General features: G+C 36.5%; 1 protein-coding gene and 3 long non-coding RNA genes across 20 annotated transcripts; 2 read left to right on the forward strand and 2 right to left on the reverse strand.

Annotated features, from left to right (window-relative positions):
• On the forward strand, positions 15,437-19,678 carry LOC107613859. 16 transcript variants are annotated; one of them, XR_002352231.1, is made up of 10 exons: positions 15,443-16,118; positions 16,392-16,510; positions 16,631-16,705; positions 16,793-16,889; positions 17,246-17,354; positions 17,594-17,677; positions 17,766-18,137; positions 18,927-19,078; positions 19,248-19,349; positions 19,449-19,676. It is a non-coding gene; the product is annotated as an uncharacterized LOC107613859 (long non-coding RNA). The 16 variants fall into 16 exon arrangements; XR_002352229.1 differs by having other exon boundaries at positions 16,798-16,889; XR_002352230.1 differs by having other exon boundaries at positions 15,444-16,118; positions 16,641-16,705.
• On the forward strand, positions 19,809-21,408 carry LOC110265832. 2 transcript variants are annotated; one of them, XR_002352236.1, is made up of 3 exons: positions 19,809-19,847; positions 19,947-20,066; positions 20,971-21,408. It is a non-coding gene; the product is annotated as an uncharacterized LOC110265832 (long non-coding RNA). The 2 variants fall into 2 exon arrangements; XR_002352235.1 differs by lacking the exon at positions 20,971-21,408 and having other exon boundaries at positions 19,947-20,180.
• On the reverse strand, positions 36,858-38,552 carry LOC110265438. Its single transcript, XR_002351585.1, has 3 exons — positions 38,445-38,552; positions 38,274-38,347; positions 36,858-37,043 (listed from the first exon to the last, which is right to left on the reverse strand). It is a non-coding gene; the product is annotated as an uncharacterized LOC110265438 (long non-coding RNA).
• Positions 45,787-46,419, reverse strand: LOC107610810 (protein FAR1-RELATED SEQUENCE 5-like). The gene has a single exon (XM_016312811.1). The coding sequence runs from the start codon at positions 46,417-46,419 to the stop codon at positions 45,787-45,789; it is 633 nt and encodes a 210-aa protein (XP_016168297.1).

Below are 72,089 nucleotides of genomic sequence, written 5' to 3' on the forward strand. Positions count from 1 at the left end.
GAAATCCCAGGATGTCTACTTTCCAACGCAATTGAGAGCGTGCCAATTGGGCTTCTTTAGCTCCAGAAAATCCACTTTGAGTGCAGGGAGGTCAGAATCCAACAGCATCTGCAGTCCTTTTTCAGCCTCTGAATCAGATTTTTGCTCAGGTCCCTCAATTTCAGCCAGAAAATACCTGAAATCATAGAAAAACACACAAACTCATAGTAAAGTCCAGAAGAGTGATTTTTAAATAAAAACTAATAAAAACATAATAAAAACTAACTAAAATATACAAAAAAATATACTAAAAACAATGCCAAAAAGCGTATAAATTATCCGCTCATCACAACACCAAACTTAAATTGTTGCTTGTCCCCAAGGAACTGAAAATCAAATAGGATAAAAAGAAGAGAATATACAATAAATTCCAAAAACATCTATGAAGATCAGTATTAATTAGATGAGCGGGGCTTTTAGCTTTTTGCTTCTGAACAGTTTTGGCATCTCACTTTATTCCTTGAAGTTCAGAATGATTGGCATCTATAGGAACTCAGAATCCGGATAGTGTTTTTGATTCTCCTAGTTAAGTATGTTGATTCTTGAACACAGCTACTTTATGAGTCTTGGCCGTGGCCCTAAGCACGTTGTTTTCCAGTATTACCACCGGATACATAAATGCCACAGACACATAACTGGGTGAACCTTTTCAGATTGTTACTCAGCTTTGCTAGAGTCCCCAATTAGAGGTGTCCAGGGTTCTTAAGCACACTCTTCTTTTTGCTTTGGACCTCGACTTTAACCGCTCAGTCTCAAGTTTTCACTTGACACCTTCACGCCACAAGCACATGGTTAGGGACAGCTTGGTTTAGCCGCTTAGGCCAGGATTTTATTCCTGTGGGCCCTCCTATCCACTGATGCTCAAAGCCTTAGATCCTTTTTTATCACCCTTGCCTTTTGGTTTAAAGGGGTATTGGCTTTTTCTGCTTGCTTTTCTTTTTCTTTCTTTTTTTTTTCGCCTCTTTTTTTTTCCTGTAAGCTTTTCACTGCTTTTTCTTGCTTCAAGAATCAATTTTATTATTTTTCAGATCATCAGATAATATTTCTCCTTTTCCTTTCATTCTTTCAAGAGCTAACAATTTTAACATTCATAAACAATCAAATTCAAAAATATGCACTGTTCAAGTATTCATTCAGAAAGACAATAGTATTGCCACCACATCAACATAATTAAACTGTTTTAAAATTTGAAATTCATGCACTTCTTTTTCTTTTTCAATTAAAAATATTTTTCATTTAAGAAAGGTGATGGATTCATTTTCATAGCTTTAAGGCATAGACACTTAGACACTAGTAATCATGTAATAAAGACACAAACATAAATACACATAAACATAAAAATTCAAAAAACAGGAAAATAAAGAACAAGGAAATTAAAGAACGGATCCACCTTAGTGATGGCGGCTTGTTCTTCCTCTTGAAGATCTTATGGAGTGCTTGAGCTCCTCAATGTCTCTTCCTTGCCTTTGTTGCTCCTCTCTCATGATTCTTTGATCTTCTCTAATTTCATGAAGGAGGATGGAATGCTCTTGGTGCTCCACCCTTAGTTGTCCATGTTGGAACTTAATTCTCCTAGGGAGGTGTTGATTTGCTCCCAATAGTTTTGTGGAGGAAGATGCATCCCTTGAGGCATCTCAGGGATTTCATGATGAGGAATTTCCTCATGCTCTTGATGAGGTTCTCTTGTTTTCTCCATTCTTTTCTTAGTGATGGGTTTGTCCTCATCAATGAGAATGTCTCCCTCTATGTCAATTCTAACCGAATTGCAAAGGTGACAAATAAGATGAGGGAAGGCTAACCTTGCCAAAGGAGAGGACTTGTCCGCCACCTTGTAGAGTTCTTGGGATATAACCTCATGAACTTCCACTTCCTCTCCAATCATGATGCTATATATCATGATAGCCCGGTCTATAGTAGCTTCGGACCGGTTGCTAGTGGGAATGATTGAGCGTTGGATGAACTCCAACCATCCCCTAGCCACGGGCTTGAGGTCATGCCTTCTAATCTCCGGATACTCATTCTTTTTGAGTTTGAAAGGGACCTCGGGGATCACTTTCTTCTTGGCCACAACTTCATAGAAGTGGTCTTGATGCACCCTTGAGAGGAATCTCTCCATCTCCCATGACTCAGAGGTGGAAGCTTTTGCCTTTCCTTTCCTCTTTCTAGAGGTTTCTCCGGCCTTTGGTGCCATAAATGGATATGGAAAAACAAAAAGCTTTAGCTTTTACCACACCAAACTTAGAAGGTTGCTCGTCCTCGAGCAAAAGAAGAAAGAAGAGAGTAGAAGAAGAAGAAATAGAGGGGATGGAGTGGGCTTTGTGTTTCGGCCAAGGGGGAGAAGTGGTGTTTAGGTTGTGTGAAAATGAAGGAGTGAAGATGGGTTTATATAGGGGTGAGAGGGGTGTGTATGGTTCGGCTATAGAGGGTGGGTTTGGGAGGAAAAGTGGTTTGAATTTGAATGGTGAGGTAGGTGGGGTTTTATGAAGGATGGATGTGAGTGGTGAAGAGAATGGTAGGATTTGATAGGTGAGGGGTTTTTGGGGAAGAGGTATGGAGGTGATTGGTGAATGGGTGAAGAAGAGAGAGAGTGGTGGGGTAGGTGGGGATCCTGTGGGGTCCACAGATCCTGAGGTGTCAAGGATATCTCATCCCTGCACCAAGTGGCGCGCAAAACACTCCTTTCTGCCAATCCTAGCGTTAAACGCCAGGCTGCTGCCCATTTCTGGCGTTTAACGCCAGCTTCTTACCCATTCCTGGTGTTAAACGCCAGTCTGGTGCCCTTTTCTGGCGTTAAACGCCCAGAATGGTGCCAGACTGGGCGTTTAATGCCCATTCTGCTACCTTTACTGGCGTTTAAACGCCAGTAACTGTCTCCTCCAGGGTGTTCTATTTTTCATTCTATTTTTCACTTTGTTTTTGCTTTTTCAATTATTTTTGTGACTTCACATGATCATCAACCTACAGAAAACATAAAATAACAATAGAAATTTAAAGTAAAAATTGGGTTGCCTCCCAACAAGCGCTTCTTTAATGTCAATAGCTTGACAGTGGCTCTCATGGAGCCTCACAGATGTTCAGAGCAATGTTGGAACCTCCCAACACCAAACTTTGAGTTTGAATGTGGGGGTTCAACACCAAACTTAGAGTTTGGTTGTGGCCTCCCAACACCAAACTTAGAGTTTGACTGTGGGGGCTCTGTTTGGCTCTGTATTGAGAGAAGCTCTTCGTGCTTCCTCTCCATGGTGACAGAGGGATATCCTTGAGTTTTAAACACAATGGAGTCTCCATTCACTTGAATGATCAATTCTCCTATGTCAACATCAATCACAGCTTTTGCTGTGGCTAGGAAGGGTCTGCCAAGGATGATGGATTCATCCATACACTTCCCAGTCTCTAGGACTATGAAATTAGCAAGGATGTAATGGTTTTCAACCTTTACCAAGACATCCTCTACAAGTCCATAAGCTTGTTTCTTTGAATTGTCTGCCATCTCTAGTGAGATTCTTGCAGTTTGTACCTCAATGATCCCTAGCTTCTCCATTACAGAGAGAGGCATGAGGTTTATGCTTGACCCTAGGTCACACAAAGCCTTCTCAAAGGTCATGGTGCCTATGGTACAAGGGATTGAGAACTTTCCAGGGTCCTATCTCTTTTGAGGTAATCTCTGCCTAGTCAAGTCATCCAGTTCTTTGATGAGCAATGGAGGTTCATCCTCCCAAGTCTCATTACCAAACAACCTGAGGTTCATTCTCATTACCACATAACTTGGCATTTAGCTTCATGATTACTCCAAGGTACTTAGCAACTTGCTCTTCAGTGACATCTTCATCCTCTTCAGAGGAAGAATACTCATCAGAGCTCATGAATGGCAGAAGTAGATTTAATGGAATCTCTATGGTCTCAGTGTGAGCCTCAGATTCCCATGGTTCCTCATCAGGGAACTCCATGGAGGTCAGTGGGCGTCCATTGAGGTCTTCCTCAGTGGGAATCACTGCCTCTTCCTCCTCTTCATGTTCGGCCATGTGAGATGTGGTTATGGCCTTGCACTCTCTTTTTGGATTCTCTTCTGTATTGCTTGGGAGAGTGCTAGGAGGGAGTTCAGTAATTTTCTTACTCAGCTGACCCAATTGTGCCTCCAAATTTCTAATCGAGGACCTTATTTCAGTCATGAAACTTTGAGTGGTTTTGATTAGATCAGAGACAATGGTTGTTAAGTCAGAGGGGTTCTGCTTAGAATTCTCTGTCTGCTGCTGAGAAGATGACGGAAAAGGCTTACTATTGCTAAACCTGTTTCTTCCACCATTGTTGTTGTTGAAACCTTGTTGAGGTCTCTGTTGATCCTTCCATGAGAAATTAGGGTGATTTCTCCATGAAGGATTATAGGTGTTTCCATAGGGTTCTCCCATGTAATTCACCTCTTCCATTGCTAGGTTCTTAGGATCATAAGCTTCTTCTTTAGAGGAAGCTTCCTTAGTACTGCCTGTTGCTGCTTGCATTTCAGACAGACTCTGAGAAATCATATTGACTTGTTGGGTCAATATTTTATTCTGAGCCAATATGGCATTCAGAGTATCAATCTCAAGAACTCTTTTCTTCTGATTTGTCCCATTATTCACAGGATTCCTTTCAGAAGTGTACATGAATGGGTTATTTGCAACTATTTCAATGAGTTCTTGAGCTTCTGCAGGCGTCTTCTTCAGATGAAGAGATCCTCCAGCAGAGTTATCCAATGACATCTTGGATAGTTCAGACAGACCATCATAGAAAATACCTATGATGCTCCATTCTGAAAGCATGTCAGAAGGGCACCTTTTGATCAATTGCTTGTATCTTTCCCAAGCTTCATAGAGGGACTCTCCATCCTTCTGTCTAAAGGTTTGGACTTCCACTCTGAGCTTACTCAATTTTTGAGGTGGAAAAAACTTTGCCAAGAAGGCATTGACTAGCTTTTCCCAAGAGTTCAGGCTTTCCTTAGGTTGTGAATCCAACCATGTCCTAGCTCTGTCTCTTACAGCAAAAGGAAAAAGCATGAGTCTGTAGACTTCAGGGTCAACCCCATTGGTCTTGACAGTGTCACAGATTTGTAAGAACTCAGCTAAGAACTGATGAGGATCTTCCAATGGAAGTCCATGAAACTTGCAATTTTGTTGCATTAGAGAAACTAATTGAGGCTTAAGCTCAAAGTTGTTTGCTCCAATGGCAGGGATAGAGATGCTTCTCCCATAGAAATCAGGAGTAGGTGCAGTAAAGTCACCAAGCACCTTCCTTGCATTGTTGGCATTGTTGTTTTCGGCTGCCATGGTTTCTTCTTCTTTAAAGAGCTCTGTTAGGCCCTCTAAAGAGAATTGTTCTTTAGCTTCTCTTAGCTTTCTCTTCAAGGTCCTTTCAGGTTCAGGATCAGCTTGAACAAGTAAGCCTTTATCTTTGTTCCTACTCATATGAAAGAGAAGAGAACAAGAAAGTATAGAATCTTCTATGTCACAGTATAGAGATTCCTTAAAGTGTCAGAGGAAAAGAAGAATAGAAGGAGGAGGTGGAGAAGAGAGAATTCGAACTTATCAAGAGGGATAGAGTTCGAATTGCACCTTGATGAGGAGTCTTAGTCCTTTAAATAGAAGGATGTGAAAAGAGGGGAAGAATTTTCGAAAATAAATTAAAAAGATTTTGAAATAAAAAAAAGAAATTTGAAAATTTGATTGAGATTTTCGAAAACTAAGATTGGGAAAGAAATAAAGTGGTTTTTGAAAAAGATTTTGAAATTAGAAAAAGATATGATTGAAAAAAATTAATTTTGAAAAAGATGTAATTGAAAAGATATGTTTGAAAAGATATGATTTAAAATCAATTTAGAAAAAGAAAGTTTTAAAACTAAAGTTGATTACTTGACTAACAAGAAATTAAAAGATATGATTCTAAGATTTAAAATTTTGATCTTTTCTTAATAGGCAAGTAATAACTTGAAAATTTTTGAAGTAAATCTTTAATTGAAGCAAGGATTTTTGAAAATAGTGAAAATAAATATAAAATGGAAAGAAATTGATTTTGAAAGAGATATGATTGAAAATATATTATTTGAAAAAGATTTTATTTTGAAAAATTTTGAAAACTTGAAAAAAATGTGAATTAAAAACAAAATCTTCCCTCTAGTGTCATCCTGGCGTTAAACGCCCAGAATGGTGCCCATTCTGGCGTTTAACACCCAAATCTCTACCTTTTTGGGCGTTAAACGCCCAGCCAGGTGCCCTGGCTGGCGTTTAAACGCCAGTTTTCCTTCTTCACTGGGCGTTTTGAACGCCCAGCTTTTTCTGTTTGATTCCTCTGCTAAATGTTCTGAATCTTCAATTCTCTGTATTATTGACTTGAAAAGACACAATTTTTGAAAATATTTTTGAATTTTTGATGATGAGAAATAACAAAAAATGCAACTAATGATCAAATAAACAATGCATGCAAGACACCAAACTTAGAAATTTTCATATAGGAGACACTAATTTGAGAATGCATATGAGAAACAATAAAACACACAAAACAGGAGAATTTAAAGATCAGAGCAATGAAATCATCAAGAACAACTTGAAGATCAATGAAGAACATGCATGAATTCGAAAAATGCAAGAAGAACAGAAACATGCAATTGACACCAAACTTAAAAATTAATACTAGACTCAAACAAGAAACATAAAATATTTTTTATTTTTATAGTTTTATAAATTTTTTTTATTTTCGAAACTTGAGTGGAAAAGAAAACAGAAGGGATTCAAAATTTTTAATAAGAATTCCAGGAATCATTGCAATGCTAGTCTAAGACTCCGGTCCAGGAACTAGACATGGCTTACTAGCCAGCCAAGCTTTCAATGAAAGCTCCGGTCCAAAACACTAGACATGGCCAATGGCCAGCCAAGCTTTAGCAGATCATTGCTAACAACAGCAAAATTGATAGAAATCAACAAGCTCTTGTGATGATAAGTTGAAACCTCGGTCCAAAAGATTAGACATGGCTTCTCAGCCAGCCAGGCTTCAACAGATCATCATGAAACTCCAGAATTCATTCTTAAAAACTCTGAAGAACAAAATAGAAAATCTTTTTGTATTTTTGAAAATTTTTTCGAAAAATAAAAAAGGAAGAGTACCTAATCTAAGCAACAAGATGAACCGTCAGTTGTCAAAACTCGAACAATCCCCGGCAACGGCGCCAAAAACTTGGTGTTGTTGCCGGACCAAACTTGGCACTGTTGTTGCCGGAAACAAATGCAAAATTATTGTTCGTTCATTCGTTCCTTCCCCGGCAACGGCGCCAAAAACTTGGTGCACGAAATTGTGATCATCAACAATGGCGCCAAAGACTTGGAGCTCTCAAACGTGAATCATACTTTGTCACAATTCCGCACAACTAACCAGCAAGTGCACTGGGTCGTCCAAGTAATAAACCTTACGTGAGTAAGGGTCGATCCCACGGAGATTGTCGGCTTGAAGCAAGCTATGGTCATCTTGTAAATCTCAGTCAGGCGGATTCAGATGGTGATGAAGAATTGATAATTAAAAGATAAATAAAACATAAAATAAAGATAGAGATACTTATGTAATTCATTGGTGGATTTCAGATAAGCGTATGAAGATGCTTTGTTCCCCTTGAACCTCTGCTTTCCTATTGCCTTCTTCCAATCATTCATACTCTTTTCCATGGCAAGCTGTATGTTGGGCATCACCGTTGTCAATGGCTACAATCCTGTCCTCTCAGTGAAAATGTTCAACGCACTCTGTCACAGCACGGCTAATCATTTGTCGATTCTCGATCATGTCGGAATAGAATCCAGTGATTCTTTTGCGTCTGTCACTAACGCCCAACACTCGCGAGTTTGAAGCTTGTCACAGTCATTCAATCCTTGAATCCTACTCGGAATACCACAGACAAGGTTTAGACTTTTCGGATTCTCAAGAATGGCCGCTAATGGATTCTAGCTTATACCACGAAGATTCTGATTAAGGAATCCAAGAGATACACACTCAATCGAAGGTAGAACGGAGGTGGTTGTCAGGCACACGTTCATAGGTGAGAATGATGATGAGTGTCACGGATCATCACATTCATCAAGTTGAAGAACAAGTGATATCTTAGAGAAGAAGTAGGCGTGAATTGAATAGAAAAATAGTAGTAATTGCATTAATTCATGAAGAACAGCAGAGCTCCACACCTTATTCTATGGTGTGTAGAAACTCCACCGTTGAGAATACATAAGAACAAGGTCCAGGCATGGCCATGAGGCCAGCCCCTAAACGTGAAAAGAACTATGAAAGTATGAGTAAAGATCTGAAAAGTGTGTAAAGACAATAGCAAAAGGTCCTATTTATAGAGAACTAGTAGCCTAGGGTTTACAGAAATCAGTAATTAATGCAGAAATCTTCTTCCGGACCCACTTGGTGTGTGCTTGGGATGAGCATTGAAGCTTCCATGTGTAGAGACTTTTCTTGGAGTTAAACGCCAGCTTTTGTGCCAGTTTGGACGTTTAACTCCAGCTTTTGTGCCAGTTTTGGAGTTAAACGCCAGAATTCTTGATCTGACTTAGAACGCCGGTTTGGGTCATCAAATCGCGGGCAAAGTATAGACTATTATACATTGCTGGAAAGACCAGGATGTCTACTTTCCAACGCAATTGAGAGCGCGCCAATTGGGCTTCTGTAGCTCCAGAAAATCCACTTTGAGTGCAGGGAGGTCAGAATCCAACAGCATCTGCAGTCCTTTTTCAGCCTCTGAATCAGATTTTTGCTCAGGTCCCTCAATTTTAGCGAGAAAATACCTGAAATCACAGAAAAACACACAAACTCATAGTAAAGTCCAGAAGAGTGATTTTTAAATAAAGACTAATAAAAACATAATAAAAACTAACTAAAATATACTAAAAACATACTAAAAACAATACCAAAAAGCGTATAAATTATCCGCTCATCATCAGTCAAACCAAGCTTTTTGATAGTGGATGCAGGTATTAGGTTGATACTTGCCCCAAGATCACATAGAGATGTCTTGGTACAAGCACCCTCTAATGTGCATGGTATCATAAAGCTTTCGGGGTCTTTAAGCTTCTCTGGCAAGCTTTTCAGAATGACTGCACTGCATTCTTCAGTGAGGTAAACTTTTTCAGTTTCTCTCCAATCCTTCTTATGACTTAAGATCTCTTTCATAAACTTAGCATAAGAGGGTATTTGGTCAAGTGCCTCTGCAAACGGAATCTTTATTTCAAGAGTCCTGAGATAGTCTGCAAAGCGGGCAAATTATTTATCCTGTTCTGCTTGGTAGAGTTTCTGAGGATAAGGCATCTTGGCTTTATATTCTTTAACCTTAGTTGCTGCAGGTTTATTTCCCACAGAAGGGGTTGGAGAAACTTGCTTTAGGGGGTTGCTATCAGCACTTGCAGGTGTCTGATCCTTTATTGGCGTTTGAACGCCAGAATTGGGTGCTGCATGGGCGTTTAACGCTAGATTGCCACCATTTTCTGGCGTTTGGACACCAGAACTGGCCATCTCTTGGGTGTTTAATGCCACTTTCTTACCCTTTTCTGGCGTTTGAACGCCAGAATCATTCCTCTCTGGGCTCTTACTGTCTTCAGAGGGATTTTGGGCAGTGGGTTGGTCATCCTCTGTCAATTGTTCCTTTCTTGGATTTTTGCTGCTTTGAGTTGAGACATTCAATGTCTTCCCACTCCTTAATTGAACAGCTTGGCATTCTTCTGTTATTTGTTTACGTAGCTGCTGTCTTGTCTGATCCAATTGTGCTTCCATATTCTGGTTAGCATTTTTAGTGTCTTGGAGCATCTCTTTGAATTCTGCAAACTGTTTTGTTATAATAAGTAATTGCTGATTTAGTTCAGCAACTTGTTCTTGAGGACTAAGTTCAGTGGATACTGCTTTAGCTTCTTCTTTCATGGAGGACCCACTACTTAAGTATAGATATTGATTTCTAGCAACTATATTAATGAGCTCTTGAGCCTCTTCAATTATCTTTTTCATATGTATAGATCCATCAGCTGAGTGGTCTAGAGATATTTGGGCCTTTTCTGTAAGCCCATAGTAAAAGATATCCAACTGCACCCATTCTGAAAATATTTCAGAGGGGAATTTCCTTAGCATCCCTCTGTACCTCTCCCAGGCATTATAAAGGGATTCATTATCCTCTTTTTTAAAGCCTTGGATGTCCAGCCTTAGCTGTGTCATCCTTTTTGGAGGGAAATATTGATTCAAGAATTTGTCTGATAACTATTTTCATGTTCTTATGCTTGCTGTGGGTTGGTTATTTAACCACCTCTTAGCTTGATCTTTTACAGCAAATAGAAACAGTAATAATCTGTAGACATCCTGATCTACTTCCTTATCACGTACTGTGTCAGCAATTTATAAGAACTGTGCCAGAAACTCAGTAGGTTCTTCCTGTGGAAGACCGTAATACTGGCAATTTTGCTGCACCATGATAATGAGCTGAGGATTTAGCTCAAAACTGCTTGCTCTGATGGGGGTTATACAGATACTATTCCCATAGAAAGCATTAGTAGGGTTAGCATATGACCCCAGAGTCCTTCTGGACTATTCATTTCTACTTAGGTCCATGATGGAGAAAGGGAGATGATGTGGATTGCAAATAGGATATATTTTTGTTTTTATTTACTTTAATTAAGGATAAACCAAATTAAAGCAGGATAAAATAAATTAATTGGAAACTAGAATATAAATTCCAAAAACTAAAAGAGAAAAATAAAAAAAATGAAAAAAAAATTCGAATACTAAAGTGATTAATTAACTAAAAAGATTTGAAAAATTTTGGATATGATTTTCAAAAAAAATGAAGAGAGAGAAAGTGGTTAGGGGGTTTTGAAAAAGATATGTCTTAAAATTAAAGATACTTATAAAAATAAATAGATAAAAGAAAAGATTTGAGAAAAAATATGATTTTGAAATTTTAAAGATTGAAACTTTATTAACAAGGAAACACCAAACTTAAAATTTTTCAATCAAAAAAATAAAATAAGACAAGTAATTCGAAAATTATGAGTAAGAAAAAGATTTTAACAAATTTTATAAAAGATTTTTGGAAAATATAAAAAGAAATTTAAAAATAAGAATTTATTTTGAAAAAGATTTAAGAAGATAAATTTTTAAAATTAAAATTTTAACTTGCCTAACAAGAAACTACCAAATTTTAAAAATTTTGACTAAATCAACCTAAGGAATTCGAAAATAATGAGCAAATAAAGGAAAAGATATTTTTTTTTTGAATTTTTGAATTTAATGAGGAAAGAGAAAAACAATAAAATGACACCAAACTTAGAATTTTTAGATAAAAAAAAAAAAACAAACAAGAAAACTTTGAACGTCAAGATGAACACCAAGAACAAATTTTGAAAATTTTTTAAGGAAATAAGGGAACCAAACTTAAAAAATTTTATACTTTGGACACTAATAATTCGAAATTGCACAAGAAAAACAAGGAAAAACACAAAATAAGAAAAACTAAAGATCAAACAAGAAAAAGAAACAAGAACAGCTTGAAGATCAATGAAGAACACAATGCATATATTTTCGAAAATTAAAGAGAAATTAAAACATGCAATTGACACCAAACTTAAAGCATGAAACTAAACTCAAACAAAAAACTCAATTATCAGTTTATTAAAAATTTTCAAAAAAATTTTAGAAAAAGAAAACAAGGATTTTGAAAATTTAACCAAAAACAATAATAGAAGACGTAATTTTAGTGACTCTAAACCAAAAAGATAAACTTTTCCTAATCTAAGCAACAAAATAAACCGTCAGTTGTCCAAACTCGAACAATCCCCGGCAACGGCGCCAAAAACTTGGTGCACGAAATTGTGATTACACTTTTCACAACTCCGCACAACTAACCAGCAAGTGCACTGGGTCGTCCAAGTAATACCTTACGTGAGTAAGGATCGATCCCACGGAGATTGTCGGCTTGAAGCAAGCTATGGTTATTTTGTAAATCTTAGTCAGGAGATTAATGATAAGAATGATTGTATTTATGAAAAATAAATAACATGAAATAAATAGTACTTGTGATTCAGTAATGAGAAACAGGCTGAGGTTCCGGAGATGCTCTGTCATCTAAATCTCTGCTTTCCTACTGTCTTCTTCTCCAAACACGCATGGCTTCCTTCAATGGCAAGCTGTATCATCCTCTCGGATGAAAAATACCAGGTACAATCTCTGCACGACTAATCAACTGTCGGATTTCTCGTCTCGGATGAAAAATACCATGTACAGCTACCGCACGGCTAATCATCTGTCGGTTCCCACTAGCGTCGAAATAGGACCCTTGTCCTTTTACACACTGTCACTGCGCCCAACATTCGCAGGTTTGAAGCTCGTCACAGTCATCCCTTCCCAGATCCTACTCGGAATACCACAGACAAGGTTTAGACTTTCTGGATCCCAGGAATGCTGCCAATTGGTTCTAGCCTATACCACGAAGGTTCTGACCTCCGGACTCGGTCCGTGGATTAGAGACCCAAGAGATACGCACTCAAGCTGTCGCCCAATGACTATGTTGAGCTCAGATAGAATAGAAGTAATTGTTAGGTACTCGTTCATAGAATTGAGATTAATGATGAGTGTCACGGATCATATTATTCCCTAGATTGAAGTACGAGTGAGTATCTTGGAATAGAATCAAGCATGATTGAATAGAAAACAGTAGTAATTGCATTAATCCATTGAAACACAGCAGAGCTCCTCACCCCCACCTATGGGGTTTATAGACTCATGCCGTAAAAGATACAATATGAAGTGTGAAATGTCATTCGTTACAAAATAAATCTCTAAAAGTAGTTTTTATACTAAACTAGTAACTTAGGTTTACAGAAAATGAGTAACTAAGTGCAGATAGTGCAGAAATCTACTTTCGGAACCCACTTGGTGCGTTTCTGGGCTGAGCTTTCAAGCTTTCACGTGCATATGCCCAAATTTGGAGTTAAACGCCACCCTGGGTGCCAAAATGGGCGTTTAACGCCAAGAATTATGCCAGTTCTGGTGTTTTACGCCAGAAAGTTTTAGGCTGGCTTTCAATGCCAGTTTGGGCCATCAAATCTCGGCAAAAGTATAGACTATTATACATTGTTGAAAAGCCCAAGATGTCTAATTTTTAACGCAATTGAGAGCGCGCCAATTGGGCTTTTATAGCTCCAGAAAATCTACTTCGAGTGTAGGAGGGTCAGAATCCAACAGCATCTGCAGTCCTTTTTCAGCCTCTGAATCAGATTTTTGCTCAGGTTCCTCAATTTTAGCTAGAAAACACCTGAAATCACAGAAAAACACACAAACTCATAGCAAAGTCCAGAAATATATTTTTTGAATAAAAACTAATAAAAATATAATAAAAAATAATTAAATCATGCTAAAAACTATGTAAAAATAATGCCAAAAAGGGTATAAATTATCCGCTTATCGCATTCCAAAGGTGGGTTAGTAAATTCCAGTAACCGCTTTATCGTGCTAGGTTGCCATGGATTGAATCATGCTTACTTATGCACGGGCTATAACTAATTCCTTGATATTGATGTAGACTATGAACCTGGTCTTCCGCCCGACCGACGAAATGAATCTGTCCAGAGTGGAGTTAGTCATCTCTACGTACATCTTCACGCGACATCTTCCAAAGAGGTATGCACTCCCTCAACACTGGTGAACACGCTTATCACGTCACACTTCCCCCGGATATTCCCATCTTGGGTCAACGGCCATGTTGCCGCCGTTCTGTTTTCAACTACGTTGTATTACTTTGATGAGTTGATGTAACTGTATATGTTGATGACAGCAAGATTCTGATTGACGTCGGGGATTGCTATGCAACTCGGGGAGCGCTCATGACTCTGGAACCCAAGATAGAGGTTGTGGATGATGTGAGTACCTATAATTAAACTCATTTTTTTTCAATCCCGTGATATCCTGGTTGACTCAAATACTATCAATTACCCATTGTATCGGTGTATCTGTGTTGATGTGACTATAGGTGTTGAATAGCGTGGTTTGCATGCTCACCGCTGCATCGAATCAACATACTTGGTTCCTGCCGACGACAATCATGGTAAGAAACGTTATTCAGGCTTGTACCTCCATTTAGGGAATAATTCAGATGAGCATATTTTGTTGCGCTTTATGTGTACTTATGTCTTGTAAAATAGAATAACGATAGTAAACTAGACGTATATCACTGTCCACACTTGGACAGTTTTTTATGAACCCCCAATAAGTGTTACTGAATAGAATTTAGGTGGTCGTTAACATGGTTATGATTAATGCAGAATGTTCCAACGAATTACCCTTAAAATAGAATAGCATAATTAGAAAATCTAGCTAATACCATTGTATATAAAAATTTCCAACCAATGTAGAATTTATGTATTCTCTTGATAGAAGAACAGAAAACATTCTGTTAAGGAAGCCATTAGTCATCTTTGAACCTAAATCAACATTTCCTATTCAAAAAACTAATTAAAATTTACAAACTTGAGATCTAATTTCCGGTTTAGTTAAACTCCAAAAGTTAATTAAGCTAACTACAGTTACATATTTAACTTAAAATAATATATAATTTAAAAGTTTGTAGTAAGCACTGACCCAAAAGTTATTACAGATAAGAACTTACTTTTGCTATCTTAAAAAAAATGATTAGATAAGAGGATCCACCTCAAATTCAACTATGACATGCAATATGCACAAGGATCTGTCACTTCTGAGGTGTGAAAATGATGACTGGACTCTGCAGCAAATTTTTGAACTTCACTCCAATGCAGACCAACAGGGCACTTTGACACCTCACTAATTTGTTTGATTAAGACTAATACATAAGTCAACAAAACTTACTATATGGCTAAAGGATATTCACACATCACAACAAATATTATAAAAGATACTATAGAGAAACTGTTATTATTTAGAGACTCATTGAGATTATTATTTAATCCTTCAATGATTCTCAATCAATAAAATTTGTTACATTCAATAAGATAACCATAGTTACATTATGTTATAAGAATACTACAAAGACATACATAGTTAAACTCATAATTTATATTCATAACTAAGCATATTTTGAGAGAGGAAGATGATTTTTGAAGTATGATAAGTTCAGATAGTTACACCTACAAATTTTCAAGGAAAATTCAGGTGAAGCATAACTAAATGGAAAGCTTGAAGGAGAAAAGATGAAGCTCTTCCTTCATCTCCCTAAAGGCACATGTTTTCGTGTGATTTTCTGCCATAATTCACATTAAAAATGAATGATTAAAAGGGAGAACACTACAAGGTTTTTAATAATTAGTGGAGGTTTATTAGTGAGAATTTTTAAAAACCTACACAAAATATTTCATTTGTGGCAAATTATAAAACTCCCTTGCATAATTATTAAACATCCCCCACTATTGCACATAATTAAAATTCCCAACCCCTCCAAACAAACCTTAGCAGCCGTCGCCGTGTGAGAGAGAAGATCTCGTCAAAACGTGCGAGGTTAGTTTCAACCCAAAGCTCGCAGCCATCGCCTCCTCCATCGCCACCGCCATCACCATCACTATATCCATTCGTGTCTTTGCCGCCACCGCCACCAAATGCTTCGATAATCTCTTTTCCTATTGTCTCATCCGTCGATGCATCGTCTCGTTTGGTTGCGAGGCGGTAACTTTTGAGATTTCCCTCTCTCTCTCTCGCTATCTCTTTCTCTCTCTTTTCGTTCTTCGTGGAATCTTTTCGATTACTTCTCTGATCTGGTTTGATTTATTACTTCTCTAATTTTAGATTTGGCTTTTGTTACTTTTGCGATTATTCAGTGAACTTGATGGCAAGACAATTAGTCTAGATATTGTTGCTTATGGATTTTGCGAGAAAATTTTTGTTTTTATCTAGCAATTCAAGGAATCAGTGATTTTCGGCAATATCTGAAGTTTGATTTCTATACATATGCATGACACTCTTTTTTTAATATGATATCCTTTATTTTATGCTAACGTATAATTTCTTGGATGTTGTCCTTGTTAACTCAGAGGAAGTGTTCGATGATATCCTCATAAAAGTTCAAGGTTCTTTTTTAGTTTTTCTTTCATTTTCTATGGATAGATTTGTTTTCTCTGATTTATGCTATTGGAGATTTATTACTCTCTCCATTTGATTTTGTAAATAACTAAATATGCTTTCACCTTTGTTAATTTAATTTTGTTGATGCAATTTCATTATGGAATGATAATATAAAGCTGATTTATTGCTTCTTTTTCTGCTAAAAATTTGTTAAAAACTTAATTCTCTTTTTTATTTAACTCTGTATTCTTATTGTCGCTTGGTTCAAATTGTTGCAGAAGATGGATAATTCTAAGAATCTATTGTATATAGAGAATCTGATGGAGGAATTTGTCACCAGCTTTAATAAAGTGACACAAAATTTTGATATGCTTAAAATGTGCCCCTGCCAATCCAGGTATATGCTTAAAATGTGTATTGTTTTCTGCTATATGACTATGTATGTTAATTCATGGTTAAGATAGATATATAAAAATGATTGGTTACAAGTTGCAACTTGCATTTAACACATTGAAAGGGTTGTGAAGATAATGTAGCTATTAACTTGGCAAAGAGATGTTTGAATGAAAAATTGTACAAAATTTTACCAAAGGTAACATTTTAAGCTTTTTATTTATTATGTGCTTGACATTTTACCAAAGGCTGATGTTGTTATTAATTAATAGTATTTATTTATTAGAGCAGATTTCATATGAAAAGACAGCCACTAATAATAATAGCAGAGGTAGAGGCAGAGCTTGTGACACAGACTTCTGTATACCACTGGTCAATTGAAGGTGAGATAATAGTAATATGTTTAACCTTAATACTTTGGCTCCTCTATACTTCCCATGTATGCATATTCTCACTCATTGTGCTTGTAGCTTGATTGAAAGTTATTGACTGCATGTTTTATGGGATAGAATTAGACGCCTAGTATCTAGTTGGTGTAAAAATCATGATCTTTATAGGAGAGTTCCCTCATGTTCAGAGATTGGAAGGCTATGCTTTTAGATAAATATTTTGTTTTTTGTTTTTGCTTTTGTATAGGGGATCTCTTATCCCCCATTTTATTTTATCTTGCTCCTGCATGTACATAGGGCATACTTTGACTTTTATGTGTTAGATGAAATTTAATTTTTCTTTTGGACAGGTTTCTGGAAATGATAATCCTTCAGTTCTGATATCTTCTGTCTCAAAGACACTTAATTCTGGTCAAATTTTATTGAAGCTGCATGTTATTGAGCTGGGTGCACAGCCAGGTCTGCATATTTTTGCCTCTCACACCTGTCTCCTATGTTTTTATTCTATGGCAACATGCCTCAACACAATTAGTCTAGATATTTTCTCCTTCGAGCTACTGCTAGTATTCTTCTTCTTCTTCTTCTCCATATTATTTGATTCATTAGTGACTCACGTAGTATATTCTCAAAAATAGATTGTTTAATGCTCCTTCTTGTATTCATACTTTATACTTTATACTACACCTTTATGCTTTCAGGTTCTGGATATATTACTAGGACATAACGATGCACTATTTCAGCGAGCACAATTGAAAGCCCTTGTTTCAATCCATAGCCAAAAGGTAATCTCTATTCAAATCCATAGCCAAAGGACTGCTAATTCTTTGGGATATAGCTGAATCTAAAATCGTGTTCACTGGTGGAGGAAAGGATCTCCAAATGAAGGATCAAGGTAGTGACTCATCCATTGAACCAGACACCAATGTTCCATCCGATAGTATTGAACAAAATCTTAGTGACAAAGAGATAAGTGCTCTGTGCTGGGCGTCTTTGAGTGGGTCCATTCTTGCTGTGGGATACTTAGATGGAGATATCCTTTTCTGAAATTTATCATCCACAGCACCTTCTAAAGGTCAACAAACTTCATCTAAAAATGTTGTTAAGCTACAATTGTCAAGTGCAGAAAGAAGACTCCCGGTAATTGTCTTGCAATGATCCAGCAACCAAAAATCCCATAGTGATTGTGATGGATAGTTGTTTGTCTACGGTGGTGATGAAATTGGATTTGAAGAAGTTTTCACTGTGAGTAATTTGTTCATGGCTATTACTATTTGGTTTTCAAATTTAAAATTTGTATCTTTTTCTTTTTGTTAGAATTTGGCCATTCATGTGCCTTCAAATAGAATAAAATATTATACTTGCTATCCTTCATTATATAAGTTAAATTTGAACATGTGTCAAGCCTAACTGGCTCTTGCATGATGTGGCATGTGAGATATAGCCATTCTTGCATAAAGGAACATATTGTAAATGTAATGTTAAAATCTATGATTTTGTCTTTGACTTGTAAGCTATAGCTCAAACTTTAGCAGACAGAGTTTGTGACATATAAAAATGAAGTGTGTCCTCTGTCACTTTGCATCTGATCCTCAAAAAGACAAGCTAAGACAGTCGTACAACATCAGTTAAAAATGTAAGAATGTCTAGAAACTATAGCAACTAGAAATATTTAATGGTAACATCCTTTTGTTTAAAAATTATATTATAATCTAATCATTCTTATATACCTAATGAGATTTTGCAGGAAATATTTAAAATGGAGAATATTCCATATGATATAGTCAATCTGGTTGATTACCCTCGCATTAACTAAATTATGGGTGTGCCTCCTGTATATTTTCATTAATTTCTTACCCTTTATCAACAGAATTTCTAACAACCAATTATAAATGTATGATGCTATTGACTTTGTTGTGGGAAAATCTTTTTTCATTTGTCATAAACATTGAATTGATGATATTCCACTTTTCACTAGGTTTTTTTTTAAACCATATTTGTTGTGTTCCCCTAAACTTTAAAGTATTGTTGCAGGTTTTAACTCTTGAATGGTCATCTGGGATGGAGACAGTAAAATGCATTAGTCGTGCAGACCTTACCCTTAGTGGCTCTTTTGTAGACTTGATTTTACTGCCAAGAGCCGGAGCAATGGAGCTGAAAGAGAAGTTGCCTATCTTAGAGACCAAGTAAGTGAAAGTTTAATTTTGATGTTATATGTGCTATACCGAATAACTTCAACACTCTGTGTTAGACAAGAAGTATTTGGTTTGATACATTGTATGGTTGAATTTCTGTTGTGGCTGAAATGATCATTTGACATTGACAAGGGATTGTTCCATTGATATTGTGTTTCAGATTGAACCTCAACTTTTATCCCGAAAAAATGTTATGATCGCCACCCACGGAAACTCCCTAAGATCCATTATCATGTATCTCGACAAGTTAACTTCCCAAAAGGTAATTGTAGTATGCTGAGTTATGGTGCCTTAAGTTCATATATCACACTAAATAGTTATTATTTATTTATTTAGTGTTTTTCTTCTAACTTTTCTATAGGTCATTAGTTTGGAACTGTCAACTGGAATTCTCATACTGTATATTTTCAAAGAGGGAAGATTCATTAGGAGGGGGAGTCCCATAGGACCACAGGAAGTTGGGGTTTATGCTTACACCAAGGTATCTAGTGCATAAAAATAGTAATTATTATGTAGAACAATACCATATTCAATTATGTTTGGAATTATTGATATTGAGAATTTTTTTATATATAGAATATATGTTTTATATTGAGGAATTGTGTTATAAAAGATTTAGTTTTTAAATTTTGATATTAAAAAATAAATTTCTAATTTGAGAGTATGTAAATGAGATGAGATTAATGAATGATTTGAAATTAAAAATAAATAAATAATTATAGGAATTATCATGTATCTCGACAAGTTAACTTCCCAAGAGGTAATTGTAGTATGCTGAGTTATGGTGCCTTAAGTTCATATATCACACTAAATAGTTATTATTTATTTATTTAGTGTTTTTCTTCTAACTTTTCTATAGGTCATTAGTTTGGAACTGTCAACTGGAATTCTCATACTGTATATTTTCAAAGAGGGAAGATTCATTAGGAGGGGGAGTCCCATAGGACCACAGGAAGTTGGGGTTTATGCTTACACCAAGGTATCTAGTGCATAAAAATAGTAATTATTATGTAGAACAATACCATATTCAATTATGTTTGGAATTATTGATATTGAGAATTTTTTTATATATAGAATATATGTTTTATATTGAGGAATTGTGTTATAAAAGATTTAGTTTTTAAATTGATATTAAAAAATAAATTTTTAATTTGAGAATATGTAAATGAGATGAGATTAATGAATGATTTAAAATTTAAAATGAATAAATAATTACAGAATTTGTAGAAGTTTGAAAATCTCACAAAATAGTTAATTTTTTTAAAATTAAAAAATCAATTTGTGGGGATTTTAAACTGCCACAAAAGTGATTTAAAATTGTCACAAAAGTCTAATATAAAACCCGCCACTGAATAAATTGTGGAGGTTTTTAAAACCCCCCACAAAAGACCTCGTGGCACCTCAAATTTTGGAGGTTTTGAAAACCTCCACAAACCATTTGGTGGGGGTTATAAACCTCCACAAATAAGAGAAAAAACTGTCACAAATAAACAAAAACCTTGTAGTGGAACAATACGACATGGTTACAGGATGGTAAGAAGATTGATTGAAGGAAAAGCAATCACAAGCCACAAAGCTGTGAAAGCTCTTCTTACCGAACATGTTTCAATGCCCTTTTCTACTGCAAGGATCCTTACGAAAGTCCCAGCACACCTTGCCGAACTTCTTCCCTATCTCTTTCAATGACTTCATTGCACATAGATAACTGAAATCAACAATAATGTTCTATCAATCATTAATTATTATGGTTATATGAGTTTATAAGATTTGATCAAAATAACTTCCTTCTTATAACTATAGAATACAAAAGCAATAATTACATTAAGCTACTAAGATAATAAGAATTAGTATTAGGGAAGTAATGACTCTCTTACCCTCTTCAGTGTTAAGTATTGGTGCAACAGCAGAAGCCAAATGTGACAAGAAAACCAATGAAGTGGAACCAAGGAGAAGAAAAAGAAGGATCTTGGAACAACAACAAGGCCTATATTAATCTCTAATTGACTTTGAACTTTCGAGTGTTACTAATTGGTTGTTGTTCCAATAAGTAGCAAAATAAATAAAGAAGGGTAGTGATGTAACAACTATAGGGTACCTATTTATGAGATTTGGGTCATGATTCATCAGATGAGGATAGTGATAGATATTAGGATGTAAGAAATAAATAAATAAATAAATGGTTATGCAGCATTAAGTTCTGTGTAGTCTTATTGTGAGTGGGGACCAACTTAAAATAATATTATTATGGCATAATGCCAAACCCAATGTTAATCTTAATGTATTAATGTTTGAATACTAATATAATGTGTAATATTTGTTTATGTTTGTAACATGCAAGAGGGAGAGGAATGACATAGTGAGAATAAAAAACAATTTGTAATAAATAAACTATTTTTGTATATATATATATATATGTGTGTGTGCGCGCGCGCGCGTGTGTGCGTGTGTGCGTGTGTGTACATATATGCAGTGACGGACCGAGAAATACGTAGTTGTGGGGGCAAAAATCGTATAAAAATTATTAAAAATAGATACTTGAAATTCAATATATATTAGTTATGTTTCCAATAATTTAATTAACATGCGAAAAGTATCTTAATTTGACAAAATTTTAACATATCTGTTATTAACACTAGCACCTTGTCAAGTATTCCATACACAGTAGATTATATTGTATTAATTTTTTATACAATACAACAAAGAATTATAGCTCAATAATTTGATGAATCAACTTTAATTTTCCCTAAGTTTTTATAGTTGTGTGGGAGAGATTAACCACAAAAAAAGATAAATTCAAATTTAATAGCTCCATACAATTCTGTTTATATGTATATAATCTCTCTATTTTTTTTATGAAATAATTACTTAACATTTTTTTCTTACTAATTGTAGAGTTAAAACCGTATCATAATTAGGGTAGATGTTTGCCAGAAAAAAAATTATTAAATGTAAGGCCAACACTAAATTACATAAAATAACGAACACAAATAAATACAATATAATATTATCTGAATTAAACTTTAACAAAAAAACTACTACATACCAGTATGATTATTAATATTTTAAAATCTAAGTGTGGTTGTGTAGCCTTAAGTAATTAGATTATTATTGTTATTATTGTTATTATTATTGGTATTGATATTATTGTTGCTGTTTTTTTATTCTTTAGCAAGCTGCAGTTGGCGGATGGACTCTGGTGCACGAATTGTGAATCACACTTTTCACAACTCGTACCACTAACCAGCAAGTGCACTGAGTCGTCCAAGTAATACCTTACGTGAGTAAGGGTCGAATCCCACGAAGATTGTTGGCTTGAAGCAATCTATGGTTATCTTGTAACTCTTAGTCAGGATATCAATTATATTTATCAGTTTGAATTGCGAAAAGTAAAAGAGCATGAAATAAATACTTGTTCTGCAGTAATGGAGAATATGTTAGAGTTTTGGAGATGCTTTGTCTACTGAATCTCTGCTTTCCCCTGTCTTCTTCTTCACGCACGCAAGGTCCTCCTATGGCAAGCTGTATGTTGGTGGATCACCGTTGTCAATGGCTACCATCCGTCCTCTCAGTGAAAATGGTCCAGGTGCGCTGTCTCCGCCCGGCTAATCATCTGTCGATTCTCACTCATGCTGGAATAGGATCCGTTGGTCCTTTTGCGTCTGTCACTACACCCAACCTTTGTGAGTTTGAAGCTCGTCACAGTCATTCAATCCCTGAATCCTACTCGGAATACCACAGACAAGGTTTAGACTTTCCGGATTCTCAAGAATGCTGCCAATGGATTCTAGCTTATACCACGAAGATTCTGATTAAGGAATCCAAGAGATATTCATTCAATCGAAGGTAGAACGGGAGTGGTTGTCAGGCACGCGTTCATAGATTGAGAATGGTGATGAGTGTCATGGATCATCACATTCATCATATTGAAGTGCGAATGAACATCTTAGATAGAAACAAAAGTGTTTGAATGGAAAATAGAAATACTTGCATTAATTCATCGAGACACAGCAGAGCTCCTCACCTCCAACAATGGAGTTTAGAGACTCATGCCGTCAAAGAGTACAAAGTTCAGATCTAAAATGTCATGAGGTGCAAAATAAATCTCTAAAAGTTGTTTAAATACTAAACTAGTAACCTAGGTTTACAGAAAATGAATAAACTAAGATAATTAGTGCAGAAATTCACTTCTGGGGCCCACTTGGTATGTGATGGGGCTGAGACTTAAGCTTCTCACATGCCTAGGCTGTTTTTGGAGTTGAACGCCAGGTTGTAACCTGTTTCTGGCGTTCAACTCCAATTTGTAACCTGTTTCTGGCGTTTGACACCAGACTGCAACATGGAACTGGCGTTGAACGCCAGTTTACGTCGTCTATCCTTGAGCAAAGTATGGACTATTATATATTGCTGGAAAGCCCTGGATGTCTACTTTCCAACGCAATTAAGAGCATGCCATTTGGACTTCTTTAGCTCCAGAAAATCCATTTCGAGTGCAGGGAGGTCAGAATCCAACAGCATCTGCAGTCCTTTTTCAGCCTAAATCAGATTTTTGCTCAGCTCCCTCAATTTCAGCCAGAAAATTCCTGAAATTACAAAAAAATACACAAACTCATAGTAAAGTCCAGAAATATGATTTTTATTTAAAAACTAATAAAATATAATAAAAACTAACTAAATCATACTAAAAACATACTTAAAACAATGACAAAAAGCGTATAAATTATCCGCTCATCACAACACCAAACTTAAATTGTTGCTTGTCCCCAAGCAACTGAAAATCAAATAGGATAAAAAGAAGAGAATATACAATGAATTCCAAAAACATCTGTGAAGATCAGTATTAATTAGATGAGCGGGGCTATTAGCTTTTTGCTTCTGAACAGTTTTGGCATCTCACTTCATTCTTTGAAGTTCAGAATGATTGGCATCTATAGGAACTTAGAATTCAGATAGTGTTATTTGCTTTCCTAGTTCAGTATGTTGATTCTTGAACACAGCTACTTTATGAGTCTTGGCCGTGGCCCTAAGCACTTTGTTTTCCAGTATTACCACCGGATACATAAATGCCACAGACACATGACTGGGTGAACCTTTTCAGATTGTGACTCAGCTTTGCTAGAGTCCCCAATTAGAGGTGTCCAGGGTTCTTAAGCACACTCTTCTTTTTGCTTTGGATCTCGACTTTAACCGCTCAGTCTCAAGTTTTCACTTGACACCTTCACGCCACAAGCACATGGTTAGGGACAGCTTAGTTTAGCCGCTTAGGCCAGGATTTTATTCCTTTAGGCCCTCCTATCCACTGATGCTCAAAGCCTTGGATTCTTTTTATTACCCTTGCCTTTTGGTTTTAAGGGCTATTGGCTTTTTCTGCTTGCTTTTTCTTTTTCTTTTTTTTCCATTTTCGCTATTTTTTTTTGCAAGCTTTTGTATTCACTGCTTTTTCTTGCTTCAAGAATCATTTTTATGATTTTTCAGATTATCAAATAACATTTTTCCTTTTTCATCATTCTTCAAGAGCCAACAATTTTATCATTCATGAATCAACAATATCAAAAATATGCACTGTTCAAGCATTCATTCAGAAAGACAGAAGTATTGCCACCACATCAAAATAATTAAACTGTTTTAAAATTCGAAATTCATGCACTTCTTTTTCTTTTTCAATTAAAAACATTTTTCATTTAAGAAAGGTGATGGATTCATATTCATAACTTTAAGGCATAGACACTTAGACACTAATGATCATGTAACAAGACACAAACATAAACATAAAGCACAGTAAATGAAAAACAGAAAAATAAGAACAAGGAGATTAAGGAATGAGTCCACCTTAGTGAGGGTGGCTTCTTCCTCTTCTTGAAGAACCAATGGTGCTCTTGAGCTCCTCTATGTCTCTTCCTTGTCTTTGTTGCTCCTCCCTCATAGCTCTTTGATCTTTTCTAGTTTCATGGAGGATGATGGAGTGCTCTTGGTGCTCCACCCTTAGTTGTCGCATGTTAGAACTTAATTCTCCTAGGGAAGTGTTGATTTGCTCCCAATAATTTTGTGGAGGGAAGTGCATCCCTTGAGGCATTAGTGGTTATGGAAAAACAAAAAAAAAGCACTGCTTTTTCCACACCAAACTTAAAATGTTTTCTTGTCCTCGAGCAAAAGAAAGAAAGTAGTAGAAAAAGAAGAAAATAGATGAGATGGAGAGGTGTGAGTGGTTTGAATTTGAGTGGGTGGGTGTAGGTGGGTTGTATGATGGTTTTGGAGGAGTAATGGAGGTGATTGGTGGAGGTTAATTTGGGGAAGAGTGTTATAGGAAGGTATAATAAGGAGAGAAGAAGAGGTGGGGATCCTGTGGGGTCCACAGATCCAGTGGGGTTAAGGACTTAACATCCCTGCTCCAATTAGGCATGTAAAACGCCCTTGCTGTGTAATCCTGGCGTTTAACGCCAGACTGCTGCCTGTTTCTGGCGTTAAACGCCCAAATGTAGCTTGTTTCTGGCATTTAACGGCAGGTAGATGCTTGCATCTGGCGTTAAACGCCAGCTTGGTGCCTGTTTCTGGCGTTTAAACGCCAGACTGTTCCTCCTCCAGGGTGTGCTATTTTTAATGCTGTTTTTCATTCTGGTTTTGATTTTTCAGTTGTTTTTGTGACTTCACATGATCATCAACCTAAGGAAAACATAAAATAGCAATAGAAAATAAAGAGATATAGTTAAATAACATTGGGTTGCCTCCCAATAAGCGCTTCTTTATTATCTTTAGCTGGACCTAGCTGAGCTTTTAATCTAGCATCAGCCTTGAGCACTCTTGCTCAATATTGCCTGCAAGATAATGCTTGATTCTCTGTCCATTAAGAATGAACTTCTTATCAGAATCAATGTCTTGAAGCTCCACATAGCCATATGGTGACACACTTGTAATCACATATGGTCCCCTCCACCGGGATTTCAGTTTCCCGGGGAATAGCCTGAGCCTAGAGTTAAACAACAGAACTTTTTGTCCTGGTTTAAAGACTCTAGATGACAACTTTCTGTCATGCCATCTTTTTGCTTTCTCTTTGTAAAGCTTGGCATTTTCGAAAGCAGTGAATCTGAATTCCTCTAGCTCATTTAGCTGGAGCAATCTTTTTTCTCCAGCTAATTTGGCATCAAAGTTTAGGAATCTAGTTGCCCAGTAGGCCTTATGTTCCAGTTCCACGGGCAGATGACAGGCCTTACCATACACAACCTGGTATGGAGAAGTCCCTATAGGAGTCTTGAATGCTGTTCTGTAAGCCCACAGAGCATCATCCAAGCTTCGTGCCCAATCCTTTCTACGGGTACTTACGGTCCGTTCCAGGATTCTTTTTAGTTCTCTGTTAGAAACTTCAGCTTGCCCATTTGTCTGTGGATGATATGGAGTCGCCACCTTGTGGCGAATCCCATACCGGACCATGGCAGAGTAAAGCTGTTTGTTGCAGAAGTGAGTGCCCCCATCACTGATTAGTACTCTAGGGACACCAAACCTGCTGAAGATATGTTTCTGGAAGAACTTCAGCACTGTTTTAGTATCATTGGTGGATGTGGCAGCGGCCTCTACCCATTTTGATACATAGTCGACTGCCACCAGAATATAAGTGTTTGAGTATGATGGTGGGAAAGGTCCCATGAAGTCAATTCCCCGTACATCAAACAACTCAATCTCCAAGATTCCCTGTTGAGGCATGGCATAACCATGAGGCAGATTGCCAGCTCTTTGGCAACTGTCATAGTTACGTACAAACTCTTGGGAATCCCTATAGAATGTAGGCCAGTAGAAGCCACATTGGAGGACCTTGGTGGCTGTTCGCTCACCTCCGAAATGACCTCCATATTGTGATCCATGGCAATGCCATAAGATCCTCTGTGCTTCTTCTCTAGGCACACACCTACGGATTATTCTGTCTGCACATCTCTTAAAAAGATAGGGTTCATCCCACAAGTAGTACTTTGCATCAGTAATTAATTTTTTCTTTTGTTGTCTGCTGTACTCCTTGGGTATGAACCTTGCAGCTTTATAGTTTGTAATGTCTGCAAACCATGGTGTTTCCTGAATGGTAAACAAATGCTCATCCGGAAAGGTCTTAGAGATCTCAATAGAGGGGGGACTCCCCTTCTATTGGTTCTATCCGGGACAGATGATCAGCCACTTGGTTCTCTATCCCTTTTCTGTCTCTTGTTTCTATATCAAACTCTTGCAGAAGCAACACCCATCTTATGAGCCTGGGTTTTGAATCCTGCTTTGTGAGTAAATATTTAAGAGCAGCATGGTCAGTGTACACAATCACTTTTGATCCTACTAGGTATGATCTAAACTTGTCAATGGCATAAACCACTGCAAGCAATTCTTTTTCTATGGTTGTGTAATTTTTCTGGGCATCATTTAAAACACGGCTAGCATAATAAATGACATGCAGAAGCTTGTCATACCTCTACCCCCAGTACTGCACTAATGGCGTGGTCACTGGCATCACACATTAGTTCAAATGGTAAAGTCCAGTCTGGTGCAGAAATAACTGGTGTTGTGACCAGCTTAGCTTTTAGAGTATCAAACGCTTGCAGACACTCTGTGTCAAATACAAATGGCGTGTCAGCAGCTAGCAGATTGCTCAGGGGTTTTGCAATTTTTGAAAAATTCTTTATAAACCTCCTGTAGAATCCTGCATTCCCCAGAAAGCTTCTGATTGCATTGACATTAGCAGGTGGTGGTAATTTTTCAATTACTTCCACTTTAGCTTGATCCACCTCTATCCCCTTGTTTGAAATTTTATCCCTAAGGACAATTCCTTCAGTCACCATAAAGTGACATTTTTCCCAGTTTAAAACTAGGTTGGTCTCTTGGCATCTTTTCAGAACAAGTGCTAAATGGTCAAGGCATGAGCTGAATGAGTCTCCAAATACTGAAAATTCATCCATGAAGACTTCCAGAAATTTCTCTACCATATCAGAGAAGATAGAGAGCATGCACCTCTGAAAGGTTGCAGGTGCATTACACAGACCAAAAGGCATTCTTCTGTAAGCAAATACTCCAGAAGGACATGTGAATGCTGTTTTCTCTTGTTCCTGAGGATCTACTGCAATTTGGTTGTAACCTGAATAGCCATCCAAAAAGCAGTAATATTCATGACCTGCTAATCTCTCTAGCATCTGGTCTATGAATGGTAAAGGAAAATGATCCTTTCTAGTGGCTGTATTGAGCCTTCTGTAGTCAATACACATGCGCCACCCTTTAACTGTTCTTGTAGGAACCAGTTCATTTTTTTCATTATGAACCACTGTCATGCCTCCCTTCTTGGGAACAACTTGAACAGGGCTCACCCAGGGGCTATCAAAAATAGGGTAAATAATCCCAGTCTCCAGTAATTTGGTGACCTCTTTCTGCACCACTTCCTTCATGGATGGATTTAGCCGCCTCTGTGGTTGAACCACTAACTTAGCATCATCCTCCAATAGGATTTGTGCATGCATCTAGCTGGGCTTATGCCCTTAAGGTCACTTATGGACCACCTAAAAGCTGTCTTGTGTGTCCTTAGCACTTGAATTAGTGCTTCCTCTTCCAGTGGGTTTAAAGCAGAGCTTATGATCACTGGAAAAGTGTCACCTTCTCCCAGAAATGCATATTTCAGGGATGGTGGTAATGGCTTGAGCTCGGGTTTAGGAGGTTTCTCCTCTTCCTGATGAAATCTCAGAGGCTCTTTCAGTTCCTCTGAACCCTTCAGATTAGGCTGAACATCTTTAAAGATGTCTTCCAGCTCTGATTCGAGACTCTCAACCACGTTGACCTCCTCTACCAAAGAGTCAATGAGATCAACTTTCATGCAGTCTTTTGGTGTGTCTGGATGCTGCATGGCCTTGACAGCATTCAATTTAAACTCATCCTCATTGACTCTCAGGGTTACTTCCCCCTTTTGGACATCAATGAGAGTTCGTCCAGTTGCTAGGAAAGGTCTTCCTAGAATGAGAGTAGCACTCTTGTGCTCCTCTATTTCCAACACTACAAAGTCAGTGGGAAAGGCGAATGGCCCAACCCTGACAATCATGTCCTCAATCACGCCTGATGGGTATTTAATGGAGCCATAAACAAGTTTGAGACATATCCGGGTTGGTTTAACTTCTTCAGTTAAGCCAAGCTTTCTGATAGTGGATGCAGGTATTAGGTTGATGCTTGCCCCAAGATCACATAAAGCTGTCTTGGTACAATTACATTCTAATGTGCATGGTATCAGAAAGCTCCCGGGATCTTTAAGCTTTTCTGGAAAGCTTTTTAGAATGACTGCACTGCATTCTTCAATGAGGAGAACTCTTTCAGTTTCTCTCCAATCCTTCTTATAACTCAAGATCTCTTTCATGAACTTGGCATAAGAAGGTATTTGCTCAAGTGCCTCTACAAACGGAATCTTTATTTCAAGAGTTCTGAGATAATCTACAAAGCGAGCAAATTGCTTATCCTGCTCCTCTTGGCGGAGTTTTTGAGGATAAGGTATCTTGGCTTTATATTCCTCAACCTTAGTTGCTGCAGGTTTATTTCCTACAGAGGTGGTTGGAGAAGCCTTTTTAGAGGGGTTATTATCAGCACTTGTGTGTGTTTGATCCCTCACTAGAATTTGAATTCCAGAGTTAGAAGCTGGAGTGGCGTTGGACGCCCACTCTTTACTTGTTCCTAGCGTTTGAACACCAGAACTGAGCTTCCATTGGGCATTTGACGCCAAATCCTTGCCTGTTTCTGGCGTTTGAATGCTAGAGTTATTCCTCTCTGGGCTCTTACTGTCCTCAGAGGGATTTTGGATAGCAGTTTGTTCTTTTCTTGGCTTTCTACTGCCTTGAAGTGAGGTATTTAATGTTTTCCCACTTCTTAATTGAACTGCTTGGCACTCTTCTGTTATTTGTTTTGATAACTGTTGTTCTGTTTGCTTCAACTGTACCTCCATATTTATATTAGCCATTCTTGTGTCTTGTAGTATCTCCTTGAATTCGGCCAGCTGTTTTATTAGAAAGTCTAATTGCTGATTAAATTCAGTAATTTGTTCTGCAGGACTAATTTCAACAGTTACTGTTTTAGCCTCTTCTTTCATGGAAGATTCACTATTTAGGTCCAGATGCTGATTTCTGGTAACTGTATCAATAAGCTCTTGAGCCTCTTCAATTGTCTTTCTCATGTGTATAGATCCACCGGCTGAGTGATCTAGAGAAATTTGAGCTTTCTCTATAAGCCCATAATAGAAGATGTCTAACTGCACCAATTTTGAAAACATTTCAGAGGGGCATTTTCTTAGCATCTCTCTGTATCTCTCCCAGGCATCATAAAGAGATTCATTATCTCCTTGTTTAAAGCCTTGGATGTCCAGCCTTAGCTGTGTCATCCGTTTTGGAGGGAAGTATTGATTCAGGAATTTTTCTGACAGCTGTTTCCATGTCCTTATGCTAGCCTTAGGTTGGTTATTTAACCACCTCTTAGCTTAATCTTTTACAGCAAATGGAAACAGTAATAATCTGTAGACATCCTGATCTACATCCTTATCATGTACTGTGTCAGTAATTTGTAAAAACTGTGCCAGAAACTCTGTAGGTTCTTCCTGAGGAAGACCGTAATACTGGCAACTTTGCTGCACCATGATAATGAGCTGAGGATTCAACTCAAAGCTACTGACTCCAATGGAGGGTATACAGATACTACTCCCATATGAAGCAGTAGTGGGGTTGGCATATGACCCCAGAGTCCTTCTGGACTGTTCAATTCCACTTAGATCCATGATGGAGAGAAGAGAATTGATATGAATAGCAAATAGAATATATTTTTATTTATTTATTTATTTATTATTATTTTTTTTGAAAACCAAAATTAAAATAAAAAAAGAAAATAAATGAAAAATTAACTATAATTTTGAAATTTTGAAGAAAAATAAATAAAAGAAAATTGAAAACTAAATTAATTAATTAAAAAGATTAGAAAAAGATGTGGGTGAGGATTTTCGAAAAAAATAAAGAGAGAGAAATTGGTTATGAAGTTTTGAAAAAGATATGTCTTAAAATTAAAGATACTTGTAAGAAAATAAAATAAAATAAAATAAAATAAAAGATATGAAAAAGATTTGATTTTAAGATCTGAGATTAGAAAAGATAAGATTTTGAAAAAGATATGATTTTTTTTTTAAAAAGATTTGAATTTTGAAATTTTAAGACTAAGATAAGATAAAAAATTTTAAAATAAAATCTGAATTTTAAAAAGGAAAATTCGAAAAATCAATTAAAATAAAGGAAAAAGATATTTTTGAATTTAATGAGGAAAGAGAAAAACAATAAAAAGACATAAAACTTAAAATTTTTAGATCTAATGCTCCTTATTTTCGAAAATTTGGAGGAAAAACACCAAGGAACATCAAACTTAAAAATTTTAAGATCAAAACACAAGGAAGACTCAAGAACACTTTGAAGACTCACAAGAACAACAAGAACATGAAGATAGAACACCAAACTTAAAATTTTTAGAAAACCAAAATAAAATTTTCGAAAACTAAGGAAAAATCAACAAGAAAACACCAAACTTAAAGTTTGGCACAAGATTTATTCAAAGAAAAATTATTTTTGAAAAATTTTTTTTAAAAAGAAGATAGCCAATTACCAAGAACATAAGCACCACACTCTAGCCAATTGAGCTATAAATTTAAAGTGTTTTAACAAGGTGTTTAATGTATAAAAATATTTTATTATTTTTTTTAGATACTAATAATTCTAGAATGCACAAGAAAAACAAGAAAAATCACAAAACAAAAAAAACTAAAGATCAAACAAGGAAAATAAACAAGAACAACTTGAAGATTAAGAAAGAACAATGAATACAAATTCGAAAATTTAAAAGAAAATAAAAAACATACAATTGACACCAAACTTAAAATATAAAACTAAACTCAAATAGAAAAACTCAATTATTAGTAAAAAAAATAGAATTTCGAAAAAAAAAATTTGAAACAGAAAATAAGGATTCTAAAATTTTAACAAGAACAATAATAAAAGACTCCAAGACAAAACACAGATTAATAAAGAAAAATAAAAATTTTGAAAGATTTTTGAAAAGAAAGTAAAAGACTCTGACTCAAAAGACAAAATCTTCCTAATCTAAGCCACAGGATGAACCGTCAGTTGTTCAAACTCGAACAATCCCCGGCAACAGCGCCAAAAACTTGGTGCACGAATTGTGAATCACACTTTTCACAACTCGTACCACTAACCAGCAAGTGCACTGGGTCGTCCAAGTAATACCTTACGTGAGTAAAGGTCGAATCCCACGGAGATTGTTGGCTTGAAGCAATCTATGGTTATCTTGTAACTCTTAGTCAGGATATCAATTATATTTATCAGTTTGAATTGCAAAAAGTAAAAGAGCATGAAATAAATACTTGTTCTGCAGTAATGGAGAATATGTTGGAGTTTTGGAGATGCTTTGTCTACTGAATCTCTGCTTTCCCCTGTCTTCTTCTTCACGCACGCAAGGTCCTCCTATGGCAAGCTGTATGTTGGTGGATCACCGTTGTCAATGGCTACCATCCGTCCTCTCAGTGAAAATGGTCCAGGTGCGCTGTCTCTTCCCGGCTAATCATCTGTCGGTTCTCACTCATGCTGGAATAGGATCCATTGGTCCTTTTGCGTCTGTCACTACGCCCAACCTTTGTGAGTTTGAAGCTCGTCACAGTCATTCAATCCCTAAATCCTACTCGGAATACCACAGACAAGGTTTAGACTTTCCGAATTCTCAAGAATGCTGTCAATGGATTCTAGCTTATACCATGAAGATTCTGATTAAGGAATCCAAGAGATATTCATTCAATCGAAGGTAGAACGGGAGTGGTTGTCAGGCACGTGTTCATAGATTGAGAATGGTGATGAGTATCACGGATCATCACATTCATCATATTGAAGTGCGAATGAACATCTTAGATAGAAACAAGCGTGTTTGAATGGAAAACAGAAATACTTGCATTAATTCATCGAGACACAGCAGAGCTCCTCACCCCCAACAATGGAGTTTAGAGACTCATGCCGTCAAAGAGTACAAAGTTCAGATCTAAAATGTCATTAGGTGCAAAATAAATCTCTAAAAGTTGTTTAAATACTAAACTAGTAACCTAGGTTTACAGAAAATGAATAAACTAAGATAATTGGTGCAGAAATCCACTTTTGGGGCCCACTTGGTGTGTGCTGGGGCTGAGACTTAAGCTTCTCACATGACTAGGCTATTTCTGGAGTTGAACGCCAGGTTGTAACATGTTTCTAGCGTTCAACTCCAATTTGTAACCTGTTTCTAGCGTTTGACGCCAGATTACAACATGGAACTGGCGTTGAACGCCAGTTTATGTCATCTATCCTTGAGCAAAGTATAGACTATTATATATTGCTGGAAAGCCCTAAATGTCTACTTTCCAACGCAATTAAGAGCGCGCCATTTGGACTCTTGTAGCTCCAGAAAATCCATTTCGAGTGCAGGGAGGTCAGAATCCAACAGCATCTGCAGTCCTTTTTCAGCCTAAAGCAGATTTTTGCTCAGCTCCCTCAATTTCAGCCAGAAAATACCTGAAATTATAGAAAAACACACAAACTTGTAGTAAAGTCCAGAAATATAATTTTTATTTAAAAACTAATAAAAATATAATAAATACTAACTAAATCATACTAAAAACATACTAAAAACAATGCCAAAAAGCGTATAAATTATCCGCTCATCAGACTCTGACCTCGGCGAACATGACATCGATACGTAACAACTACATGCGCAGTAAGGTTGACCAGGCAACCAGGGTATGGTCACCGCCACCAGTTTTCTTGTATTCGTATAGTGGTTGCACATTTTCCTGCCTTGTACTTTGAGTTTGGCTACGTGGTCTTTACAGGTGTATCAGCCCATGTGGTGTGACCAACACTGGTACCTAATAATAATCGATGTCGCTCGGTAAAAGCTGATCTACTTAGACTCACTTTGAGACCCACGTGAAGCGGAAGCAAGAAAAATGGCTATGCTGCGCGTGGTAAGCCCTTCTAGTTATTTGGCACTAGTACATAACCCCAATGCCTATGATATCCATCCATCACCGTCGAGTAACAATGCTTCTTCTTTACATTTTGTAAGCACTTTACCTGGAGGGAATGATGCTGGGAAAGTCCTGGCTCTCCGGAGACGGGGCGATGTGTCTTAGGTTCTCTGTGTTCGAATTTGAAGAGCCTGATGTGCCTCAACAGGAAGAAAAATCGTAAGATCCTACACCTCGGTATTTTGCCTACTTTCATTATTACATCGAATACCCAGTGTTGTGATGTCTTCTCAGTTTCATGCTGACCTCACAAACGTTCTCAACTATGAAAACTTGTGGCATTACAACATAGACTGTGGTGTGTGGGTCACACAATGGATGATTCGAGCGCACCTGTGGCAAGATTACGGGGTGCAGGTACGGTGAGAAGCATCTTAACAATTTTCCGTTTGAAGTAATACTATTTCTTGTGTTGAATGCCACCACTAGCAAGTTACTAACCTCGGTGCTAATGTTATGATGAGTCATTTCAGTATGTCAACGCCTCTACTCGAATGCGCTTAACGGTGGATTTGATTATGAAGTTTCACAATCAAATTGCATAGGAATTCATCTCCAAAGCATTTGCACACTGGCAGATGAAAACTATGTAGACTATGCGTGTCTTTTGGTAGGACAAGTCCCTGTGGTAAATATTTTGTACTCGGTAACCTTGGGGATGTTATTTTTTGGATCGCCCTTCTGTTTCCATTATCTTGGGGCAACTATTTTTAGGATTGCCCAATTGTTTCGGACTCGTTGGGGCAGTTATTTTTTGGATAGCCCTTCTATTTGGTTTCCGTTTGGACAAATGATTTTTTGGGATCGCCCTTTGACGTGTTATGATCATGTACATATTTAAGCCTTTATGTTGCATCTGTGTTGGCCCGATGCCTTTTTGATGTACAGGGGGCTGTAGAAGGAAAAAAGTCTATCGTTGGTTTAGTGATTTCGTATTGTCATGTGTCATGTTCTGTTTTAGTTTAATGTTTTGGGGTTTCTTGCAAGACAGATTATGACACCCAACTACAACCTCAGAATCAAGCATGTCAACTCCACAACAATTTTAAAATGATAGGAGAAAACTTGGTTGGTCATTAAAGGTGCAACTCTAAAACTTGGAAAGTGTGGAAGGAACTTATAGTTGTAGCCCTTTAGTAGAACGTCGGTCCACTAAGAAATACAAGGCCCAATACACCACCAGATAGTTTTTAGTATTATGAAAACCGTTTACTTGCAACCCTGTGGCCATACAGGGTTATAGCTCACTAAAGAAATGGAAAATAGAACAAAAGGTCAATGGTCGTTGGGGGGGAGGCACCATAGAAATGTGGAATGTGGGCTCTGATGCGCAACATGCATTACACGGGGGTCTGGTAAATAAATGCTGCTGAAAACCTGTGTTAACTCGGTTCCCACCCTATATCTCTAATTTAACCACTTGTCGTAAACACTATTAGGGTTATGCTATGGTGCTGAAAAACTTTTATTCAGCAGTGCTGAATTGAGCTCGACATAGTATTACATTAACACGTGTTGCCTCCAGAGTGGCATGACTTGAAAAGTGACAAGACTAGTCACTGGGGAAAGGTACTTGGAGCAAAATGTCTCAGCATCAAGTGTAATCAACTTTGCATTTGAGTATTATGTTGATAGATATTTAAAGATCAAACGACATGAACGAAAGGTCATTTGCAATTCCGCACACCCTTTGCATAATCATAATAACCTTTACATAATCATAATTAGACTTCAGACATGAATTATACAACACACACAACTTCAAGATGATAAACCAAACAACTTAGTTTAAGATAACTTAAACACAATTAACAACATAAAGCAAACCAACCAAATTCAATCCAAATTAAACTACCATAAACTAAGTCCAACAGTTACTCGTCGAACATCTTGTGAAACATTTCTAACTCAGACCACATCCTTTGGTTCTCGTCCTGAAGCTCACGAATTCTGTGGTACGGAAGGGTAGATATCTGTCTTTCTAGATCCTCAACGCCTTGCTGCAAAGCACCAACCTTTCTGAAGTTGTAATCACAAATTTTCCTTCCCATCATTGTCAACACTTTCTCCAGTATTTGAAAGGCAGCATCTTGCCTTGCCTCCACTTCGTCCTCTGAGAAACATCGTTGTACCACCCAGTTGACACCATGTTGCGCAGACTGAAGCACGACCCAAAAACCATGTAATTGCTCGCCATTCTAGGAGTAAAACTCACGCCTAGTAAAGACCGCACTACAAGAAAAACACCCATTCAGGTACACCTGAAAAGTGTAGCCAAAAATGAAAAAAAATGATGCCTTAGGAAAAGGCTACGCTTTTTAGGCTTCGGAGACACTTTGGTAGGCGATGCCTATACTAGTGTTGCATATTCTCAAAGGCTACGCTTTTCTATATCAAAGGCTACGTTTCTGACCTTTGAGAATAGGGTACACTTTTTAAGTGATGCTGTTCAGGACCTAAGGCTATGCTTTTCAGCACTAATGGTTACCATAATTCTAAAGAATAGACTACACTTTTCAGGGCTACTGCATCACTTTATAAATGTAGCAATTAGTATACCTATAGCTACTCTATATAAGTGTAGCCTTTTGTCCCTCATTTTTTTTAAAAAATTTCTGTTTATATATATATATATATATAAACAGTAATTTTAAGTATTCATACATCTCAAACTAGAATAAGTATATTCATATAATGCACTTAGAGTTTACTACTAATAATCTAGGAAAAACCAAAATATTATATCATATAAATGTATCTTAGCTTCTAATAAAAGACATCATCATCAACCATACATCTTTCAATTTCCATCTTTGTCAATAAACCATCATGATAAGTATCTCAATCTTCACTCGCATCTTCAGAATTATCCTGCATAATTATATAGAAAAATAATTATAATTTGAAAAAGTACAACAAGAAAAAAGTAATTAACATATTTCTTCCTCAAGTGTATTGTGCAAGTGACAAACAGTGCATAATAACATTTTTCTTCCTTTTTTATTTTAACATTATAAGAAGCTCAAACTTTGCATGAAATTACATAATGAAAAAACAAAACCAGACAAATCAGAAAAACCAGAAAAATTATGGTATCTATTCTCAAGGAATCTTATAACAGCCCAAAATTCAAATCCAAAGCATGAATCTCACGAGGAAAAAAGAAGAATCCAAAGTAGAAAAAATCAACAAGTTTTGAAGCAATGCACAAACCAAATAGAGTTTATACTCTGGTTTTGTCTTCAGAACACCAACTATAACATAGTATAATTTCTCAAGTGATAAAATATTCTAAAGAGTTGAAGTCACAATTCAGAAACAACTATATAAGATATTCATTAAGCTTATTTGAATGGCATTACTTAGCATTCTAAATTCAATAACCTATTGACTATTGTAGCTCAAATCAGGAACAAGCAAATGATCAAACAGTTGGAATAAAAATAATTAAATTTGCATAGTATCTATACTAATTAAATCTGACGACAAACCAGAATTTAAATCCAAACCATGAATCTCGTAAGAAAAAAAGAAGAAGAATTCAAATCAGAAAAAACCAACAAGTTTTGAAACCAACTTGGATGCATCTAATCACTTCTTGGAAAGTGAACAACGCATGTTAAAAAATTCTAAACTCAATCCACCAAATTGTTCAAGAAATAGTAATTGTAGATATGGATACAAGTTAGATTCAGAATTCAATTATGTAATCTACGAAATTCGCATGATTAAATTTTTCAGAGAAACTCTATTTCACTCTCTGCTTTTTAACTGCTTCAGCTCATTAATTTGATTCAGCATAAAACATCTACATTCAAATATTCCATTAGAAAAAATATATAATAAAAAGAAAACACAAAATCGGCCACCAGATGTCTGAATAAGTTCATTTGTATAATATCTATTTCTCAAGCAATCTGATAGCAGCCCAATCTGATAACAGCCTATGACTATTTGTGTACTTCAATTTTCTTACTAATTAATAGATAGATAAAATGCATAAACACCTAAATAGGTCCAGAATAGCTAGCTTTAATAACGTAGTTTTGTAAAATATTAATCACTTGGCATCATAATTTCCCCACTTCGATTTGGGCTCACCTCGGTTGGCTGTCTTCTTTGATGCAGTCAGCTCTTAGAAGTCTACTCTGGCCATTGAGGGGTGGTTGGCACGCCTGATAGAATTCAGCAAAGCAATAGACTTAGTTACTTACCATACGAGAAACCAATATTTTGATAGGAACATAAATAAACAAATAAAGATTAATTCACCTTAACAAATTTGGCTTTCAGATTTCTAGTCTAATCACCAAGTATCTTAATATGAACGCTTGGGTAATTATCATCCGGGGCAGAGGTTATGGAAAATGGATGCCTGTGATCACAGTATGTTTTGCTTGAATTTTGCTCAATGGAAACAAATAAAAACTAATTAAATTTGTATCACGACCTCAATTTGAAAATCATATACAAATCATAGCGAGCAAAATATATCATATCACTATGAAATATATGTTTTTAATTTATGTCTTTATCACTTGAAATGACACTAATTATATTAAATATGTAAAAAGAGAGTTAAAAAAATCACAATTCATTACATTATTGCAATATAATTATTATGTTGCAACTTTAGATATAATTTCATTCCATGAACATGACCATTAAGATGTCACATTCAGCAAGAGTGATTCCAGTATTGCAACTATATAATCTTCAAGTCTAGTTTATACTTTATAGGATACTCAGCCTAGCAACTAGAGCTATTATACCAAAATATTTAGTTTATTTTGTTAAGAACATGAATAAAAATGCATAAGGTTTGCCATAAAAGTGTCTTACATAGGTATGCATCTCTAATATGTCAGTGAGCATGCATAAAAAGATTAGTTACAGAAGCTGTTAATTGGTCATAAGCCAATTTAAGAACAAATCATCCAAAGTTTTCCTTCAAACAAATCTAGAGTTATCATAACAAATCACCCAACAACTGGAACTAGACACTTTCTTTAGCTACCTGAAGTCAATGTCATAATACTACTTTCTAATACGCATCAAGATTCTCAGCTCAACACTACAACACACCCAATATCAGTACAAATTTGTGTATGCTTTTCCAGTTGTCTTATCACAATTCACGACAACATCAAATAAACAATATAATGGAATTCAAAAGCTTAATCAGAATAGAACAGAACTGAATAAACACCAACTAATGATTTCATTTTCAAGCAGCTGAACACACACGCACGCACAAAATCATAAGAACCAAAATTGAAGGCATGCACAAACCAGAGTAAGAAAAATGCAAGTTGAAGCAAATTCACAGAGTAGCACTGTTGCACACAAATGCCATTATAATAGCCCTGTTCTTGAGAACACCCCTATCAAATCAAACAATGCAAGCTGATAAGCAAAAAGTGAATCAAATCGGAACCCTAAAATCGGAACCCTCTCAAATTTTAGAACAAAATGAAGGTGAATACATACCTTCTCGACGACAATGAGCAAAGAGAGGATGAACGCGGTTCTTTCCGATGGTGAGCTCAAAGTGACAGCCAGAGCAGAAGGATGAAGAGGAGCGATGATTCTCCAGTGGCGAAGTGGTATGCGTGAGTGGTGAGTATGGAGTGGGGAGTGGGGAAGAGGGGCGAAGGTGACGGCATGAGGGTGATGAGTGACAGCGTGGGGAAGAGGGGAAAAGGATGATGAGTGACGGCATGAGGGTGAGCTTTCTCTGATTTTCGGTGAAGCTAAATGGCGAGCGAAGGGGAAAAGGGGAAAAGGGAGAAAGGAGGCTAGGTCACGTTTTAAGTGTTGGTGAAAAGGGGATAAAAATTTATTAATATGGAATATGGTGAGAAGGGGATAAAAATTAACTAAGTGTTGGTTTATATTTGGTGTGAGAGGGTTACGTTGGAGGGAATATAATTGAAGGGAGAATAAAAATTTCACTAAGTGTTAGGATTTGGCCCTACATACATTAGGCATCACTTTTGAAGCGCACCCAAAACATAATAAATAAGTTACTTTTTAAAAGCGTTCCCTTTGATACGAAAAGTGAACCCATATATATCAACCTACGGCTACGCTTTATAAGTGATTTCTATAATACCTAAGGCTACACTTTTTAAATGATGCTACAATTGTGTATTCTTTTCTCTTATAAAAAGGCAACACGGAGAAAAGCGTAGCCTATTCTATGAATAGGCTATGCTTTTCAAATGTAGCTTAAAAAAATGTGGTACTCAAGACGCAACTGGGAACAAACTCGAATAAGATACACTTCCATGTCTTCATTGATAACGAAATTAGCCCCCAATGAATCTCGTCCAACCGCCTTACCTGTAATGCCACAAAGGGGACCAAGGTAGATGACTTAGAACACGATAACAAACATGCACATTACCAAACCAAATGAACATCAACAGCCTAATCAAAGTGTAACCAAGGATTCGAATCTACCTTTGAACATTGAATCGTTGCTTGAATGACCGCCGCCTGCTTCCAACCGTGTATGATGAGAGGATCTCCATTAGATGCAGTTGTGTTGACAGAGAACTTCCACCCACTATTGCTGAGCTACCTAGCAAACCCAACCGTGGTGGTGATGGTGGAGGGGGGTGATGGGGTTTCGGTGGGGGTGGGGGTGGCGGTACTAACAAAACACTGCCAGCACGAACCAACTCTCGGCCTCATCAACATCAGCGAAGCCCTTGAACTCACAGTCCTTGAACCCATTCACTTGCCGCTTACAATCCGCCCAACTCGTGTATATCCCAGGAATTCGCCCCTTGCGTACACCGTAAAAACGGTGCCTCCCTGACTCCATGTTGTAGTGGACGTATTGTGACCTTGGGTCGGGGCTTGGTTTCAAGGAAAGGGAAGACCTTTAAATGGTTAGGACGCCCTTGGCATCATCTATGTTGTACGATCCACAAATGAATCTCAGTAAATTTATTTTTAATATAACTCCATTTTTTAAATAAATATTAACAAATTCTTTTTTGTTTGCACTGTGTAACTAAACGGACATTGTAAAAGTCTATTCCACATGACCATGTAACTGAGATGTTAGCGTTTATAGGAATAAATTTCTTTTAAAATATTCTTTTGAGTTATTAGGTGCACTTAAGTAAAATAAATAAAACCTAAAGAACCACAAATTAGCACTATTCTTATGAAAATAAGTCTAGATAATATTTTTCAAATTTTTGTATCTCCGAACTCATGTAGACAAACTTTTCGTAGTCAAGATTATTTTCGTTACCTGAATGGTGACAAATTAATTAGTTGCATCATATCTTACCGATTATGAAATGTGAAAATACTGATTAACAGTATATTTAGTTGAAAATAAATTTATTTCCTGGGTCGTGTGAAAAATTTAGAATGTGAACAGAATTTAAATTGAAAGGTCTTTTTTATTTTTAAAATTACATAAAATTATAAATTCTGAATAGTAGTATTTTAAGTTTAAATATAATTTCTGAAAGTCTATTATAAATCGGAAAACCATGTTTAAGTTAAAAATATTTCAAAACCTATGGGTTAATAACTTTTTCCATAACTACCTCTTGCATCCTAAATCCAAAATTAAACTGGGTTCAAATCCACTGCCAAATCCATCCAACCATGGTTTAATTAAGCTTTGCTCATATGCCAAGGCTAATTTTCATGTGGAACGTAAGAGACCATTCATAACCAGAAGCCCACAATTGGAACCAACAAACACTTTATCCAACAAAAATTTCTCAGCCCATTACCTTAATTATTATCAGCAATCACGTACACAGTCGCATAAGCACATATCACAACAATCAACCTGCACTCTTTTTTCGCGTGTTAAGCATTCATCCATGCACAGTATACAATTTCCACATGAGCTGCATACATCTTAAATACTTGAGCACAAAATTCATTCAGAACAACCCCATCATGGATTAGAACATTGCATGAGTCAGCAGAAAATTTAAAGGTTAACAATGGCCTTGCAGTACCATAGAACTATCCAAACACCAGTTGCAAGTACAAAATTCAGGCAAACACTACATTCCGATTTCATTCCCAATTATTCCTATCATCTTCAACTAACCCTGACTATCCACCCGTGAAAAGAAATACCACTGGAACAATGTCCCTAAAACAACCACCCCAAAATATCAAAAGATGCGAACAAAATCCTCAATCATCCACAACCTTGGAGGAAAACATATCTGCATCTAAAGCAAGGTACATCTCTCAAACATATTCTTCTATATGAGTCACTCTGCATAACAGAAAATAGAAAACAATATTAAAAAAGAAAAACATAAGCGAAAAAAGGAGGGAAAATGCAAGAAAAGTAATGCTTAACAATAATTGCAGCTTCATATTACTCCAAACACTTGGGAGACTCGTATGTAATCCGAATTCAGTCAACTGTACAAACTTACAAAGATCCAAAGCCGAGGAACATAAACAAGGCATCATTTAGTTTGGAGAAACAAAGTTAATAAAACAAAGTTAATGTATTACTATGACCCCAACACCTCTGTCAATTTGTTGAGTGCAAAGCCAAAAACTTGTGAAATAATGAAACACCCCCAAGGACATAAAAGGGTCTCAGCAATCCAAATAAAGCTGCGGGTAAAAAAAAGTAAATTTAAAATAAAAAAGCCGAAAAAGGTGGGTGCCCAAAGAAAGTAAGTGAGAAATCAATTTGAGATCTTTAGTGTGAGATATGAATACTTGATTACTCATCACATTTGAAGGGGAATGTTTCAAGTGAAAGATGGGTCTCCAAGAGAAGATTATGACAACGTCAGTGCTCCTCACTGTCAAAGCACAACCTCACCAACCTTAAGAACATGTATTTAACCTATATCATACCCAGATACCCTACAAACCATGAATGACACTATTATAGAACCTGCACCTTTCTAACCAAACCCTAAACTCTTAACCCACCATACTCTCATTTTACCACAAACTATCATAAACTACCCTACCAAAATAGCCTTATCTATCTCACATACTAAAATTTGGCGCTAATTGCTATGAAATAAACTAGAAACAGCAGCCAATGCTATCAACAGACAAATAGAAATAATTCAAAGTAAATAACTAGAAGAAACAATCCTACTAACAGTAGAACAGAAACAAAAGTTGATGCAAATCTCCAAAACCATTTCTGCATTTTCGCTAATTTCAATCTAACATAACACACAGTTACTGGGGAAATTTCAAAGTGCTTTGCGTTCTGGACTCATGGAATTCATCAAGAGACAAAAACCAATGTGCATTCTAGTATTACAAATCAAGTTCATATTAATAGTGAATGCGTGAATTGAGGTTCATTTGTTGGATAGTTACATATCAGCAAAGATTAATTACCGCCAAACGGCTTCTTCTAAATTAAGTATGCCTTCCTGTGAGAATCAATCAATCAAATATATATGAGATTATTAACCAGCGCCAATCACCTTATTAAGTAATTATCCACTAACTGCAAAGCAATTATCTACTGATTAAAAAAATTAAATACGAAAGAAGCACCAGCAGAGGCAAAAGGTACTAACCCTTGTCTCATGTTGCACACCATCTTCCCACGACATTCTGTATACGGGGACATAGAACACACGTGAAAAGCAAGAACTGTTGAAACTGAATACACAAATATTAGCTATCCGAACATAAAGCAAACTGCACGCATCCAAGCATACCTATGTTAGCCACTGCTCAAACAACTCTTTATTGGTGCGCCTTGTGGGGTTAGACGTACTTGGGTTGGCTGCTAGTCCATGAGACCCCCTTGGTGACCCGAGCAACCTTGTGAAGCAAAAAACTGTTCGATGTTGCCCCCCAAGAAAGATGTTGGAACCCTCACCGCTGATACCCATGTGGGGGTTGCAATACGCCTGACTACGCCCATGAATTGACTCGGTTGAGTTCGTTTCAGCACAATTTGATACAGTTTGCCTGATGCCACCGTTCCCCAACTGAATGCCCTGACATGTACGAACACAGTTGTTAAAAACCTGATCACAACTCAACCATTGCTATTTACCTATGTATGCATGCAATGTCTTATTCGACTCTATTTGTCACCTGTTCTTGTTATATGGAAAGTAGCAATTGCTAAATTCATGAAACGCATACTGTAAACTAAAAAAGCCTCAGCTAATGTGCGGCTAAAAAAACTCTTTCCTCGCCTGGCCCAAGTGCAACGCAACCAAATGTGATCTACACAAAACGCCTTACAGGAATAATGCACAACACATTAGAAGCTATGTATCACATATCCCATGTATCTTGTGTCACTAGCACAAAAAGTAAAATGGAAAGTACTACTTTACTACCCATGTCAACTATTGTCCTCACCACTAAAAAAATGTACTCCACGCCTGATGTCATCAACTTTTCTACCATGAATTTAATTGTTCCCTATTTTTTGGCTTCGTTATTGGTCAATTTCAAAAACCATACCAGTATGTACTCTAAGGTTGTATAAGTTCGCACACTGACCTCATCTTTGTTAGCACCTTGAGTCTGCCCAACTGCACACAGGGAACTCGGTTCCGCCGACAAACATTCTGCGAAACTGTGGACCACGCCACCATCAGTGCCAGCAACACCATGATCCCGCTGGCTCGTGCATGTCGTGTTCATATGACCAGGTACACCACAGGTCATGCAACGTCGTCGCTTCATTGGTACCTTACCATGGCTGCCTGGATGCATCTCCTTTCGCTTCCTCGGAGCCCCCTTTGTCTTCGACACCACCGGGTCCTTCAGCCCGGATAGCAAAGGGAAACCCAGCTGGCCTCCGAGCCTTTCGTACGCTCATCATTGTAGAGCTTCTGCGAGACATGTAATGCCGTCCCTAGCCACAACAAACTTATTTGCATCTTCCGACCCAATTTTTGCAACCACACTCATCGCCCCACAAAGGGCACCATATCTAAGCAAGCGTCTTTGATGGCCCTTTGTACTTTTGGGGGGTTTCGATCTCCAATCCTTTGCATCTATGCACCATCTACCCAGGATAAGATCGCTCGGTATTTTTTCTAAGCCCTCGTACTTCATCACACAGAATATATGACTACAAGAAATTCCCTTACTATTCCACATTGAACATTCACACTCAACCCTTTCCTCATTCGGATCATACAACACCCTGTATGTCCTATTAGGTTTCCCCATCTTCGAAAACTTGTACACACACGTAGTGCTAATGCTGTCCCTGCCCGGAACAATAACGTCACCACACCCTTTATTTGTTTCTTTACTTCTCTAAAAACTGCTCTTGTATACACCTTTGAAGCAAACAGCTCGATCGAATCAAGTCCAATTGTTAGCACCGGACTATAATAGGTGGAATATAATTGGGCTGCTACTTCATTATTCTGATAGTCTTTTACAACCCGGTCTAAACTGTGGACAAGTTCCAAATGCTATTAGTTGATCTAAGAAAATCCTTAACAAAAGCATTGATCGCTTTACATCTTGCAGTTCTGTATCCCACACAGAAGGTGACCATCAAGTAGGCCACTCCCTAGCTTTCTCTACTTTCATATGTGCTCTAAACCCAGCTGTTATCTTGTAGGCCAAGCAACTCAACAGCCATCTTCCATTACTCCTCAAACTCGTTGATTTCCAAGTTTGCATAGAGAGCTTTCTTAAAAACCTTGCGGAATTCTGTTTCCTTAACCCTCTGGACACAATTCTTCTCCAGGTGCCAACCGCACAATCTATGTTTCGCGGTCGAGATCACATCTACAATTGTAGTGCGCATCACCTTGTCCCCATCGGTGACTACTACACAAGGCTTCTTATGTCCCATGACATCCAACAGGTTCAACAACACCCACCGATAAGTGCGTACCTCTTCATCCTCTAGCAACGCGAACCTAAAAATGGATGTTTGTTTGTGGTGATTTGACCCAGAAAAAACCACCAGCGGCTTCCTGTACTTGTTAGAACGATACGTAGAATCAAACGCCAAAACATCACCGAATAGCTGATAGTTCGCCATCATCTCCCCATCTGCCCAAAATAGGCTACCCAAGCGATTGTCCGGGGTCCGTGTGTAACATGCCGAGGTCAGCATGTCTGCATTTGCCTTACCCTCGAAGTAACCGATAGTGGCTGCTGCATCCCCATCACATATTCGCGTAAGCTTTTGCCCATGTACATAATTATACAAATCCTGTTTTGTAAATCGAAGCATACCATAACCACCAGAATGCCCGGCCATGTAAGCCATTATTTTAGAGGTTGCAATCCCAAACTACTTGAAACTATCAACCTGTGCCTTGTCGTCATCGCTCATCTTTTGATGACTATGAAGGAGATGTGTAAACATCGCTGGGGCAAGCTCGTGGTTGTGTTCGCCAACGATGGTTCTTACCTTCCACACGCTCTGTTGCATATCGTAGTAAATCTTCAATTTGGCCTTACAGTCCATTTAACTCTCCGGCCTCTCCTCCCTCACTCGCTCAGATCGATCATAGTGGTTACGATGTCTTGTACCTTGTCGATGGCAAAAAAGTCTCTCCTTATCAAAATCCCATTAACACGACCTACATCTCCTTTCCAAACGCCAAAACCCCTGAATCTAGCAAATTCCTTGTAGGCAGCATAGGCATCCTCCTCGGTAGCAAACTCTCTACCCAAGAAGTCTTCTGCGACGACTTGCCAGCTTGGACCTCCACCTTCCACATCATTTGCACCGCCAGCCCCCTCATCAGCAACAGCATCCGCTGCACATTTCTTCCCCTCTTTGGGACCCTCTTGGGCTCAAAGCTCTCCTCGTCATCATAATCGTCGTCACTCCCATAATAATGTCCCCAGTAATCCTCCGAACTACCCCCATCCGAGTCTTCACCCTCAATGTTGAACATGCGCCTGAAATCCATCGAACACAGCTGGCCGACGTTCTAGCCTGAACACATACAAACCAAAGAAATGTAGTTTATAATCACACCAGCTATAGATCCATAAAATCACCCACAAACATCCATAACGAGGCTATATTCTGCTCCACAAATAATGCATAACCGCTGCATTGAAACCCTTCTAACATACAATTTAGCAACTCTTTATACTTAAATAAAACCCTCTTCACTGCCGACATTATAACTAACTAACTAACCTACCATATCACTAGCGAATTCATCGACACATTCACAACACAAAAGAAAAAAAATCTCGACTAAGCAGAGCCAGCAACACAGATTCGACCATCTTATCTTCTACTAAATTGACTTCATTTAATTCATGTGTTTCCCTTTTTAACCAAACACAAGATTGAACAATACATCCATTTACTAAAAAAAGCTCACCAACTCTAACTTTCTTAACTAACTTCAAAACAAAAACTAACAAGCTATACACCATCTGAGCCATCGAAGTTCAAACCAATGGATCACAAGAACCTACCTGGGCAATCCAACAAGGTGCCTTCTCAACAACTATATTTTCATTGCCCTGCCTACCATCCTGCTGGTATCCATAGCACCCTCAATTTTCCAAAACCAACAATCATCATGCATATGACCACATTTAATTGTCTATACTTGTTTATGTTTTACTTGTAGTACTTATCCCAGGATTTCTTTTCCTCCTCAATCATATTATTTTCCAAACAAAAAAATAATCTTATAATCAGATTCTCTAATTAACTACTACAACAGCAAAAAATTACTTATATTAACTAACCTTTCAAGGATTATTTTAACACACATAAAAAATGAAGCACAAAGAACAAGAAATCAATTACATTAAAAAAAACCGTACATGTTATGTAGTCCTATTCTACCAAACCTACGTGGAGATAACCTTCCTATATCTCCTTTAAAAGGACGCACAATGGACTGTGCCCATCATTAAAGCAGAATAAACGAACATGAATCATGGGAGGGGTTCGGAAAGGTCGCTACTTACCGAGATGAGGGATCGAAGGACCCCCACTCCAAGACTGCGACGACGAATCTGACGCTTGGCGCACTAGGGCAGGACCTTCACCCCTCCGGACCACCTCAACCACAACCATACCACGTGCACCACCCACAGCGACAATGACAACACCCACNNNAAATACTATATAAAAAACATACCAAAAAAAGTATAAAAAAATATTATAATTTAATATCATATCCGTTTTAGTAATTATCTATCTAAAAGTGATTTTAACTAATATTATTCAAACACTATTTATTTTAGCAAAATCAATTTTGATATAGATCAGAGTTGCCAAACACAAATCATGTTGACATAAACTCACTTCTACCCAAAATCATTTCTATAAAATCACTTCTATAAAATCACTTTCATTCAAACTTCAATTTGATAAAACGTCAATCCAAACACACACTTCATTGTCGAAAGCTTTACCACCATTGGTGCTTGTAGAGCTTATATAGTAGGGGTATATATAGGTCGGGTGAAAATCAGGTTTGTCCTAATCCAGACCCAACCTTAAATATGTATCGGGCCTAGCTATTTTATACATTTTAATCCGACCCTAGACCCAATAAAACCTAAATATTTTTGGACCACAATTATACCAGGTGAAATTTGGGGGGAAACCAAGCTTTTACTAATAATTTGTAAAAAGAGATAAAAGTTTACTTGTTAGTTGTTATAAAGAAGTTGGTAGGCCAATCTAAAACTTGAATATCTCCATGAATCACAGTTCCATATGATATTCAGCAACAAATCACCAATAATTAAGAATCAATGTATTTTAATTAAAATCAGAATAAATCATAACTAAACAAAGTGAACAAAAACAACAATAATTGGAACATATTTTAATAAAATTCTAAACAAATAAGACCCGAATAGGGAGTACAAATCAACATTATATATAATTAAAATCAAAATAGATCAGAACCAAATAAAAGGAATAAATAAATAATAATCAGAAGTTTAGAATAACAAATTAACCTTATAAATTTTAATAACAAGTTCAAAAAAATCAAGCATTATAAATGATAATAACAAAGCTCAGACCCTAATCCTATTTTAGAAAAAAAAAAGTTTAGAAGTATTACCAAAACCAACGCCGAGAAGAAGAGGAACAGCTGAGCAAGGGCTTTTGACCTTCCTCACCGGAAGAGCACCAGCGCTAAGAATAAGAGGAGTGATGCCGAGAAGAAAAGGAGCAGGAAAATAAGAAGATCAGCGCCGAGGAGAAGAAAAACAAGAGAAGAAGAGGAGGAGCAAAGCAATGACCTTCACACTTCACGGTTGTTGTTGGTGGCGCCATAACAGTATTCACCTTTCGAGTAAGGGAGGACTCCAAAATATTGTTGTATAATTTTTTGCTACTCTATCATTCAACTTTCTTACTATTTAACTAATTATCCACTAAGTTTGTTATGTAACTAACTCTGCTTTTGCATTACTCTACTATGATGCACCCACTCTAAGTTTCATAGTCACATTGGGGACCCCTTCACCCTTGTGCTTTTTTGTTGTGGTCCTGGTTCACTTTGTGTACTTGCTTCTTTGTTCTTCACATTTTTCTTTGTTAGTCTGAGACTAGTGCTTGGCATAATTGGGCTTGTATCAATCACTCCCCCCTCCCCATTACGATAATCTTGTCCTCAAGGTTTTTATTTGGATACATCTTGGAAAGTTCATCCCAATTTACCCAGTTCGTCTCTTCTCTCAGAGTTCCTTGCCATTCAACTAGGTTTGCACCTCTTTGGTCCCAGCATCACTCCGTAGGATATGGCTATCAATGATATTAGATGGCAGGGGTTCAAACGACAATGTGAAAGGAGGAGAACTAATCAACTCATCGTTTGTAGGTTCACCATTTTATTCCTTCAACAAGGAAACATGAAAAATCGGGTGGATGGCACTACCTTCTGGGAGTTCTAGCTTATAAGCTACTGTTCTCACTTTTTTGCAGTACTTGAAAAGGTCCATAAAAATGCTTACTTAACTTCAGATTATCACGAACAAGCACCGATCCTCGCTTATATGGTTGAAGCTTCAAGAGGAACTAATCACCCACCTCGAAATACTTTTCGCTCCTATGTGAATCTACTTGGCGACATTTTGTTTGGTCTTGGGCCTGTTGCAACTGAAAATGCAGCTCCATATCAAAAACCTCATGAGTATTGAGCAGATCATCAACATCTTGAACAGGGGAGCTGTGACTATGGTACCTTGAAATAGTGTCACAACTTTGGAAAAGATGTGTCCAAAAGCGGCTCAAAAACAAGGGGTCGCGGTCAGAAACAATGGTGGCAGGGAAACCATGATACTTAAAAATAATGTTGAGAAACTCTTGAGCCACTATCTTAGCGGTAAAGCCGGTCTTGGGAGTGGCAATACGAGTAGTCTTGCTAATTCTTTCCACTACAATCAGTAATGTTCTAAAACTCGCTGAGTTGGGCAACTTAGTTATGAAATCCATGCTCAAATCATCCCAAGGTCTTGCAGGAATTCGGAGTGGTTGGAGCAGCCCTTGAGGTTTAGTTGGAATATATTTTGTACATTGGCAATCCACGCATTGATCGATGAATCAAGTGACATCCCAACGTAACCCTGGCCAAAAGAAGAGTTCTCCCATGCCTTTGTATGTCTTTAAAATACCACCATGTCCTGCCGTTGTAGTTGAGTGAAATTGTTGAAGGAGAAGTTCCATGATGTTGTCAAATTTAGGAACCTAGAATTTACCTTTGTATAACAAGATTTCATCGCGAAAAGTATAGTCAAATGAGAGTTCACCCTTTTTTAGCTTTTTACTTGAAATACTAATAGTTCTTTGGCTTCTTGATTAGCACGCAGAAGAGTGGAGATAAGGGTGGACTTAACGTCTGAAATTATATCGTTTTTAAATCATATGCATGATCAACCACTAATTATCAAATTTGAAAGATATAGAAGAAATGGTTCGATCCTCTTATTTTGATTTCTCGAACTGAAAGATCTATGAATCGAGATCTTAATGCATATAGATACAAATGGTCCTCTCCTTGCTATGATAAGGCATCAACAACCTTGTTGATTCTCCTAGGTCTGTATTCTAGGTCAAATTCATAACCAAGAAATTTGGAAAGGTAGTGTTGTTGTTCCGGAGTAAGAATTACTTGTATCATCAATTCTTGGAGCCCTTGATGATTAGTTTTAATGGTGAATCTTCATTAACAGCATTGTGATTGTGGTGATTTTTAGACAGATCGAATTTCTTGTCACTATGTCTTTGCGTATTGTGCGAACCAATGCCTTGATTAGCAACAATATGTTCATGAGGTATATAAGATGGATGAGATTAGAAAGGTATACAGAGCACGGTTTAAGACACTGGGGAACCCAACAACATGGTCGATGTCTTAAGGACCAAGAGACATACCTAATTCGCACTTAAAGAGAGTGTCCAAAGGTCGCCCCAAAATAACCCGCTTCTTGAATAGAATGGATATGCATGCTCCTAGGTGTTGCAGGCTTTACGGAGGCGATGGTCATAGTCGAAGTAGATGCCCTCATCATACCGGATCAAGTGCTGATGACTATCCACCTAATTATAAGTAAATCTAGTGTTTATTTACTTATTTTATTGGATTATGTACTACATTATGAATTGAACTAAATACTACTTTATGAAATGCCTTGTAAACTTATATCAATTTATAAAAATTACAATCATAATCTTTTAGTAATAGGTAAACAAAAATTATAAAAATTACTTACTAAACGTCTTTTTTTATAGTTTTGGTACATTTTTTAACTGCCTTCTTTGTTGTGGAAGGAGTATATCTACTTCTGTTTTTGCGTGCTGAGTCAATCCTCAAGTTATATCCCTTACCGTGAACATTTGGAGTATGGAAACTGTTCGCATCTTTTGCTGCTTTTGCACCTTCTGCACAACCTATATGATAATAACAACCACAACAATAAATACACTAATCGAGTAGAATAAACCTTAAAAATAATTAACAATAATAAATACATTAATCCAGCAGAACTAACCTTAACAATAATTAACAATAATAAATACACTAATCCAGCATAATCAACATAACACCAATAATAAATGCACTATTACCTGCATCATCATCACCATCGCTATTATCGTCCCAGTCATCCTCGCCATCATTATCATCCTCAGCCGTTGGTGCTTGCACTTGAGGGAAATCAATAGCATCACTACAACCAATCCCTCTAGTGACACTCTGGATCGAATCCCTCAATCTCTTGTCAATAGACACTCTTGTTCCAAAGCGTGGAGAGGGGATACAATGTCGTAGTCTTAAATCCACGGAAAACCAACTTGGAGCAATTCAAGGCAATTGCCGACTAGACTGTACTGCCTACTCCACAACTTCAGGAGGTTGCTGCTGGGATTATCGCACTTGCAGGTGCGGGTCGAAGAACAAATCATTCATCCATTGCGACATGTCTGTTTTAGGCACCCATCGATACAGCTGACGATTTGAGGATTGTCTAAATGTGTCCTTCTGGTGTGACATAGAGATTCAGTAATATGCTTGGTAAGGCAGCATGTGGAGTGAGTGTAAGTTGGGGAATAACTGCGTAAAGAATAAGATGCCATGCTCAGTGTATGGTTGTGTGTATGGGTGTGGCTATGGCTGTGGATATGGGTGTGGGAAAGGTTGTGATTTGGGTATGGGTGTGAAAAGGGATGTGGCAGTTGGAATGGATGCATGAAGGGATGTGGCTATGGCTGTGGAACATAACTAGGCAATTGCAGGTGAGCCCCATATACCTCACTAGACCATTGTATATACCTATTAGATGCTTGATAGTGCAGGACAGGATCACCAACCAGAATGAAGGTCCAACGGTTTGTTTACCTTATAATGTATCCAAAATGCTCAACTCTCCAATCTTTGTTCTCTAGTCCAGTCAGGACCACGTTGTGAGCTTCTACAAGATGAGTAGGTTGTCCAGAGACTTCTTACTACAAACCAAACTACCTTCTTATCCTATTTGATGCATTTCACTTAGGTAGCGTTTGTTTTGAGGTACTGAGACAGAGACTGAGAGACTGAGACTCAGTATCGTGTTTGTTAGTTCAGAGACTGGTACTAAAATTTCTGTCTCTGTCTCTAAAATTTCAGTATTTCAGTACCTCCAAAAAGTAGGGACACAGGGGACTGAAATTTTTAGAGATGGAGACTGAAACTTTAATAACATTTTATACCTAAAATACTTTCATTTCAATTAATTAATTCTAATTTTACCCTTTTGTGCAAATTAAATTAGAGTTTCATTCTTGTTTCAATTCATGTCTCCCATTTTGCACCAAACAGAATACTGAGATTTATTTCAATCCCTGTCTCTTAGTCTCTGTCTCTCTACCAAACGCTACCTTAATGCATTCAAAAGATATTAGTGGCACTATTGCGCTCTATATTAAGCGATGTTGCAAGATGTCATTTGGAACTACAATATTTTCCATATGATCATGACTGTATGGGTTCCACACAGACTACGAAAATATAAATGAACTTATAAATATAAATACAAAAGAATGCATAATAATAATAAGAACACTATTAAATAGAATAAAAAAATCTACTCCGTCTGCAGTAATATCATCTAGTAATTGCCTAATATGAGAGATGATCCACTTTTTGTATTCCCAAAAATGCGATCGTTAATCAATCCAACTGAAATAAAATAATAATGGTCCACTTTTTGTATCCCTGAAAATTGCAATCGTTAATTAATCCAGTTAAAATAAAATGAAACCTTATTATTCTTAATCGATATATTTAAATAATATATTTAAATAGTACATATTAAACAATATATATTAACATATTATATGAAGTAAATTTATCTACACGCAAGCGAAAAGATTTGCTGCAATTGCACCGGTGCTAGGAACGGTATCCATTCCCAAGCCCATACACATAGCATAGCCAAAGGGCCATCCACATCCTTGCAATTATAACGTCATTCTCGACATAATGCACTATATAAATGTGTCAGGCAAGCCGATCCCTAACTAAAGCCCCATAATCTTAAAAAAATTTCGGAGCAGGGCCAAGAACTTCTAGTGGATCGACAATCCTGACTTGTCAGTTGTCACAAAATAAATTTTTCCCAAACAACAATGTGTGAATCTTCAGGTACATCTTTCTACTGAGTGTGATATCCAACTACATGTGCCGCTTTAGGGTGTGGATCCATGAAAGCTTGATACAGCTTATTTTGTGATTAGCTGCAGTAGGTACAATGTCAAACTACACCATAAATTCATTTTTGAATCCAACAGTGCTGCTATCTGTAAATCATGACACCGGCATACCATATGTCGAGAGTCCAAATATCATTGTAACAACTTCTAAGGTAATCCTGCATTCACCATGTGGAAGATGAAACATGAGTTTCTAGATGTCATCGTTCAATCAAGGCATTTATAAGGGTTTTATGTAAAGTAAGTTTCCCAATATGAGATACGTGATAAAATCCACTATTCTTTAACTCCATTTCAACTCGGTAATCATACAGATCTTGGTGAAGATGTGTTGATTCCAAATTTCTTGAACTTTGAAACAAATCGAATAACATAATCAATAGTAATAATATAATTTTTCTTGTGTGGCTTGACTTTGATATAGCTCATCCCTAAGTGACCATCTTCTAGCTTTTAAATGAGATGAATTATACCTTGGTTATAAAAGAACAAGGAGAGTAGGCACTTGAAAAAGGCACTCTTATGCTCAAGTTAGTATGTGAATAATAAACTCTTTTCAAGAAAGTAATTTTAGACCAATGTCTTACCTTTTTCTTTTGGATTTACCCCCTTTTATAATTGGAGTATATGTCACTAGCTGTTATCAGTTAAAATTACACTAATAACAAATAAAAGCATTTATTTTGTATGATATTGATATTAATGACCAATTTGAAGTAAAGAATTGTATACATTGCTTTAATGAATTGAAAAGTTAGTCGCATGACATACTTGATCCAAAATTTGACATGATGTAGTTGATCCAATTTGATTTGAACATATATCTTTTATGATCTAAAAATTTGAAATATTGCATACTTGATCCAATTTGAAATAACAGAATGGTATACATTACTTTTATCATTTGAGAAGTTAAAAGTTAAAATGTTCTGTTAAATACATGTGTTACTTTTATAATCTAACAAGGTGGAAATACAATCTAGTTGATTATGGGGGAGTGAACATGGAAAGCATGTTAGGGTGCCACAATGATGGTTTAGGAATTATTTTTTATGCAAATATATGGTTGGAATCAAATACTGCAGTTTGTAATATAGAAGAGTAAGAGGAATTGGTTTTGGTTTAGACAATCCTTTAGAGATTGATGTGTATTTAATTTTCAAGTGGAAGACACTGAAAGAAGTCATTAGCATGAGACACAAAATATGCTAACAAAATAAAAGGCCAATCATGAAAATAATGGAATGTTGTCTTGCTTCCTTTTTGGATGGTTGCAAATTGAGAATATCTTTTCACTGCTATTTGAGAAGAGTCAGTATTAAGTGTACTCATTCTATACTCCTAATGCATACCAGTTACATACTAACACACATAGAAATTAGGAACAAATATTATATTATGAAATAATTAGGTTAGGTAAGTAAAATTGTGTAGACTACTGATGATTAAAAGCTTGACTAGTTGAGATATTTTTGTACATCCCCTTGTTGGTACCAAGAAGCCATGTACAAAACTAAACTTTTCGAATCTGTTGGAAATGGAACTTTAGACTTAGAAATCTCATCCATTCAGCCCCTATAAGTAAATATATTGGAAAACCAATACAAATAGCAAAACAAAATGCGACTTCATTCTGACTTAGCAAATTAATTTTGTTAACAGGTGGCTTAAGGTGTTGGCTTCTGTTTTTAAGATGTTATTAGTGTTTGCATAGAATTAATGTAAATTCAAATTCAATCTTTTGATAGCTAAAATATGGCTTTGTTCAATTTGGCCCTTGTAAACGGTCCTCAAACTACTAGCGCTAATGAAGATGTCTATTCTTAATAAGAGCCAATGCTGACGTGTATTCTAGTTCTTGATTCTCACTACTCTCTTTTTGCTTATAATTGCAAAGTTTGTTGGCTTAATTGAGAATAAAAGTCACAAGCAATAGAAGTAGAAGCATTGCAAGAGATCCAAGTGCAACAATAGTAGATGTGCTCCTCTTAGATAGAACATGATTATTACCTTCTTTGTATGGCCTTAAGAATTTTACTCCATAAATATCCTGATTTTTCTTCATATCAAATGAAATATGAACAAAATTCATAAGTTTAATTAGTAAATAGATAAGCACCTAACAAATTGCATGAAATGTTTTTACAAACAAACAATCACCTAGAGACAAATTTAAAATGAAAAAAATACTAGAAACCAAATATAGCAAGCATCCCACAATCTAGATCATTCTCAATCTGTCATTCCAATTTCAGGGGCCACGATAGGAGAATCAGACGGTGCAAAACTCATCTCAGATTATGGATTATTTGTAGATGCACTAACATGGGCATCAAAACCAGGAACTGATGTTTTTTCTTGACCAGTCAAAGTAGATTTAGCTACTGCAGTTGGTGCTATTCCACCTCCAATGTCCCTTCTTGTTTCCATATTCTGTTGATTATTATCATTGTTATGTCTTTTTATGCGGATCATAAACCAAGCATCGTTTTTTCTTACGACATCATAAAACATAGTTTGAAAATTCAATACACAATGAGTCAAATCACCATATAATAAAATTTAGATATAGTTCTAGGATGATGTACCTTAGAAAGCATGTCAAGGTGGATGCTATTATTCATTTCCATATCATCGACTAATGAATCATTAAGTACTCTACCAGGATTCTTAAGACAACTTTTGTTATAATGCCCTGATGCACCACAATTTGAACACTTTCTTTGTTGCTTATATTTTGTATTTTTCTTGGGAGTTCCCTTACTTTTCACCACCAATGGATCAACAACATAGTCATCGTCTAAATTATTATTGTATGGATGTTCACCTTACTTTTGGAGTTTTGTAATTCTGTTGACAACATCATTCATTGCTTCAACAAAATCACTAGAGTGCTTACATGCAACATCCATCAACCTAGAACACTCAGCACCTAACACACTCAAACGAAACTTGAGTACCTTATCAGAATCACTTAGATCATTTACAATTGACTTGATAAAATCACTCTTGGCATTCTTCGTCCATCGCTTGCATACTAAGTGTTTTGGAATAATTTCAATGCGTTGGTGCTTTAAGCATCCAAATATGTACCTACAGGAAATTCCTCGATTTTTAAACCACATACACTCACAATGAAGCATCCCTTCAACTCTGTCAAACTCAATCGCATGCTCAATCTCTGGCATTCTAAAACTATTACACTTGAAAATTAGTTTTTTAGCATTCTAATGTACCAAGTCTATGTTCAAAGTACAAGCACCTTCAATTTCCTTCCTGACCTCCCAAAAAATGTTACGAGTGAAAGTCTTTGCAGCAAAACCTTCAAATGTCGGCAAAGAAGTCACAAGTACTGGATCAGTATGTTTACTATTGAACTCTGTAACTCTCTCATTGTTTCTGTATGATTTTATTAGAGAATTAATCCCTTCACATTAGGATGTTGTCCTAATTCACCTAAAAAATTGGTTCCTCAAATATGCAAGAGCCCATAAATACCTTAATTCATAAGTTTTGTCGGCCCAATAGTTGCTTGATAAATTATACTTCTCTACCATGTCTCTCCACTTGACCTCAAACTCTTCAACCCTCACATTAGCATATATCAACTCCTTGAAGTCATTTAGAAATCTATTGTTCTTAACCTTCTCACATGCATTCCTATGTAAGTGCCATGTACATAGTCGATGTGTTGCATATGGATAGACTTGTTTAATGACTTCTCTCATTGAAAGATCTCCAACAACTGAACTAGGGTGGGTGCTTATTCTCCATTGCTTCCAAAAAGGTTTGCAAGAGCCACTTGTATGAACCAATATTTTCATTAATAAGAAGACCACATCCAAATATGATAATTTTTCCATGATGATTGCTACCAGAAAATATCACAAGTGATTTATTATAGACATTCCTATTGTAAGTCGAGTCAAATGTCAACACATCTCCAAAGCACTCATAATCTATACGGCTAGTCCCATTAGCCAAAAACAAATTTTTCATTCGATTCTCATTACTTAATGTATGCTTGCCAAAGAAATAAGAATCATTCCCAGACTTACCTCTCAGGTAGCTTGCTGCAGCAATAACATCACCACCCTTCACTTTTTTCTTCCTATATTGAGTAATGAGATTGTATATATCTTTTTTGCTTGAATGACAAGTTTACATATCCACCTTTTTGAGCAGTCAAGTATCCCAAAATATATGTGATAGGTCCTGATGCCTATGTTGTGCAAAATTTTTGCGTAATGCCTAAGCACACATCTACATTTTGTAAAAATACTAACAAATCACCATATAATTAACATTTCACAAATATATAGACTAGAATCATCACCACTAATTCATATAAAACTACCTTCTAGCATCCACTCCATTATTATCACATTATCTCTTTTCAAGATTTCCACACTCAATCTATTAACACTTATAACAAACGATCCAATAATTTATCAGTTAACTCACTTAGTATTGTTCATTCATACCACCCAAGATTCATCTAATCCACTTGTCATCATTGCACCATTTTCATATGCTCCCATGTCTTTTGACCTTCTTTCTAATTGCCAATAATCAACTAATATTTTTTCTTTAAAATTTTGTTTTTCTATCTCCCATAAGTCTGTAACAAATTAAACTATATGTTTCTCTTGATGTTCTCTTGACTGAAACAAATAGTATATAAATAAAAAGAAAGATAAAAAGAAAGAAAACATAAATAATTAAGATAGAACGAACATATCATATGGCATGTGAGGTTGATTATATTCTACACATTAGGCATACATGTCTATTTAGAGCTTTATAGATTTTGAAGAATAGTAAATTGTGCTCTCTGAAATCTCCCGAAACCAAAGCTAGCAAACTAAATGGTCCAATTATGTCACTTCTTGATCCATTTTCTTTTTCACTATATAGTATTTGTGGATCAACAAAATTTAGATGTAACTATTCTGCAGTTAGTTTAGGTATCTCAAACATAAATTCTATAACAACCTTCACAGTGACAAATTAGAAAAAAATGTGGCACCAATTAATTAGTTAACTTTACATGTGATACAGTGATACCTAAGACCTGAAGAGTTAATCCACTAAGGGAATTTTCTTTGGCAATGTTAACTTGTTTATGATGTAACTTTTCAACATTTTCAATTGGCCATTGAACTAATCTCTTTCCACTTTTATCATGCCAAATTTGCCTTGGAATTAACTACAACGAACATAGCAAACTTAAGCAACAACTATATTACCTAAATGACTTAGAGTTAATTAATTACACTTTAGTTTTTGAACTTTACATCCTATACATTTTAGTCCTTAAATATCAAAACATATACAAATCATTTTCATAGACTTCTATACATATTTATTTGACATAAAATAAGTGAATCATATTCATTAAAACATTTGATTATATTCTTATCATATAATGAGAAAGTATTCTCAATTCTTAAACTACAACAACCATTGTATAGTACATTTTCTTGTTGTCGTATGTATCTTTACCAACACCCATAAGATATAGCATATACAATCATCAATCTTTGGTACATAAATAAATTAAATTAAAAATATATGCTACTTTATTTTTCTTTAATTATTTATTATTAAACAACATTTTAAAAACCCAAAAAATATCATTCCGATCAGATTTTGCATTGTCTTTTTATTTCAATTCATTACACCAAGTCCAAATTATGAGAAATGGTAAAGAGAATGAGCTTCAATTCATCAGGTACCTATTTGGGAACAAGAAAATAATAATTATAATAATAAAGAAAAAGCGAAACACAACAACACAAAACCAAAGAATATACATAACAATCAGAATCAACACCATTACAATAAGATAACACAACAAAGTACTCAGAAAAATAACACAACAAATTAGGTATTTTTAAATCAAAATTACAGCTACTTTTATTTCAATTACCTATTTCCATTCCAATGAACTCAATTTCGAAAAAAATTAAAGTACATAAAGCCAAAAAAAAGAGATAGAACAAAAACCTAATCTCAAAAGTAAGGAGGTTGTAGGAAGAGCCGTGATAACAACAACAACCACTGCGACGGGACTTCAACGACGTCGTTAAGGAATGATCCACGGAAGAAAGAGAGACCGAGTGAGAGAGCGAAAGATAGCGACAATGTCGGCGCTGCTTGTCACAGCGGCGGTGACGATGCTTGGAACACTACAACATTTTGGGTCTATGGCCACGGTTTTTTGGTCACGGTAAAAAATCGTGACCATAGACCCTCTATGGTCACGATTTTTTAGGGTGACCAAAAAAAAAGCTTTGGTCACGATTTTTTAAAAAAGGGTAGCCTAAAAGGGTCTATGGTCACGGTTTTAAAGGGTGACCTAAAGGGGTCTATGGTCACGGTTTTTTACAGTGACCAAAAAGGGTCTATGGTCACGGTTTTTTACAGTGACCAAAAAGGGTCTATGGTCACGGTTTTTCAAAAAAGGGTGACCTAAAAGGGTCTATGGTCACGGTTTTGAGGGGTGGCCTAAAAGGGTCTATGGTCACGGTTTTGGGAATGACCTAAAGGGGTCTATGGTTACGGTTTTTTATAGTGACCAAAAAGGGGCTATGGTCATGGTTTTTCAAAAAAGGGTGACCTAAAGGGGTCTATGGTCACAGTTTTAGGGGTGGCCTAAAAGGGTCTATAGTCACGATTTTGGGGGGTGGCCTAAAGGGGTCTATGGTCACGATTTTGGAGAGTGGCCTAAAAGAGTCTATGGTCACGGTTTTAGGGATGACCTAAAAGGGTCTATGGTCACATTTTTTTACAGTGACCAAAAAGGGGCTATGGTCACGATTTTTCAAAAAAGGGTGACCTAAAAGGGTCTATGAAAGCTTATATCACATTTTTTACATGTTGCATTTAGGCAGGAGAAAGCTTGGAGGAAGCTGTGAGAAGAGAAACTTGGGAGGAGACTGGTATTGAAGTGGGAGAAGCTCCCAGCCATGGCCTGATAAAATATATTTCACATACCTTATATCATTTTGTTCATCCGTTATACTCTGTCCTAATTATAATAGCATATGATTTTATTCTAGTTGTCAATTTATCTCCTGAGCAATCACAATTGGTGTTGAGGTCGTTGATGTTGCTGCTGTTATGCTATAGCTAGTCGCAAGAGTTTTACTGCTGCGGGATTACATTGAAATTGTCGCTGCTGCTGTGAATTCAAAATAAGCGGGCTTATCGTGGTTTATTCGTGCGAGTTCAGCTAATCGAGGTAGGGGGTTTAATTTAAACGATTTTAATTTAAGAATGCCCACAAAGTTTATTGGATAACTGCAAATAGGTATAATAGTTGTGAGTAATTGATTGATTATATAAATGTTGAATTGTGGCTGAAATTGTGATTGGAACGGTTGAGATTGTGATTTGGAATTGTTGATTTAATGCTATTGAATGATTATGTGGATTGTGAATTGTTTGACAAATAATTGTTGTGAATGCTGAGTTTGATGGATTATATTGGTTGATTACTGTTGAGCTGGTTACTAAGTATATTGTAATGGTGGTGGAATTGATTGGTGATTGTTTTGAGATTTGATTTTGAGAGGTATTAAAGGAGTTGAATGTTGAAACACTAAACTACTTGTTGAAAATCTGAGTTTTGAAATGAAACGGCAACTTTGAAAGTGAACCAGCAACTTAATAGAGATTGGAATGATATGAGACTAAAATCTAAGCAAACTGCAATAAGTATAGTTATTAATATTTAATTTTGAAGGTTTCGTATTAACTGGAGAATTAGTTATGATTTTTCAAAGTTGAATTATAAAATCTGATTTTCGGTATTACTTTTAAACGAAGTGAAAAACTTTGAAAAGTTATAACTAATTCCGTGACGATCAGAATTGTATGGGACTAAGTCTGGATTAAACTTGAGAATATGTAAAGCTAGACTGGAAAATTTGAGGGCTTTTTGTTATATACACAATTTATGGCAAATTTTTAAAGTTAAGTCGTCAAATCTGTCCTGCAGCAGAAGAATTCAAACAGGCAGCAACTTGTTTGTCTTGCTGCAACTTCTCTGAGATGATTTTTGGAGTGAAACTAATTTTGTTTTAAAATTTGATTAACTTGATTTATTGTTCTAAAATTTCAGAATTTTAGGAGATAAGGATTGAGAGTTGTGAATTTTTTAAAATTGGTGATCAAAGCTGGAAAGAATCAGTTTTTAGCAAGTTATGCATCAACTTCCAATGCTTGTAACTCTTAGAATTGAGTAGCAATTGGGTTGCAACTAAGACACACTTGTTTCCAGACAAGTTAGGAGCCTCCAACCCAAATTTTAGCCTAATTGAGGTTTTGTAGTAAACGTTGTACAAGTTCAAAGATACTAAGCTCGTTGGTGCAGTTCCTCTAGCTTTTCTTGCTTTGGGTCAATTGCTTGTGTCTTCATAGTTAACTAAAATTCTACTAGCTAGCAACTTAGACTTCATTTTTCTAGTCCTTGATCTTAAATTTAAATTATCAGTAGGTGTTGGGAAAAAAATATAAATAAAAAATTGTCTCTGCTGTTGAACAAGGTAGTTAGCTTTGATTTAAAAAATTAGGAAAGATAATAAAGATGATGAAGCTTAGTAGAAGAGGTGATAATAAAAAGAAGAAAATAGCATTTGAATGCTTGTATTAAAATAGCTTAGTAGAAGAGGTAAGAGTTAGAAAGACTATGTTCGAATGCTTGTATTACTTAGAATGCTTATGCTTATGTAATAATATCTACTAACACAAGTTGGTTTATGATGTAAGTGCTGAATATTCTGTTTCCTTTTTTAGCCTAATTGTGTTGTTGTAAGGTATTATGATGCTTGCTTACATTGCTTTTTAGTTAAATGGTATCCATCAATTAAGATTTCCAGAGTCTGATATATGCATGATGTTACCTATTAATTAACGAAAAAATTGAATGTTGATGCGATTTGTTTAATGTTTCTTTCTTATCTAAATTTTGTTTGTTTGTTTTGTTACATATATTGTAGGCATCAAGGCTTTTTTCTAAGAAATGGGTTCTGATCTGAAAGTTGAAATGTCCAAGAAAACTCTAATTTTTGTTGTTATAGTTTAATTAGTTTTAATTTAGGTCTTTTGTGAAATTGTAGCAGTGCAGCACTAATTAGTTTTAATTTAGGTCTTTTGTTATTAGTTTAATTAGTTTTAACTTGTGCTCCATATTCATTACTCAACTGTACTGCATCATCAAAAAATATTTTTGCTCTGTTCTAACATGTTTATTTCTTTTGCTAGCAGGAGCATGAGGACATGATGTGAAGAAAATATAAGATGGGATGAGTCTTATAATGATTTTGGTTATTTAAATGTATTATTTTGTTGTGTTCTTACTTTTTGATAAGAGACTTTATCCAATATTACATGTAATGGATAAATTACACCTTATTTTGATTAGTGTTGTAATGGATATCTAGTTTTTAATAAAACTTTTATGATTTAGATTTATTGAATTTCTCATTTTTAGATTTATTTTGTGATTATCATCATTTTGGGATGTGATTATGCTTTAAAAAAATTTAAATCTCATAAAACAAAATAGGCTATAGTCACCATTTAAAAATAGGGTGACCATAGATAAGCTATGGCCACGGTAAAAACCGTGACCATAGATAAGCTATGGCCACGGTGAAAACAGTGACCATAGATAAGGCTATGGTCACGGTGAAAAACCGTGACCATAGATAGGCTATGGTCACGGTTTTAAGGAGAGATGACCATAGATAAGCTATGGCCACGGTGAAAACCGTGACCATAGATAAGGCTATGGTCACGGTTTTAAGATAGGGTGACCATAGAAGCTATGGTCACGGCAAAAAACTGTGACCATAGATAGGGCTATGGTCACGGTTTTAAGTAGGGGTGACCATAGAGGCTATGCTCACGGTGAAAACCGTGGCCATAGATAGGGCTATGGTCACGGTTTTAAGTAGGGTGACCATAAAGGCTATGGTCATGGCAAAAACCGTGACCATAGATAAGGCTATGGTCACGGTTTTAAGGTGGGGTGACCATAGATAAGGCTATGGTCACGGCAAAAACCGTGAAAAACCGTGACCATAGATAAGGCTATGGTCACGGTTTTAAGGAGGGGTGACCATAGAGGCTATGGTCACGGTGAAAAAACGTGGTGTAAAGTGTCAGAATTTGAAAATTGAAACCGTGACCATAGAAACTGTGACAATAGGTAAAAAAACTGTGACCATAGACCTATGGCCACGAAAGAATAGGCCACGGTAAAAAACTGTGACCATAGGTCCAAAACCGTGACCATAGATCTATGGTCACTCTTTTTACTAGCTATGGTCACTGTTTTGACCATAGGCCTTCTTTTTGTAGTGGAAGGACGGCGAAGCTAGGGGATGAAAAAAGAAGGGAGGAGTGATCATGTGCTTCAAGTAACAGAAACTTAGAAGTATTCTTTTAAGAAAGAATGAATTGGGGGAATTTTAGTTACTAATATTTTAATAAAATATATAATTATCCATTTCAAATAATAATTTAATTACAAAATAGCCCTATTATGGTTAAGATATTAACTCTCATAAAATTGAAGTAACTCACGTTACAAGTATAGTTAGTTATCATATTAAGATAACATCCAATTAGAAGTTTGACACATCATAAAGAGCAAGTTACATGTTATTTTAGGAAGGGTTGGGTAGAATTCACCAAATATATAATGAAGGATAAAATGAGTAATGAGTTTTATTAGACCTTTAATCACAAAGGTACAGGTAGGTATGCCTCGTTAAAACCTCTCCAAGTAAAATTCATTTGAAAAAAATCTTGTATGTAGGAAAAAGAGTACATGCCTATCCCTGACTTTTAACTATAGTACAATTTTAAAGAAGAAATATTCCAAGTATTAGGTAAAAATTTACCATCTAAAGTTTGGATTTGGTATACTCTCTTATCGAGAACTTCTATAACTCGTAAGGGACCATCTAAAGTTTAGATTCGTCTCGTGCTTTCAATTTTATGGAGTACCAAATCATGAACTTGGAAAGCTCGAGAATGAACTTTTTGATTATATCGATGAGCTATATGGTGCTTCATTGCTCTATGCCTAAGTATGGTCATGACATGAACTTCTTCTATAGAATCTAACTCTATTTGAGTAGCTTCTAAAAATTTACTTCATTGTTGATAACTTGAGTGCATAAGGAAAATTGAGACACTTCCAAAGGAATCATTGCATCACAACCATAGACAAGATAGAATGGAATTTCTCTTATAGTGGATTGTATAGTGCTATTGTATCCCAAAGTATTTCTGGGATTAGTTCATTCCAAAGACCTTTGGCATCATTCAATTTTTTTTTGAAGAGCATGTAAAAAACCTTGTTGGCTGCTTCAGCTGAACCGTTAGTCTGTGGATGTTCAACTGAAGAGAAATGTTGATGAATTTTAAAATTCTGTAAAAAAAAATAGGTAAAATTATTGTCAATAAATTGCTGACCATTGTCAATAATAATATATTGAGGTATGTCAAATTTTCATATAATATTTTTCCAAATAAATGAAATCATTTTTTGAAAAATTGTTTTTGCTAATGGTTATGCTTCAATCTATTTAGAAAAATAGTCAATAGCTACTACCAAAAATTTAATTTGACCTGGCACCGTAGGAAAATAACCTAAAATATCAAGACCCAACTAATTGAAAGGCCAACTTACTTCAGAGGTGTGTAATAACTAGTAGGAATATGTATTAGTGGAACTTGTTTCTGACAATTATTACAAGTTCTTACTTTATCATGAGAATCATGTTGCAAGCTCAACCAATAAAATTCTGCACCGCAATATTTTTGAAGCCAAGCTCCAACATGAGTTTCACAAATGCCTTCAATGCAAGCTCAACTTCTAACCTATTCAAACATTTTAGAAGTGGACAAGTATAACCCCGTCTATATAACTTATCACTTATTAAAGTAAAAAAAGAGGTCTATCTTCGAAACCTCTTTGGTTCTTCAACATTTGAGGGTATATTTTCATTTTTTAAGAATTGTATATAAGGTCATCTCCAATCATGTTCCTGAGTTATACTCAAAATGTTGGTTAGGTTTACATTATGTGCAACTAATGTAGATTGTAATACAGTTGGAGTATGAGAATATAGTTGTGTACTTGATAATTTAGACAAAATATCAGCTCTATGATTTTGTTTTCGTGAAATATGATGAATTTTAAATTTAGAGAAAAAAAGAAATGAGAGAATGAACAACAACTAGATATTTCATTAACAAAGGATCTTTGACTTGGAAGAATTTTTCTACTTGTTGGACGACCAATAGAGAGTCACAAAGGACTTTTAGTGCTAAAATATGTAAGTCTCTAGCTAATCGCAAACCAGCCAAGAGGGCTTCATATTAAGCTTGATTGCTACTTGCCTAAAAGGAGAAATGTAAAGAATGTTCTAATATATTTCTATTGTCATCTTCGAGAAGGATACCAGTGCCACAACCTTGTGAATTAGAAACTCCATCAACATAGAGGGTCCATACATGAGAATAGTCATCTGTATCAGGGGGAGTAACTCGACCGCAAAACCCACCAAGTATCAAAACTTTATAGACCCTCGAGTATGATAATGAATATCAAACTCGAAGAGTTCTACAGACCATTTTATAAGTCGTCCTGCTAGCTCCGATTTGGTAAGAACTTGTCTTTCTTCTCGGTCCAAACAATGATTATATGGCTTTGAAAATAAATATGCTTCTATCTTTCAACCAATTTGGTCGGCAAATACTTTATCCATGAGTCTTTGCTCCTGCATTCTTAATACCAAAATGCATGACTTTATAACAAAAGTTACCATACTTGATCTAAGGGATGTATTAAGATCTAATTCTAATAGGAATAAGTGTCCATGAAACTTAAAGTACCAAAACCAGAAGCATTATCAACTAGAACATCAATAGAGGATAAAGAGTATGCATCCTTAGGACAAGCTTTGTTTAAATTAGTAAAATCAACACACATATGCCATTTACCATTATGTTTATTTACCATAACATTGGCTAACCAAGTGGTAAATTTGATCTCACGTATAAAGTTGGCATCAATGAATTTCTTGCTTTTCTCTAAAGATACTTGTCATTTATCAGCACCAAATTTGTGTTTTTTTCTAAGCAATAGATCTACAGAAGGATTCAAAGCCAACTTATGACAAATAACAAATGGATCTATGTCAGGCAGATCTATAGGAATCCAAGCAACCAAATCGGCATTTTGTTAAAGAAACTGTTGGAGCTTATCTTTCTCATTTTCCTACAAAGTTGCACCTACATAAGTAAACTTGTTTGGATCATTAGTTAAGGATATTTTCTATAATTCTTCCATTGGAGTTGGTCTGTCTTGCTATTTGGCTCTTAGATCTAACTTGGCTAATTGTGGAAGATTAGTCGAGTTATAAACTACATTGATGTGTGCATCTATAGCTTGGCTTGAACTATACATTCTTAAATTGACATTTCAACAGTGCAGAGCCTCATGATGATCACTGTCAATAGTAGCAATAAGATTGTCCTACTCAAGGAACTTAATATAGAGATGAACTATGAAAACTATGACACAGAATTTATTTAAGAAAGGATACTCACCCAGTGTGATTTGTAACCATACAGATCCCAAAACAAGAACACGCTCACTTGTAGGGATGGCAAAAACCCCCGGTGGAGCGAGTATCCACGGGAATTTACCTGCGGGGGGCAAGTATGGGGAAGATTTTGTACCTGCGGGGACGAGGGACGGGATCCTGTATAATAAACGGGGCGGGGTGGGGGTAGAGGTCCCCGCCCCGTTGAGGCCCGTTTAACCCCCGTATATGTGAAAAGACTAAAATGCCCCATATTACATATATACTATACATGACCTTGTTAACCTAGCCCTAGCCGTCAGTTTCAAAATTCAAAAATCCTCAAACCCTCAAACCCTCTCCTCTCACAAACGCAGCCATACAGGTCTCACCATTCATCACCACCGACCACCACCGCCACCACCCACCCCCTCCGTCCCTCACCCCCTCAGTCCCTCACCGCCACCTCTCACGGACTCTCGACGTCACCATCACCGCTCACCGCAGTAGGGAGTGCGTCCTTGAGTCCTCGCCGTTGCCCGTCTTCCAGTGTTCACTGTCGTCGCCGTCTTCACTTCAGAACATTAGAGCTTCTTCTCGTCGTCGCGTCTTTGCATCTTCACTGGTCTTTGCTAGTCTTTACTGTCAGCTGCTCTTCCGTCGGGTCAGTCAGTTCCGTGAACTCTTGAATTTTCATTATTTACTTTGATTTTGAAGCATTTGTTATAATTTCTGTGAGTTAGGTTCATTATAATTTATATTTCTAATTTTGATTTCTGTGATCTATGTGATTCTTTGTGGATTCTGTGATTTATGTAATTTATGTAATGCATATGTTTCTTCTTTATCAAAAATAGTTTTGAATCATAAACTTATTTACCAAATTTTTTTATTAATTTTATATGTAATTAGATTGTTGGGGAAAGGATTATGCAGTTATTGAGTTGATCAGTTTCACATGCCTAGAAATGAGAGTAATGTTTCTCTGGAAATTATAATGAACTTTCTTAAATTGTAAGTGAAGTAACATTGATTTTGTTATTGACAAATAAAGGATAGAAAATAGGGGTAGAATAAAGATGAAGCAACTTTAGTTACCACGCTATTGTATAGTTAAAGTGAATATTGATTTATGTAATTTGTGATTTTCTGCGAATTGTTCTGTGTATTATTCTCTGTAATTTGATTTATATGATTTATTGTGGATTGTTGTGTGTATGTGATTATAGCTTTATTGTTCTATGATTTTGTAGAATGTCTCCCTTTGATTCATTGAGTAACACTCTTGAGAAGTACTCCATCAGAAGAACCTATAGCCACTCTTGTTTATGAATATGTTTAGTATCAAATGTTTGTTGGTTATTGCTATTTAAGTCTTTGAAGGCTATGAAAATTATATTTGTAATGACAATTGAAAATTATCTTTATTTTTTTATTTTTTATTTTTTATTTTTTCAATTTTTATTATTTTTTACAAAAATTCGCAGATATCTACGTTGATCCAGGTCCCAAACAGATACGGGATCCCCATTACCCGTTGCAGGGACAAGGCAGGGACGGGAACAGATAATGGAGGCGAGGGACGGGGGGCATGTCCCCACCCCGTGGGGACCCATACTCATTTAAGAAGCCCACTAAGTCACCAGAAGAAGGTTGTAAGATGTGATTGCTTCATTTTATTTTCTGAAATGTGGAATAAAAAAGAATATTTGCACTGCTTCTAGAGTCTAAAAGGACTTTACGAACAATCAAATCCCCTAGTTGTATAGATACTACCACTGGATCATCTAAATTGATTGTTTTTGTTTGGAAATCAGATGGTTTGAATGCCATTTCCAAAATAGTAGGGGGAGGTTGAGTGAAACTACTAGCTCCTTCTATCGAGAGCATAGCTCGGTAAGTTCGTTTACAAGCAGAATTGGTGATACCTCCACCAGCAAACCCTCTAGATATACAATTAATGATGCCCTGAGGTTGATCAGTGGTGCACGAAATTGTGATTACACTTTTCACAACTCCGCACAACTAACCAGCAAGTGCACTGGGTCGTCCAAGTAATACCTTACGTGAGTAAGGGTTGATCCCACGGAGATTGTCGGCTTGAAGCAAGCTATGGTTATCTTGTAAATCTTAGTCAAGAGATTAATGATAAAAATAATTTTTGTTTATGAATAGTAAATAACATAAAATAAACGGTACTTGTGATTCAGTAGAGAGGAACAGGTTGAGGTTCCGGAGATGCTCTGTCGTCTGAATCTCTGCTTTCCTACTGCCTTCTTCTCCAAACACGTATGGCTTCCTTCAATGGCAAGCTGTATGATCCTCTCGGATGAAAAATACCAGGCACGGTTTCTATACGGCTAATTAACTGTCGGATCTCTTGTCTCGGATGAAAAATACCAAGTACAGCTACCGCACAGCTAATCATCTGTCGGTTCTCACTTGTGTCGGAATATGATCTCTCTATTCTTTTGCACACTATCACTGTGCCCAACATTCGTGAGTTTAAAGCTTGTCACAGTCATCCCCTCCCAGATCCTACTCAGAATACCACAGATAAGGTTTAGACTTTCCGGATCCCAGGAATGCTGCCAATTGGTTCTAGGCTCTACCACGAAGGTTCTAATCCCACGGACTCGGTCCGTGGATCAGATACCCAAGAAATACGCATTAATCCCTGAAATCACTTAACACACATATCACGGCATTGAATGGTAATAAGAGAGGATTAATATTAGCAAATATAAGGCCAAAGAAGCATGTTTTCAATCATAGTACAAAATCAGGAAGGAAAATGTAAAACATGCGAATTGTATGAATAAGTGTGAGAATAATGGATAAAATCCACTAGATTAAGCACAGAATAAACCCTAAAAATGGGGGTTATCACGCACTCAAGCTGTCGCCCAATGACTACGTTGAGCTCAGATAGAACGAGAGTGGTTGTCAGGCACGCATTCATAGATTTGAGAATAATGATGAGTGTCACGGATCATCATATTCTCTATATTGAAGTACGAGTGAGTATCTTAGAATAGAATCAAGCGTGATTGAATAGAAAACAGTAGTAATTGCATTAATCCATTGAAACACAACAGAGCTCCTCACCCCCACCTATGGGGTTTAGAGACTCATACCGTAGAAAATATAATATGAGATGTAGAAAATGTCATGAGTTACAAAATGAATCTCTAAAAGTTGTTTTTATACTAAACTAGTAACTTAGATTTACAGAAAATGAGTAACTAAGTGCAGATAGGGCAGAAATTCACTTTCGGGGCCTACTTGGTGTGTGCTTGGGCTGAGCATTGAAGCTTTCACATGCATAGGTCATTCTTGGAGTTAAACGCCAGCTTGGGTGCCAGTTTGGGCGTTTAACTCCAGTTTTGGTGCCAATTTTGGCGTTTTACGCCAGAAAAAGGTCTCTGGCTGGCGTTTAACACCAGTTTGGGCCATCAAATCTCAGAAAAAGTATAGACTATTATATATTCCTGAAAATCCCAAGATGTCTACTTTCCAACACAATTGAGAGCGTGCCGATTGGGCTTCTGTAGCTCCAGAAAATCCACTTCGAGTGCAGGAGGGTCAGAATCCAACAGCATCTGCAGTCCTTTCTCAGCCTCTGAATCATATTTTTCTCAGGTCCCTCAATTTCAGCCAGAAAATACCTAAAATTACAGAAAAATACATAAACTCATAGTAAAGTCCATAAATATAATTTTTGCATAAAAACTAATAAAATTATAACAAAAAGTAACTAAAATATACTAAAAACTATCTAAAAACAATGCTAAAAAGGGTATAAATTATCCGCTCATCAATCAAGTTGACTAATGACACTTTTACCTTTATCTCGAGAAGCATGTCCATATGAAGAATAGTTAGTGGAATGTCCTATGCGCCTTTGAATATGGTCACTGATGTACTTATCCAGATGACCTTGTCGAGCTAGTCATTCGAGTAGATCCTTTGCTACTTTACATTCATCAGTAGTGTGACCATGCTTCTGATGAAAAGCACAATACTTAAATTTATCCACGTTCTTCAGATCTTGATAAGTATCTGCCTTCCTTGGAGGTATGATAAGCTTGGCGTTTAAAATTTATTTCATGATTTCTTCCCTTTTAGTATTAAACTGTG

Source organism: Arachis ipaensis, chromosome B08, assembly GCF_000816755.2.
Source record: "Arachis ipaensis cultivar K30076 chromosome B08, Araip1.1, whole genome shotgun sequence".
Classification (NCBI taxonomy): domain Eukaryota; kingdom Viridiplantae; phylum Streptophyta; class Magnoliopsida; order Fabales; family Fabaceae; genus Arachis; species Arachis ipaensis.

Bases quoted from the DNA above. Each gene is read 5' to 3' on its own strand.
- LOC107610810 (XM_016312811.1), bottom strand. From the start codon at position 46,419: ATGGCTTACATGGCCGGGCATTCTGGTGGTTATGGTATGCTTCGATTT.